This window comes from Arachis hypogaea, chromosome 16 (assembly GCF_003086295.3).
Source record: "Arachis hypogaea cultivar Tifrunner chromosome 16, arahy.Tifrunner.gnm2.J5K5, whole genome shotgun sequence".
In the NCBI taxonomy this organism is placed as follows: domain Eukaryota; kingdom Viridiplantae; phylum Streptophyta; class Magnoliopsida; order Fabales; family Fabaceae; genus Arachis; species Arachis hypogaea.
In genome coordinates this window covers 143,642,086-143,714,174 of record NC_092051.1, presented here as the reverse complement: position 1 = coordinate 143,714,174, position 72,089 = coordinate 143,642,086, and the positions used below count along the sequence as shown (strand labels likewise).

General features: G+C 30.9%; 7 protein-coding genes across 9 annotated transcripts in view; 3 read left to right on the top strand and 4 right to left on the bottom strand.

The window, feature by feature from the left end:
* LOC112755518 (protein WHAT'S THIS FACTOR 9, mitochondrial-like) overlaps window positions 1-1,899 on the bottom strand; it is a 2,447-nt gene extending 548 nt beyond the window's left edge. The window contains exons 1-2 of the mRNA XM_025803668.3: window positions 1,765-1,899; window positions 1-871 (exon numbers count right to left, since the gene is read on the bottom strand). The exon at window positions 1-871 is cut by the window's left edge and continues 548 nt beyond it. Coding sequence (XP_025659453.1) covers window positions 1-852 — 852 coding nt within the window. The 5' untranslated portion in view covers window positions 853-871; window positions 1,765-1,899. The remainder of the gene's footprint in view (window positions 872-1,764) is intronic.
* LOC112755516 (uncharacterized) overlaps window positions 1-1,907 on the bottom strand; it is a 7,588-nt gene extending 5,681 nt beyond the window's left edge. The window contains exon 1 of one of the 2 annotated variants that reach the window (XM_025803665.3): window positions 1,765-1,907. The gene's annotated coding sequence lies outside the window, so the exon portion shown is untranslated. The remainder of the gene's footprint in view (window positions 1-1,764) is intronic. The other variant, XM_025803666.3, reaches the window with a different exon arrangement.
* Window positions 1,908-6,446: 4,539 nt separating this feature from the next.
* Window positions 6,447-9,719, top strand: LOC112755515 (uncharacterized). Of its 2 annotated transcripts, XR_011874626.1 has the most exons (3): window positions 6,447-7,252; window positions 7,418-8,801; window positions 9,027-9,719. XR_011874626.1 is itself a non-coding variant. In XM_072221424.1 (2 exons), exons 1-2 carry the CDS (start codon window positions 6,652-6,654, stop codon window positions 8,662-8,664), a joined length of 1,848 nt encoding a protein of 615 aa, XP_072077525.1. In that variant the 5' UTR covers window positions 6,512-6,651; the 3' UTR covers window positions 8,665-8,956. The 2 variants fall into 2 exon arrangements, 1 of the variants encoding a protein (XP_072077525.1); XM_072221424.1 differs by lacking the exon at window positions 9,027-9,719 and having other exon boundaries at window positions 6,512-7,252; window positions 7,418-8,956.
* An 8,521-nt stretch (window positions 9,720-18,240) lies between these two features.
* Window positions 18,241-25,187, top strand: LOC112755514 (retrovirus-related Pol polyprotein from transposon TNT 1-94). Its single transcript, XM_072221423.1, has 4 exons — window positions 18,241-18,597; window positions 18,785-18,898; window positions 19,181-19,234; window positions 20,698-25,187. The coding sequence occupies exons 1-4, from the start codon at window positions 18,448-18,450 to the stop codon at window positions 24,259-24,261; spliced, it is 3,882 nt and encodes a 1,293-aa protein (XP_072077524.1). The 5' UTR covers window positions 18,241-18,447; the 3' UTR covers window positions 24,262-25,187.
* Window positions 25,188-28,296: 3,109 nt separating this feature from the next.
* Window positions 28,297-31,308, bottom strand: LOC112754141 (serine/threonine protein phosphatase 2A 57 kDa regulatory subunit B' kappa isoform-like). The gene is made up of 2 exons (XM_025801727.3): window positions 30,128-31,308; window positions 28,297-28,936 (listed from the first exon to the last, which is right to left on the bottom strand). The coding sequence occupies exons 1-2, from the start codon at window positions 31,298-31,300 to the stop codon at window positions 28,568-28,570; spliced, it is 1,542 nt and encodes a 513-aa protein (XP_025657512.1). The 5' UTR covers window positions 31,301-31,308; the 3' UTR covers window positions 28,297-28,567.
* Window positions 31,309-41,125: 9,817 nt separating this feature from the next.
* On the top strand, window positions 41,126-46,272 carry LOC112755513 (E3 ubiquitin-protein ligase At1g12760). Its single transcript, XM_025803662.3, has 5 exons — window positions 41,126-41,523; window positions 41,960-42,823; window positions 44,349-44,474; window positions 44,561-44,846; window positions 45,461-46,272. The coding sequence occupies exons 2-5, from the start codon at window positions 42,111-42,113 to the stop codon at window positions 45,644-45,646; spliced, it is 1,311 nt and encodes a 436-aa protein (XP_025659447.1). The 5' UTR covers window positions 41,126-41,523; window positions 41,960-42,110; the 3' UTR covers window positions 45,647-46,272.
* Window positions 46,273-47,992: 1,720 nt separating this feature from the next.
* LOC112755512 (molybdate transporter 1) lies at window positions 47,993-50,086 on the bottom strand. The gene has a single exon (XM_025803661.3). It carries the CDS (start codon window positions 49,821-49,823, stop codon window positions 48,351-48,353), a length of 1,473 nt encoding a protein of 490 aa, XP_025659446.1. The 5' UTR covers window positions 49,824-50,086; the 3' UTR covers window positions 47,993-48,350.
* Window positions 50,087-72,089: the final 22,003 nt, after the last annotated feature.

Sequence of the window (72,089 nt, the reverse complement as noted above, 5' to 3'; positions counted from 1 at the left end):
CTTTGACACTAGAAGACAGAGCAACTCATGCAAAATTGCCACTATCCACTTCTCTGCCAGGTCACTACTTAGATCAAGATGAAATGCATCTTCATATGGGGAAATATAAGGTAATTTTTGCCAATTCTCAACCCAACTCTTCACTCTCTTTTCAAGATCAAAACCTTTTGGATAAAACATGGGAAATGAAATATCATGTCTTCTTTTGTCTCCACAATAGTCCAAGCTCATTGCCCTCTTCTCCAAGTCAGAGACAGAGAGCTCTTTTCTCCAAGAAACAAGCTCTAAAGCAAGCATTTCTTTTCCGGATGATGGATCTTCGATGCTACAAACATCAAAATAATCAGGGTAATCGGCCAAAAGAGTCTTAACATAATCATGAGGAAGACCCAGATCCCATTTTAGCTTATCAATTACATAAAGTGGCAATTTTCCCATACCAGCAAGCATCAGAAGCCTTGCAATCCTATGAACAAAGTCTACACGGTTAATGGGACAATTGTAGATATCCATTTCTTCTTTGTGTAGGCATAAAGCATGAGGTGTGAGCTTAACATGTGGAGGGAAGCCACGATCTGGTTGGAATTGCATGAAAATACAATGATACTTGTCTATAAATTTGGTGGTTGTCATGGAAAGGTTAAGGGGATCTTTCAACAGAGAAGCATTGTATAAGGAGAGGGATTTGGAAGTAGATGAAACTATTTCATTCTTGAAGGAAACGACCTGTTTAAGATCTTTCTCTTTAAGGATTGCATTATCAAGATACAAGTCCCGAACCCATTTGACCTTTGCATTCACAAAAGTCCTAACAAGGATGAACTGACGAGGAAGTTTGGAGGGGAGAGCCATGAATGACCAGCTCACTACCCTGTAAAGTAAAACACTCTGTCACCAGGGTCCAATTCTTCAATAGACTTCAAAACTTACACAGCTAAACTCAAAAACTTTAACACAATATAAAGTTGACCAAAGAACAAAACGTCCAGCACAAACTTTTGTGCCATTCAACTATGTTCTATTTTAATAGAATGCTATAGCATTGCCTAATCCATGTAACCCGCACCACCCACTGGAATAACACTTAATTGTTTTTGTCAACTATGTTCAGTTAAAGCAACAACGTGTAAGTCTTGTGATACCCTAATCTACTCAAATTGTGTAAACATAACCTACAGAAGAATTCTCAAATTATAGGAAAATTGCAACCGGTGAAGGGAGAGACCAAGTCAAGCCGTAAGGGTCATATGTGTAGTTGAAACATTTGAATCTAGGACGGATTCTATTACAAGTAGGTTACACGATAAAATATTCAGTATCACAGTTAGCAACACCACAACATCACCTTCCCAATGCAGCAAACAGAGACGAGATACTTTCCTTACTCTGTTCACCAAAAATACACAACGCGAAAATTCCAAAGTACAGATTTAAAAAAAAAAAGGGTCCAGACTTCATATAGAATGCTTCCAATTGTGGACTGCCTTAGGCAATATCACTGACACAACGGCATAGGACAGCAATTGCAGTGTGAACTGAAATCACATGAATTGCCAAAATGTAACTCAAGGCCAAAGTCAATTAGTCACTTATATTTTACAAATGCAAAGAAGACAGAGATCAAATTCGAAGTTCACACATCACAGCAAATGCAAACATTCCATATTTCTATTTTTCTAAGCTTCCTCAACAACCAAAAATTGATCACCAAGCAAGAATGAAAAGTTCAAACTAGAAGAGAGGAGATCGGCGAAGAGATCTGACCGGCGGCGAGAGAGAGTACAGAGGAAGTGACCGAGACTGGGTGAGCAGAGAGCACAACAGCGACGGAGAGAGGCGCATAATACCGGAGGGGAGCAGATCGGCGATGAGGTCACAGGTTGCAGCCTCGCTGGAGAGACATTACATAGCTGCAGCAACGGTGAAGAGAGAAGACATAGCAGCAGCCTCAGTGAAGAGGTGGGAGTGATTCTGGACAAAGAAGTGGGCTGCCGTTCGGTGTTAGGGAAGATTAGGGATTTGGAAGACTGGTAAGTGAATCGGAAATGGGTTGTGGGCTTGTGGCACAGAGGTGTCAGGTGATTTTCTTGATAATTTTCTAATCTGGTATGCGTAGCGTAACATTTTTTTAATCAAACATTTTAATACTTAATTTGCCTAATTTTAAAATTTTCAATTTATTCAATACGATTCTAATTTATAATTCGTGATTCAATTATAATTATAATTACTAAAATATTTTTTTAATTCGTTTTTAAAATATTTTTTAATTAAATTAGTCATTTAAAAATTAAAATTTAATCATATTTGTCGTTCAGTCACTTTCTTAATAATTTTCTTTAAAAATTAATGTTGTTAAACGTTGCTCGACAACATATATATTATTATCTAGTCAACGAACTATAACTCAAATGACATCATCTCTCCAGTTCGAGTTTCACTTGTAACTTTGGAAAAAAAACATATGTATTATCTACCATGTCTAATTAGACATTGATTAAATATGTTTATAAAAATTTATTAATTTAGTCATTTTTTCCAATTACATAAACTCTATTCTGGATATGATTTAGCGATTAAATTGATAAATTTTTAAAAACATATTTGACCAATGTCCAATTAGACGTGTTAAGGGTCATATATACTATCAGTTAATGTTCGGTTGCTCGGAATTCCGGACAGATTGGAGTGGTGCTTCGGGTGAAGTGGGGGGAACCAGCTTGGGTTTGAGTCTGCACACGGACCGGTGACCTTCTGAACTCTTCGAGAAGTGAGGGGTGCCACCTGCAAAGACACTCCGACGTCTAAGTCAGAGAGTTTGCAGGCGACTATGAGAATAGTAAAAATGATGGTAGCGTACCTTGGGGGAGGGTAGGGTCCTCCCCCTTTATATCTTGTCAGTGGGGTGGGTCCCAAGAGGGCAGACCCACATTTCTGGATCCTTCCTTGCTCCAGCTGTCAGATAGCTGGCTCCCTGGATGAGAGGTACCCGGGTCAAGGTCCGGGCGTGTGATGCCCATAGACCGGCCATCCGGGTCGGGTGAGGGCGCATGCTGAACCGGGTTGGCCACGAGGCCAGTTGGGCTGGACCACAACACTTAACATTTTACATCATTAATACTTGATGAAAAATGTGAGTTCAAGAATAAATATGATTAAATTTTAATCTTTAATGGATCAATTTGATTAAAAAGAATTTTAGAGATAAATTTAAAAAGGTATTATCTTTTTAGAACTAATTTAAATATTAACCCTTATTTTATATAATCATTAAAAATTTTAGAGAAATTATTGTCGATCCATCTCAGCATGTGATTAACAATTTTATAATAAAAATAAGGTCAAAAATCAATTATAAATTAAAATACTAAACTAAAAATTAAATTGAATAAATTAAAATTTTGTTGACTAAATTAAAGTACGAGTATCATTTCAAAAATGGATCTAATGTTAAATCAAAATCAAATACTTAAAATTTATTCGTATTTTTATTGTCGTTAATATAAAAAATAATTATTTATCCTAACATGTTACCCAACGATTAAATATAGGTATAAAAATTTTAAATACACCTAATTAAAATTAACGAGGTAAATATCAAATCGATACCAGAAAGATTTTGGCACTAACAAAATAGTATCTGACTTTTGTTATTGACAAAATAATCCCCAAAAGCTTTTAAAATTTGACAAAATCACCCCTAACATGAAAAGATGACGTCACCTTGAACGGAAAATACTAACGTGGCTGTCGGAAGAGAGCTTTGACGGTGGTAGAGAGCTCCGGCGACGTTAAAACCACCACTAATCCCTCCTCCCCCTCCTCCTCCTCCTCCTCCTCCTACTCTTCCTTCCCACCACCATCCCATTCTTCTTCTTCTTCTTCTTCTTCTTCTTCTTCTTCTTCTTCTTCTTCTTCTTCTCCGACACTGGCGAGGGAGGCAGGACGCATGCGACGGCGACGCAAGAGAGTACGACCCACTGTGGCGTAATGGAGGAGGGTGACACGTTTTCTCATGGCCGTTCTTCACTTTCGAATCTCTGTTCTCCTCTCGCATCAACTGCTGCGCGCCACTTCCACCACCACCAACTATATCTCCAAACCCTCTTCTTTCCCTCTCTTCCACAACTACAACTCTCCAATCCCTAAGCCACAACAGCACCAACACTTGTCTCTCTTCTCCTTTTCCGATTACGACAAAAACCACGTGAAGAGTGTGGCGTTACTGGAATCTATGATGACCTCGAAGCCTCCCGCCTCTGCTACCTCGCACCCCACACTCTCCAGCATCGCGGTTAAGAAGGTGCCGGCTCGACCAGCTCTTCAACCTTTTCTTCGCATGCGTCCTCTTTTGCTGGCACTGAAGAAGAAGAAGAATAATGGGTTGGTGGTGGGAAGGAGGAGGAGGAGGAGGGGTTGGTGGTGCTTTTTAACGTCGCCGGAGCTCTCTGCCACCGTCGGAGCTCTCTTCCAACGGCCACGTTAGTATTTTTCGTTCACTGTGACGTCATCTTTTCATGTTAGGGGTGATTTTGTCAAATTTTAAAATCTTTCGAGAACTATTTTGTCAATAACAAAAGTCAAGTACCATTTTTTCAGCGCCAGAATCTTTTGGGTACCAATTTGGTAGCATTTGGTAAGAGGTACTAGAAGAATTCAGTATTTTCTTTGGTGGCTGGAACTAAAATTTTAGTCTCTATCCTTAAAATTTCAGTTCTTTCAGTACTTCTAAAATATAAGGACACAAGAGATGGGGACTGAAATTTAAATAATATTTTATTCCTAAAATATCCTCATTCAAAATTTCATATTCTAAGTCTACCCTTCACTCCCAACTCTATCACATCTCTCACCCCACCATCACACCTCTATCATCATTGAAGCATAATCACCACATCTTTGTCATCACCAAATTTTACCACAACAACAATAATAATTCCAAAAACAACAACAATCTTGTCAACATATATCAAAATCAAATTTATCAATATATATCAAAATCAAAATCACCAACTCATAACAAAGAGATTTTAACATTAGAATAAAAAAAGAGAAGAATAGCGGGAGAGATTGAGGCGGCGCAAAACTGGAACTAAGACGACGCGACGAGCACAGCAGAAAACAGAAGCAACACGGCGGATCCAAACGCGACGGCACAGTCCAACAGAAGTAGCACAACACGCCACAAAATTGTAGCTCGAGAGAACTAGAGAAAGCACGGCATGACAGCATTCGAACAAGGCGATACAGCGTGGAGAGAGCGCGACAAAGAGAGCGTGTGAGAAAGGAAAAGAGCGTGCGACACAATAGAACAACACAATGTGAAAAAAGAAAAACTGCTAAGAAAGAAAGAACAAAAACTGCTAGAAGAGAAAGAGAAATTGCCAAAAGAGAATAGAAAAAGAAAGCTACTAAGTAGGAATGCCAAAACTTTCTGAGACGTGGGGAATCTTGCGGAGACTGTTCCGAATAAAAATCTGACTGTGAAAATTTTTTCTTACAAAGATAGAGACGGGAGACCAAATCCTTCTGAAGCAAGCGTGAGAACCTAAGCGGAGATCCACCCCGTCCCCACTAATTTTCAAAATTCATAAATTTACTTAATTGTCCTTATTAGTTGATTTTTCATATATGTTTTTTAATCATTTCACATGTCATATATATATATATATATATATATATATATATATATATAATATGAATTTAACTAACATCTACCCTAAAAATACATAATAAATTTATTATTAGTAAAAAATTTAAATATTTTTATTTAATAAATATAAAATAAATACGTTTAAAACTTAAATTTTTTATATATTTAATAAAAAAAATTTATTTTATAATCTTAATATAATAAATAAATCTTAATTTAATTTTATAACTTTTACATTAAATATAATATAAAACTTAATTCAGTGCTCGTGTCGGTCACTGCCTCCCTTCCAATTCTCGGGCATAAAAATTTCTTCTCTATTTTATTTCCACCTGTTCCTGCTAATGTTCATACTTCATTGTCCATCGATGAATTTCACAGTTCTAATGCCAAAAAACAAAAAACAAACAAAAACACACACACAAAAATACTGAAGTACTAAGATTACACCTACTGAATTTTGTTATGGACCAAATTATACAGAGAAGAAAAAGTCAAATCCTTTAGGCAAATTATATAAAAAAAAGTCTCGTTCATAACGAAATTGCATCTCTTGGGTAGAAAGTTAAGTATTCTAGACACAATTTTGGAAGAGAAAATTCGGTGTGTCATAAATATGAATAAATAATGGCATTTTAAAAACTCCCATCTCTGCATTTTCACTAAGTGATTTTTTTTTTTTTTTGCATTATAATATTTTTTCAATAAAGAAAATTTGATTGAAAATAGTCTACCGTTCGTAAATTAAAAGAAGAAGAATAATAAATCTACACAATACCAACCTAAATCAAATATAGAAGCCAGATAAACAATATGAATCCTTGAAAGAGCTTTTGCTTCTATCTCAAGCACTCTCTATGAACGGAAGAAATGAAACCGTTCGTTCCTTTGAGAATTTGACTTGAGCCGCCTCCGTCACTCGTCCGCCAGCTCCATTGCCACTTTCCCTCTTCCCCTGTTTCAATTCCTTTCCAGCCGCTCCCAACATTCCAAACCAAATGCTCTTCCACAACCCTCTTCGTCACTCACTATCTCCCTTACTTTTCACACTCAAACAAAAACCCACTCCTACATTCTCATTCTCCCTTCTTCATCACCACCACCGCTTCTCTTCTTCCTGGCTCTCCCTTCGCGGAAACCCCCTCATTAAATGGCCAACCCTCCCAATCCCTCAACACCCTCCCAATCCCAAACCCCAATCCTCCGAACCCCAACCCCACTCCAATTTCTCAACGCGCGATTTCTCCGCAATTGTCGATATATTCGCCGACTCTTCAATCTCTCCCGGACCGCTCCTCCATGCGGAACTGGATCGCTCCGGGATTGAACCGGGTTCAGAGCTACTGCTCGCCATGTTTGACCGTTTCGGTTCGTCGCCCAAGCTGCTTCACTCGCTGTTCCTGTGGGCCGAGAAGCAACCCGGGTTCAGACCTAATTCGAAGCTGTTCGACGCTGTGGTCAACGCTCTCGCTAAGTCCAGGGAGTTTGACTCCGCTTGGACGCTGATTCTTCATCACATCGATGATGGAAACGACGAGGGAGAAGCTTTGGTTTCCGTTGCCACCTTCAGTATCATGATTCGACGCTATGCACGTGCAGGTTAAAAAAAACCCGAATATTTTCCGTTTATGTTTTCGTACGTTTCAATCTGAATCTATGAAAGAATAAGATAATAATGTTGATAGTTTGCGAGTGAGAATTTTAACTCTTAGGAAAGTATAGAGAAATGGTTTAATTTTAACTTAAAAGAATGAAAATTTTCAGGTATGGTGCAACCTGCAATTCGTACATTTGAGTTTGCAAGAAAGCACAATTCAATTATAGATTCTGAGTCAGAATTGAGTTTATTTGACATATTGTTGGATTCACTTTGCAAAGAAGGGTCTGTTAGGGCAGCTCACGAGTATTTATGTCTAAGAAAGAAGATGAACCAGGGTTGGGTTCCTTCGATTCGGGCTTATAACATAATGTTAAATGGATGGTTTCGGTCAAGGAAACTCAAACACGGTGAGAGACTTTGGGAGGAGATGAAGAAGGAGAATGTAAGACCAACTGTTGTGACATATGGTACCCTTATCGAAGGGTATTGTAGAATGCGTCGAGTTGAAAAGGCGCTAGAGATGGTTGGCGACATGATCAAAGAAGGAATTGCACCAAATGCAATAGTGTATAATCCGATAATTGATGCATTGGCAGAAGCTGGGAGATTTAAAGAGGCCTTGGGGATGATGGAACGATTTCATGTTTTAGAAATTGGCCCTACCGAATCGACATATAATTCTCTGGTGAAGGGGTTTTGTAAGGCAGGAGATCTTGTAGGTGCTAGTAAGATTCTTAAAATGATGATAAGTAGGGGTTTCCTTCCAAGCTCCACCACCTATAATTACTTCTTTAGATACTTCTCAAGATGCGGGAAGATTGAGGAAGGGATGAACTTGTATACCAAGATCATCCAGTCCGGTTATACGCCTGATCGGCTAACATACCATCTTTTGGTGAAGATGTTATGTGAAGAGGAAAGGTTAGACTTGGCAGTTCGAGTTAGCAAGGAAATGAGACATAAAGGATTGGACATGGACTTGGCTACAAGTACCATGTTAGTTCATTTGCTATGCAAAATGCGTAGGTTGGAAGAGGCTTTTGCTGAATTCGAGGACATGATACGAAGGGGTATAGTTCCTCAGTACCTTACTTTCCAGAGACTGAATGCGGAGTTAAAGAAACAGGGTATGAATGAAGTGGCACAAAAGCTTCGCAATTTGATGTCTTCCATTCCCCATTCTACCAGCTTCCCAAATACTTACAGCGAAGACAACAATGATGCGCGTGCAAGAAGGAATTCTATAATTCAGAAGGCCCAAGCATTTTCTGATATGTTGAAAAACTGTAACGACCCTCGAGAACTCGAAAAGTATAAATGTTCTTCTGAAAATGATGTCTCAAGTGCGAACGGTTTGATAGAGGATATTGAGAGAAAGATAAGTGCCAAACGCACATCTTCTGTGATCTGATCTCGTCATCAACCGGGAGCAAAACCAAACTGACTGTGCGAATGAGAATCAGTTCGCATCTGAGCACTGAACCACATTACATAATGAGGGACATATCCAGAACAAAACGCAAAATATCTGCTCTGCATTAGTCAGCAGTAAGTGGTTAAGTAAACTGATTTAGAGATGTCTATATAATTAGGATTTGGATATTCTAATGTGACCTTGTCATCTTTGCATTTTTACCTTTCATTCGATTGCTCCAGAAAAATGAAATTAAAATGAGAAACAATAAATGGTGAAGATACTTGTCTTGGTCATTTTTAAAATGAGAGGATCCAAATTCATATAATTATGTGTAAAGCCTTGGTGTTCTGATGCAGAGCGCATGGCTGCAGAATATATGGAGCAAGTGAATTGCAGGAATATCAATAAGGAAGAACAAAATGGTGACCAAAACTAGCCCAAAGAGGATCATGTCTTCAATGATTTTGTTCTGAATGGTGGGAATATTCAATCTTAGGCAGGGTGCTTCGATGAAGAAAGTTGGACCATTTTGTCATCCCAACACTAAAAGTTGTCAATATTTTTACAACAGCGAGAGGAAGTTATATATATATAAGGAAATCACCCAAAAATGCAAAAATTTAGGCGGGAGACAAAAATAATCCCGAAGGAAAAAGAAATGGAAACAAGTGGAAAGTTTTAAGATCATGTCAACTTCGCAGTTGCCGCTCTAAGCATTGATGTTTGCTATCTAGTTGTTTCTGCTAACATAGATGTATTTATTTCACATTTGGTCATTTTGTCACATTTTTTTTCCAAGAGTGTTTTTTGTCGTTTTCACCTTTTGAAATTAATTTTCTTAGCAACTAAAGTTTTGAAAATATTTTGGTAGTTTATTTATTTTTCTTTCTAAGGCTAAGCTATTATTATTAAAAGAATGTGACAAAAGAACTATTTTTATAGCTCAATCCCTTTGTTTGTAATAAGTTAATTCGCAGAGACGTAGATACGCATGAAAAAGTTGTAATATATATACGTTTTAAAAATATAAATAATTTTAGTTTATTAAATTATATATCTATTGATGTTTTAAAATAATATTTGGAATATTTAATTAGTGTAGTTGATCTTGGTGGGAGAATCCGACACCGTTTTGTTGATATTATTTTTTTATTTAATTAAAAAAATATATAACATAATTTAATAGCTGTTAGATTGTTAAAATTATTAAAAATTAATTATTTGTATAAAATATATATTAAATATGTAAATCACAATAAATAAAAAAATATATATACAAATATATATTAGTTACTGATTAATTTTTTTATATATACTTAACATTTTTATAAACATATATTACATACAAGGTTAATTATTTAACAGTGTGAATCAATATATAAGCCTTAAACTTGATAAACGTATACTATTTAAATTCATAAAGTTTTAATTAATATTTTACTTTGTTAATAAAAATAATTACAAAGAATTGCCATATCACGATAAATAAAATTAAAGACATTACCCGTGAAAATTTATATTGAGCATATATTAACAAGAAATAAAAAATACTTTTATAGATTAGACCTTAAACTCTAATTTTTTTTATTAATCAAATATAATTATGCAAACTTAACAAATAAAAAAAAAATACGTACGTACATAACAAGACTCATATAAGATAAACTATAACCCTAAAATCCTAATTAATAGGATAACAATTTTTAATTTAAATTCTTTAAAAAAATTATTAGTAAAGTAATAAATAAAATACCATAAATATTGATTCTTATTCTAAAATTCAATATAATTCATAGACTTATTTCAAATACCTTAACATTCACAAGAATGTATAATACGCATGTTCTTCCTTCATATGAACTTGTAGCAATGATGGAATTTCGAAGTATTTGTTGCATATACTACAATTACTTGGATTATAAGTAACTGGATTGTGAGACTTGCTCTTATGGGCGCGCAAATTTTTTGAAGTTGAAAACTTTTTATCACATTGATCACACTCGTATTTCTTCTCTTGATCAGACATGATGAACAATATTCAATATTCAAGTAAGAAAAATATGTAGAATAAAATAGTAAAATAAATAATAAGAATGTATTGAACAACTATTATAGTATAGTAGGTATATATAGAAGAATTTGTATGGTTTAAAACAAGTGTTATATTTAATTTTTTAGTATTTGATTCACTTTCCTTATTTGAAGATATTCTTAAAAAATATAATATACATACATAAAAACAATGAGGATGAGATATAAATAAATGTAATCTTATACAAATTTTGTAATATTAAAATTGAGAAATATCACTCAAGAATCATTAGTTATGATGATATATGATTGATTGAGGAAGAAAAAACAACAGCAATAAAAATCAATATTAAAAAATTCTGAAATGTTAAATCAGTAAATAAATTGAATAAATTATATTGAAGGCTAATAATGAGAGCAAACAATTAAAATAATAGTAAAATCATAAAAAAAATCATATCTAAAATATACTAATATACTTTTTTATTTGAAATGAATATCAAAAGATATATTTAAAGAAAATTTAACTTGGTTATGTGTATTTTAGGATAATAACGTTTATTCATATATATATATATTTGGAATGTAGATTAAATTTTTTTAATAAAGATTTTATAAGGATAATATATCAACCAAAATATGTTTATATTGTTTATCTGCAGTTTATACCTTCACATTTGAGTATTTGACTCATTTTTTTATAGAGTTATATTTTTTTTCTAAAAATTTAGGATTTAATCCAAAGCTGAACAAAAACAAAAGAGTAATATTTTTTTTTTTATTATAATGTAGAAATTCTTTTAGAATTATTAGGCTATGACCCATGACTAAGTCCAAACCTAGTAGTATAGGTTAATAATAAACTAACCCAAAAAATAATTTATCACAAAAATTTTGATAAAACACAACCGCTAGTAACTTGAGATGAATGTAAGAGAGTTATGAGTTACTCTGATTCTAACAATCCCAAAGTCAATTCGACCCAATTACATATTTATTGGTTTTGATTTTTTTTTTTTTCACGTATTGTTAAAACATGAACAAATAATAATAATAATAATGATAATATCTATTATCTATCTATTATATTATATATCTCTAATTTTATAACTAAAATATGCTACATATCACTTTTTTTTTATTATAATTAGAATTAAAATTTTTTCTCCAAAATTAAGAAAATTTTCTCTCTTTCTTACTAATTTTACAACCAAAATGTGTCACATGTCACTCTCTCGCTGTAATTGAAATCAAATATTTCCCTCCAAAATTAAAGAGTTCTCCCCTCCTCCCTCTTCCTTTCTCTATTTCTTTCATTCCTTCAACCGCTCTATCTATTTTATATATCATTATCAATATCAATGACTAATTACTAATTTGACAATTAAAATGTATAACATAACATTTTTTAATTGTATTAAAATTAAAATTAAAATATTAAAATTGAAATTAAAATATACATATATCATGTATCATATATGGTGAATTCTATGAAATAAAAAAAAAGATTTTTCTATATGTGTATATTTGTGTTGTCAAAAGGATATAATGATAATTGACAAGTATTTAAAAAGAGAGTAGTTAAAAAGACACAATTTGACATGTTGCAGGTGAAATGTAATATATTTTATCTTATGTAACATATAAATGATGTATTGATTAAATAGGCTAATTATATTTATGTTAATTAGTTATTAAAAATAATGTTAGACCTGATATGATTTTTTTTATTTTTAAACTTTTTGAATGTCCACTCTCTCTCCCCAGATCACAGTAACAACTAAAAAAAAATTTTGAACCAATAAATCTAAACTAAAATTAATATAAACAAATCTAAGTTAATAATTTTTCTTCCAAGTCATGTTACTTGTCCTCCCCGTCGCCTTTGTCTTCATGTTCCACTGCATTTTTTTTTCCTACTCTAGTCACTCTCTTCCTTATTCCCTCTACCAACTTTCCCTCCTCTACTAGAATCCGTCTTTGTCTCACGGGTTTCATGGCATTTGTGTCACGCTTGGATATGCTTCGTTTTAGTTGTCTCCACTACCCACCACTACCAGATCTACTCCAGTTACCCTTTTCTTTATGAGTTATGCTACATGTACACCAAAATCAGCTATCAGTATAAAATATATGTTGGAATATAAATACACATTGAAAATAAATTAAATCACACATGTATTTATACACAAATATATTGGTGGCTGATTTTAGTGGCTAATTTTGGCATACAAATAGTATTTTTGTTTCTTTATTAGTGTCTTAACAATTAAACGGACTACAAGTATTCATGTGTATCTGTGTCTGCGATATAGACAGCGTTTGGTTGCTATCTATATCTTTCTAAGACATGGACACGGTGATACACGTCCTCTGTTTTGTTGAATGAGACACAAATTTAATGGACACGGTAGGACATAGATGGACATAAATACATAAAATTTGTGTACCACCTTTAAATTGAGACACTAAGACATAAACACAAGACACTAATTTTTTTTCTTTTTAATCCTTGAATAATTTTTAAATTTCAATTTTAACCCTAAACCCTAATAATGTTTCTTCCTCTCTCTCCCTCCCTCTTCCCTCTTTCCTCCTCTATCTTCTTCTGCCACTCCCTTTTTCTCCTGTCACTCCTCCCTCTACCACTCTAATGCGTGAGTATCTTTCCTATCTTTTCCTAGTGAATTTGCATTTTAATTGTTAAGTTCAATTAAGATTTAAATACTTTTTAGTCACTATGAATGCTACTTTGAGTTGTGTGCAAATTCTGTTTATTTTAGGTAGCATTCGGATGGATTTGACAGAATTTTTGTAGAAGAAGAGAAGAAAGTGAACGATGCTGTCAACCCTAACCTCCTTGCACTCCAACAGACATAACTTGAGCTACAAAGGTACAATTGACATGATTTCAGTGGCATTGGAAAGCTAACTTCTAGAGTTTTCCAATAATATATAATAGTATACACTTCTTCTCCAGCATACTCGGCCATACTGGCGCCTAACTTGGCTTTCCCCAAGTTAGGCGCCGAAAGAACAAAGCTTCAACTACTTGCTGCCAGGGTGGCACCTAACTTCAGAATTCTGAAGTTAGGCGCCAAGACAAAAGGGACGCCTCCAAGCCACGTTGCCATAGTGGCACCTAACTTAAAATTTTTCAAGTTAGGCGCCCGTTTAAGCTCAACCAATGGTCCCCACGCCAACTAAAGCAAGCAACGAAGATATTATTTAATTTTGATTAAAACTTTATTTTAATTACAAATAGGAAAAGATATTATTTAGTTTTAGAAAATATATTTTACATTAATTAGGATTAGATATAAAAGGAGAAGAGATATTGACCTAGGGTTTTTCTTCTTCTCCCCAACTTTTCTTCTCTCTTACCTCATTCCGCACTTTACAATTTTTTAGAATCCTTGTTTTCTCTCTGAACCATAAGCAACTAAACATCCACTGTTAAGGTTAGGAGCTCTGTTTATTGTATGGATTAATACTATTACCCTTCTATTTTAATTACTGTTTTGATTTCAATTTCAAGAATTTGTTTTCGTTCTTCATCTTATGAATTTGGGTGGAATGAAAGTATGACCCTTATTCTATTTGAGTTCTTGTGAATCTCGGGAGAGTTATCTCTAGAGGATTGTCTCGCTTGAACAACAGGCTCGATTGTAGTTCTCTAGAGAGTCTCACTTGAACAACAACTTAAAAACAAATTATCCTAAATCACTAATTATCTAGACTTAACGGGATACGCGACATATAATCCTCTTATATTTGGATAATTAGGGTTTCTGTGGCACATAAACTAGTTTTGAACTTAACCCTCTAATCGGAATCAAGTGACCAAGGAATTGGAAGTTGATGAAGGTTAGAGGAGACTAAAAAGGTCCAAAAAATTAGGGTTTAGTCACATATAGTTTGTCATGAATTGAATTTTGCATGATTAAAGTAGTTGATAAGAAAAGTTAATCCGAAAAATAAACATATCTAAAACCTTAACTGTTTTACTCATATATTTCACAACTCATTTACTGCTTGCTTTCTGATTTTCTGAATCTACGGTATAATGCAATTGAGGCCCAAACACCCTTTCTGCTTGCCTAACTAAGTAAATCACTCCATCATTGTTGTTTAGTCCATCAATTCTTGTATGATCGACTCTCATTCACTTGAGGTACTACTTGGTACGACCCGATACAATTGCCGGTTAGTTTGTGGGTTATAAATTTCGCACTAGCCACCACTGCTACCGCCACTCTTTGCCACTATTAAGGTGTAAGCTAGCTTCTCCATTGGCGGATAAATATTGTGCAGTAAATAATGATAACGATAATGATAATAATGTGCCGTAAATAAAGTATTAGATCCTCTTAATTTTTTTCTCATTTAAAAGAATAAAATGTAATATTTTATCATATATTTTATAAATAAAATAAAAATATATTAAAAAATAAAAAATTATATTTTATATTTTTAATTAAAAAATTAAAATGATTCATTTTTTATTAATAGTCTTTAGTTGATCAAATTAAAAAATACCATAGATAATACAAAAAAAAAGCTTTGTTCTAAGTAAAATGACAATTAGATGTTAATTTTTACGGTTAAAATACGTATAAAATTAATTAAGCTCATCATTAATTGTAAAATAGAAAGTATTATTGTTTATATTTGACTAAAAAATATTAATTTTATAATACTACATAATTAAAGGAGGAAAAGAACCAAGTCAATAAGTGGGTGGATATATTCATATGGACAAAAGTTTGCATTTCACAAAAAAAAAATACAATAATATTAGAGAACCACCCTTATTCAACCAATAATTTAATTTCGGAGAAGAAAGTAGTATTTATTTTTAGCGATTAGTAGTTAGAGAACAAAAATGGTAATTTTGAAACACAAAATTTCAATTATTTTAATATTTTTAAAAAATGAGAATATAAGAAACTAAAAATTTTTAAAATAGAAATTAAAAATTTAATAATATTTTTTTAATAATTAAGATCTTAAAAATATTTTAGTAAATATTTTTATTTCATTTTCATATTATCTTAAACTAAATAGGATATTAGGATATATCGTAATCTTATACACTTTATCCTAAATATATTATAAAAATTTAATTTAATCTTGGTCTTTGTCTCCCTTCAAAATGCAGCCTAATGAATTGACCAAAAAAAAAAAAGTAATAAAACAAAAATAAAAGCCATATTTTTATTAAAATTATGTTTTATTTTTTCTCTCAACATTACAACTTTATTCACCACCGGTAACAACGTACTACCACTCTCAATTTCCATTGTCGGTAACCCTAAATTTTAAATTATAAATTTTATATTTTAAGTTAGTTTCACTTTTTTTGTTTTCAAATATTTTTTTAGTTGATTTTTTTATGTTTTTATTATTTTTAATTTTAGTTTATTTTTTTAATTATCAATTATTAACTATTTTATTGGTGAAAAAGTGTTGACACCAATAATTTTTCTGTAATAATTTTTTATGTTAAAATTTGTTTTTCATAATATAATACTAAAAATTTTATGATCAGTTGTATTTTATTTGGTGAATTTTACCCATCATTCTTAAAATATTATGTAAAATATTTTTTATGATATGTCACATCTTACTTGAATATTTATTTTTAATTTGAGTTATTATCTTAATCATAGATTATATTGTAATTAAATTTTTAAAAAGGGTAAATGTATAATTTATTAAAAAAATTAGAAACTATTTTTTTTTTAATTTTTCAAATTTTCTTCTTTTTTGTTTTCTCTCAATGTCATTCAGCAACTCTTCCTCACCAGTCAGCCTCTTCTGAAGTCCAGAAGTCACAATTGCCAGCTCCCCTGATTCGTCTCGTTAGCTCCGGTGCGTCTCTAACACTGTGCCGTCGCGTCTGTGGCTCTCCTGCTCTGCGTCATTGCATCTCTTTGTTCCGGTGTGTCTCTCATCGTCGCGTCCTCGTCTATCGCTCTTGTCACTCCTGACCAGAGTATGCTTCGCCGTGCTTGGATAGGTTGATTTTCTCTCTTCTCTGCATTCTTTAAATTCCTTATCAATTTTTTTAGTTATTCAGTTGACTTATAATTTGATTACAATCAACGAGGTGGTACTACTTGGGAGGCACGACGAAGATGAAGGAATGGGGGAAGAGTGAAAGACCGAAAGCCATTAAAGAGGGTTAGGATACATCTTCTGAAAATGATTTGAGAAAAAAAAGCCAAATTTTAATTTTTAATACTTTAAAAAATTGCATAATTATCCATTTTAAAAACTAATTTAATTATAAAATAGTTTATCCATGGTTAACTACTCAATAACCAATTAAAAAATAATACATCACATAAAATAAATTACATATTACTTTATAAAAAAATATGATAGAATTTACCATTTTATTTATGTCGAAACTTTAACATCGATGAGCAACTACTCACTATTATAAACACAAAACACAGTTTGTTAATTCCTTGAAATTTTACTGAACGATATTTGATGGTGATTAAGTTAAAACTATCAAATTTAACAAAAAAATAAGAGTTAACCACCAAAAAACGTCTTCAAATTATTTAAATGTTGATAAAAATGCATCTGAATTTTATTATTGATAAAAATATTTTTAAATAATTTAAAAACGTAATAAAAATATCCAACAGTAAATATATATTTTCAAAAAATGTCTTATAAATTGAATTTTGATGTGATTTTTTACAAGCATAATTAAAAAAATAAAAAATTATTATTTTTATAATTTGGTGATTTTTTTTAAGTATATATTTGTTTGTGATTTTTTAAAAGTATTATTAGTTGTTAACAAAAAAAAATTACAAAAAATATATATTTAACGAAAAATTACCAAATTTTAAGGATAATAATATCTCATTTTTTTAATCATGCTTGAAAAAAATTATATCAAAATTCAATTTCTAATGTATTTTTTGAGAAATACATATTTAATGTTAGATAATCTTGCAAAAAAACTAACATTAAATATGTATTTCTCAAAAAATGCATTAGAGATTGAATTTTGATGCGATTTTTTGTAAGCAGGATTAAAAAAAGAAATATTATTATTCTTAAAATTTAGTAATTTTTTGTAAAGTATATATTGTTTTGTGATTTTTTTAAAGTATTATTGGTTGTTAACAAAAAAATATATATACTTAATAAAAATTTACCAAATTTTAAATATAATAATATCTTATTTTTATAATCATGTTTTTAAAAAATTGCATCAAAATTTAATTTTTAAGGTATTTTTTGAAAATATATATTTATTGTTGGATATTTTTATTGTGTTTTTAAATTATTTGAAAACATTTTTGTTGATAGTAAAATTTGAGTATATTTTAGTCAATGTTGATAGTAAATAACTCATTGGCCAGCGACAGACCTGGAGCTTCGATCCGCGACGAATTAGTCATTAACTTGTCGAGTTGGAGAATACCGTGGCCAACCAAAAAAAATAATTCAGAGACAGTTTTGGTGGTTAATCTTAATAATAAATTATTCCAAAAATAAATAAATAAAATTGGATGATCTAATATATTTTCTTAATCTCTTCTAGTAGTCACGACTCACGAGTGAGTATTCCAGAGTTGCAAATAAAAAACGGGATAAGAGACTATGTTCTAATTAAAATACACGTACATGTCTAGCTATTATTATTATTATTATTATCATCACAAAAGATTCAACAAGCTAAGTGAATAAAAAGGGTTGTGGGAGAGACAATAATTAATGGCTTCCATGAATATATTCACTCCCATTTCACTCCCCTCCAACAGCTACTTCTCCCGCCGGCGACAACCCATCTCAGCCCCTTTTGCTGCCGTGAACCCGCCGGAATCTCCTCCCGCAAAGCCTGAAATAGAGCTTGAATTCATTGGGGTATGTTGTTTTTATTATTAGTGCCATATATCTATACATTTATTTTGGATAAAAATAAGGTGATGAAAAGTTTGTTAATTGAACAATTATGTAGTAGTGTATGAATTGTGAATATTTATAAGATAATTTAAAGTAGAAGAAATAAAAATAATATGATTGGAATTATTGTTAATGTATTATTCATCAGCCGAAGGCTTCAAGTGATGGATCGTACCCTGTGGATAAAGCAAAAGAAATAAGTGGAGAGAAGCTGTTGAGGAACATAATGTTGGATAATAAGATTGAGCTTTATGCCACCTATGTACGTGTAACGTTTCCTTCCTTTCATAATTTACCCTTCTTCTTCTATGAATTTCGATTATTTTAGACCGCATACATATATACATATACGCTTTCTAAAATTAACCACATGCACCTGCTAAAATAATACCGCCTTATTAATATTATTTTTATGATAAAAATTTATATAAATTTAATTATTAATTTTACATAAAAGTAATACTGTAAATGAGTTCATGTCTATTATTAATGTTTACAATGCAATATGATTTTGACTTTTGACTTTTGAGCACCGTTTCAACAGGGCAAGGTGATGAATTGCGGAGGAGGTGGCAGCTGTGGAACTTGCATAGTAGAGGTAATTAAGACATTTAGATTGCGTTTAGTTTTGAAATAAAATAATATAAAATATTTAAAAGAATACATAAAAAATGAGATATAAAATTTAATATTTTTATATTTTGTTTAATAATAAATTATAATAGATTATAAAAATTTAATTTATTTTTATTTTTATAATAAAAAGATTAATAATAAAAGAATATATTATAAAAAATTAATAAAAATAATAAAAAATAATAAATTATGTTTTTTGTTAATATCTTTATTCATATCTTATCTATTAAATATGATTTAGTGTCTTTGTATTTCTGTCTTAATGTTTCGTGTCAATAAATGCAGCTTTATAGACTATATAAAGTACTATTTTATTGGGTTTTAAAAAGATCATTTTTTTTCTAAATGAGTTTTAAAAGAAAGAAATACCATTTTTGTCTTTCAATGATGATCAACTTGATAGAATATACCATTTGCTCATTTTGTTTTTATAAATAATAGAAAACGAGTTAATTTTTGTGAAAATATTTGTATAATTATTTAAAAGTCATTTTAAAAAACTAAGGCAAAACACCCTTTTCATATATTTTTTTTTAAAATTTGTTTGTCATTTGTATATAAAGAAATGATAAAACAGAATTTAGTTGTCATAAAATTATCAGTTTAGAATATAAAAATATATTTAAAATATACCACATCAAAATCTAATAATTTCTAAAAAACCTTGTTAGAGCATATCTCTTCATATTTGGTATGTTTTGTTAGATTAAGATAATTGTTGAGAGGGTCAAGACTCAAGAACTCAAAGCATGAATTTTTCAAGGCCCAAATGATAATTTACTCAACATTTAACTTCCATGGAAGCTCACACATTTCTCAAATAAAATTTGGGTAAAAAACAATTTACCTTCCATCATTGGTTCATATGTCAGTTATTTACTAAACTTTTAAAACTATAATTTGAGACTTTGAAATTCTCTCCCTCACACACATACATATATAATGTTTTGCCCCAAAAGTATTCTTCTATTAAGTAACAATTATGTTATCTGGAGGGTGGTTTTGGGTCTAGAGGTAAGGTTTAAATACCTTATAAGTGTTGTCGACGTTTTTACCTAAACACTGAAAATATCTACAAAAATTCTAATATTTAAGTTAATAAGAATTTTAGTAGATTAAATGTGAGTTGAATTGAAAAAAAATATTTATAAAGTGTATAATAAGACTGAATGATAGTGTCTTTTATATAAGTGAGTGATTCTAGGGCCAATTAAGTTGTGGGTATTATATTTACATTTGGTATCAAAGCTGGTTAATTCAGCGCCTGGTGTTTGAGAGTTTGTAAGGTTTGAGAGAGTTCTCACATAGTTGTTTATTCATAGAGTCGGTATGGCAAACACTTTCAATATTGTGTGGTCCGGTCCCAAGTTAGATGGGAAACTTGATTATAGTTATTGAGAGACTTTGATGTCTACCCATTTGAAGGCCCAGAACCTGTGGAATTTCATTGAACCGGGTTTGCAAGAAGGAGCAGATGCTACCCAACAAAGGAGAGATCAATTGGCGATATCTCAAATTCATCAAGGAGTGGATTATACGGTGTTTGGCAAAATAGCAAATGCCAAAAGTGCAAAGGAAGCATGGAACACGTTGAAGCTGTCATACAAAGGCGTAGATAAAGCTCAAAAAGCAAAGCTACAGTCTTTGAGAAGAGAATATAAAAGGTATGAGATGTCGAGCTCAGAAACTGTTGAGCAATATTTTACTCGTATTACAGATCTTGTCAATAAGATGAGAGTCTATGGAGAAGATATGCCCGATAGCAAAGTAGTGGAGAAAATTCTTCGCACCATGCCAATGAAGTATGACCATGTGGTGACTACGATACTAGAGTCCCACGATATGAATACTATGACGATTGCAGAATTGCAAGGAACCATGGAAAGCCACATCAGTAGAATACTGGAGAAGTCAGAAAAATCAACCGAGAAAGCCCTGAAAAGCCGAGTGAATTTCAACAACGTTGCAGAATCAAGCCGTACACAAGAAGGACGAGGTCGTGGTTTTAATTTTCAAAGTAGAGGCAGAGGAAGTTTCAGAGGTAGAGGTCGTGGCAATTACAACCAAGGAAGTTACAATAACTTTACACCACCTAATCAAGGAAGAGGTGGAACGAATTTTAGGCCTGTCAACCGAGGAAGAAGTCGAGGCAATTTTTATCAAGAAAGAACCAATTTCAACTGCTTTCATTGTGGAAAGTATGGACACAAAGCAGCAGATTGCAGATTCAAAATGGTGAATAACAATCAAGCACACGTTGCAGAAAATCAGCATCAAAATACTGATGATAATCCGGGTACTCAAACTTTATTTTTTACAAGTAATTCATGTGCTGAAGATGAAAATATATGGTACTTGGATAATGCTTGCAGTAATCATATGTCTGGTAGAAAGGAGTTATTTTCTTCTCTAGATGATTCAGTTAAACTATTATTGAAGTTTGGTAATAGTACAAAGATCCCTATTGAAGGAAAAGGGCACATACCAATTAGATTGAAGGATGGTTCTCTGAGTTATATTTCTGATGTTTTTTATGCTCTTGAACTTGATTACAATTTACTGAGTATGGGGCAATTAACTGAGAAGGGATATAAGATGATAACTTATCATGGTTATTGCACTGTGTTTGACAACAACGGAAGGTTCATAGATAAAGTAAAGATGACTTCAAACAGAATATTTTCATTAAAAATTCAACATGTTAATCCCTCTTGCATGAATTCTATGATACTTGATGATAATTGGTTGTGGCATATGCGGTTTGGGCATTTTCATTTTTCTGGCCTAAACTACTTGTCAAGAAAAGGACTTGTTTCTGGTCTACCACGGATTCATATTCCCAATTATATTTGTGAGATTTGTCAACTGAAAAAGAAGCACAGAGATCCATTCCCTACAGGAAAGTCTTGGAGAGCTAGAAGATTACTTGAAATTGTGCATTCAGATCTCTGTTCTGTAGAAATTCCAAGTAATGGTGGTAGCAGATACTTTATCACTTTTATTGATGACTTTAGTAGATATACATGGGTATACTTTCTGAAGCAGAAATCAAAAGCATGTGATGTCTTTAAGACATTCAAGGCGTTTGTCGAAAAACAAAGTGGCTATAAAATCAAAATTCTCAGAACAGACAGAGGAACAGAATATCTTGCATGTTCAGAATACTTTAAGCAACACGGGATTCAGCATCAACTAACAACTATATACACTCCTCAACAAAATGGAGTTGCTGAAAGAAAGAACAGAACCATCATGGATATGGTCAGATGCATGCTCAAGTCAAAACAAATGCCTAAAGAGTTTTGGGCAGAAGCAGTTGCAACAGCAGTTCATATTTTAAACAGGTGTCCAACAAAGAGTGTTCGTGATAAAACTCCAGAGGAAGCTTGGAGTGGAAAGCGGCCTTCCATCCATCATTTCAGAGTATTTGGGTGTATCGCTTATGCCCATGTACCAGATCAATTAAGGAAGAAGTTAGATGACAAAGGCGAGAAGTGTATCTTTATTGGCTATAGCACAGACTCAAAAGCATACAAGTTGTACAATCCAGAAACAAAGAAAGTAATCATCAGCAGAGACGTGACGTTCGACGAGAAAGACATGTGGAACTGGAACACAAAGACAGAAAAGCAGCTGACTATAATTCCAAATACATGTGACGAAGTAGAAGAAAGACAACCTGACACAACTGAACAACCAGAATCATCTAGAAGATCGCAAAGAGAACGGAGACTACCTGCTAGATTAGCAGATTATGAAGTTGGCAATGACAACGATCCGTCCGATGAAGAAATCATAAATTTTGCTCTATTTTCAGATTGTGAACCATTGAACTTTGAAAAAGCCTCTAAAAACAATAATTGGAAGAAAGCAATGGATGAAGAAATTCATGCCATTGAGAAAAATGACACATGGGAGCTGACAGATTTACCAGCAGATAAGAAGCCAATTGGAGTAAAGTGGGTTTACAAGACTAAGTACAAACCCAGTGGTGAAGTTGATCGTTTCAAAGCAAGATTAGTTGCAAAAGGATACAAACAAAAATCAGGTATCGACTACTTTGAAGTATTTGCTCCTGTTGCTAGATTAGACACTATTCGTATGATTATTTCACTCTCGGCTCAAAATAAATGGAAGATACATCAAATGGATGTTAAGTCTGCATTTCTAAATGGCACTTTAGAAAAAGAAGTGTATGTTGAGCAACCTGCAGGATATGAAGTTCTTGGAAAAGAAGATAAAGTTTACAAGTTAAAGAAAGCTTTGTACGGGTTAAAACAAGCACTAAGAGCGTGGTACAAGAAGATTGATTCTTATTTCACTCAAAATGGTTTCAAAAGATGTCCATTTGAACATACTCTTTATATCAAGTTCATTGAACCTGGAGATATCTTGATCGTGTGTCTTTATGTTGACGATTTGATCTTTACTGGCAACAATTTGAAGATAATTACAGAATTCAGGGAGGCTATGATAAAGCACTTTGAAATGACGGATATGGGCTTGATGTCTTATTTTCTTGGCATTGAAGTGGTTCAAAGAGATGATGGTATTTTCATTTCTCAGAAGAAATATGCAAATGATATTTTGAAGAAATTTCAGATGGAGCACTCAAAACCAGTTTCTACTCCAGTCGAAGAGAAGTTCAAATTGTTGAGAGAAGATAAAGGAGGAGCAGTAAATCCCACATACTACAAAAGCTTGATTGGAAGTCTGAGGTACTTAACTGCGACTAGACCAGATATTGTGTTTGGAGTTGGTTTGCTTAGCAGATTTATGGAGGAGCCTTGTACCAACCATTTGCAAGCGGCAAAGAGAATTCTTCGATATATCAAAGGTACTTTAAATGATGGAATTTATTATGAAAATACTAATGAAGTAAACCTTATTGGCTACACTGATAGTGATTGGGCCGGAGATATAGAAACAAGAAAAAGTACTTCAGGGTTTGTATTTCATCTTGGTTCTGGTGCAATTTTATGGTCGTAAAAAAAACAACCAGTAGTAGCACTATCTACAGCAGAAGCAGAATATATAGCAGTAGCAAGTTGTGCAACACAAGCAGTTTGGCTAAGAAGAATTCTTGAGGAATTGAACGAGAAACAAAATACTCCAACAACAATATTTTGTGATAACAAGTCAGCTATTGCACTTTGCAAAAATTCAGTATTTCATGGAACATCGAAGCATATTGATATTCGGATTCACAAAATCAGAGAGTTGGTGAATGAAAAAGAAGTTGTGATCGAGTACTGTCCAACTGAAGAACAAGTTGCAGATATATTTACAAAGCCATTGAAGACTGAGTTATTTTACAAGTTGAAGAAGATGCTTGGAATGATTAATTCTACAAGCTTGATTTAAGGGAGGCAATGTTAGAAAATTAAATCAAGAGGTATGCAAGTAACAAAAGTTTAGAAAAGTCAAAGGCAAAATTCAATTTGAATTCAAAGTGGTTACAAGTTCATGGTTCATCACCAAGATTCTACAAACTTCTTGTGCTATCTATCAACTTGCATGGATTAGAATTTTCATGAAGCATGGTTAAAGAATTGAAGAAGTAAAGTTTGAGTTGAATATAATAATCATCAATTGGCTAGATATTGCTAGAAGCTAATATTGGAAGCTTGAAGATTTTCTAAGAACATTCAAGAAAATAGCACAACTACAACATTCTACAACATTGAAGAAATCCAAAATCAATTTGAATTGAAATTAGAAGATTATGGAAACAACATGAATGCAAGTTGAAAGAAGATTCATTGAAGCCAACTCATAAAATAGTGGTCATTACAAAATTGATTTGTGATTCATAAATTATTATTTAGTAGGAAGCATTGCCTATATAAAGGCACATATGTCTTGTGTATTTTGTGTGTTCCATAATGAAATGAGTATGTTTTGAAATTCTCTCATTTGCTTTATGTGTTAGTGAGTTTGAGAGATAAAAATATGATAGTGTCTTTTATATGAGTGAGTGATTCTAGGGCCAATTAAGTTGTGGGTATTATATTTACACTGAATCATTTTTTAGAGATGACTTTAAATAATCATAAGTGGTTATTTGATTTTCTTTTACAAAGTGAAAAGTTACACAATTATATTCATATTAAAGTAATTAGGTAATAATTAAATAGCATAGTCTCTTCATACTCATTTAGAGATTGCGGGTTCTAATCTCTCTATCTTTGATAAAAAAAAAAATTAAAATTGTGAAAAACATCTAACTTGCTTCTCAAATTGAGTCAGATAGAGGTAATAGATCCTATATTCTAGTCGGTTCGACCTGTATAAATGAAGCCGGAAATTATGGACTCACCAATGTTAGACCAATTTGTAGAGCAACAGCTCAATCTGAGGAGTGACTACTTGATCAAATTAAATTTAAATTGGGTCGGTCCTAACCCAAATATATTTTTTTGTGACTAAGAATAAAAGAAACACAAAAAAAAAAAAAACAAATTAAGAGGAAAGAGACATATTCTCTGCTAAAAACTCAATCAAATTCTACTAGGACAACAACTACTCTTCATAAAAAAATATTGCAACACACCGGCAGTTTTTGCCATGTAATCCACCGCCGCATTCGCAGTTATTTGGATTAGAGCCAAATTCACAGTCTAAGACCTGTTACACAGTTCTTGAATCTTGACCGTGAAATCAAGATGAACATCTAAATAGTTTATCAATGCAATTCGTCTCACAAATAATCTCTTTAAATCCATAATTCCAAGCTAAACAGACTATATACTATGACAAATAGCTCATCTCTAACCCAAATATGAACAAATATATGAAATTCTTTCCACTATGCATAACAATGTTTGAAGCTTATATACATTCGGAATTAGAAATATCAGTAAAAATATTTTAGTTCCTCAATAAATGAAGAATATCTTGAAAAAAAAATCCTCCATAAATGACCTACTACGAGATTTCTTTTTTTACTTTTAGGACTATTGTTTGGTTGGAGAGAATATGGAAGCATAATGAAAGATGAAACTAAAAAATGAAAAATGGATAGAAAAAGAAGTGATATTTAGTTTACAAGAGAAAACAGAGAGAAAGGGATGAAAAAGTACATGGGAGGCCAGCATTAAACTTTTCTCTCCACATTTATTCATTCTTTAATTGCAATTATTTATTTGTTTATTGGTGTGTTGCAGATACTTGAAGGAAAGGATCTTTTAAATGAGAGAACAAATACTGAGCTTCGATATCTTAAGAAGGCATGTATTCTATCCCTTAATTAAGGTGTGTATGGAATGCAATAAAATTGTAATTGATTTATTTTATAAATCAAAATTTTTTTACTTAGAAGAATTAAATTGATTTGTTAATCTTGTTAATTTACTTTATTACTTATCTCAAATCTTATCAATTTTTTTATAAATTTTTGTTAAAATTAAAATAATTTAGTGTGTTAAAAATATAAAAAAAATCATTTTTTTACTCTATAAGTATTAATATAAAAGAAAAAAAAAGTTTGGAGATGGAAGAGGTGGTGGTCCTGCCAGCTGCCACCAACAACAATAGTCTAGTCTCCAGTGACAGCAGTTATTGGTAGTGGTAAAAGATTGTGTAATAAATAAAAAATAAAAATATAAAATCAAATTATTATATAAGTAAATCAATCAAATCAATTTTTTTTTGATCTCGCTAGAAAGACAATAGACTATTTGTACAATGTGTACAATGAGTTATTGAGTTACAAAATGAACATCCCCATACTATCTAGAATAACCATCCGAGTACTAGGAATAATAAACATCTTCTCAAAAAGTAACACTAATGGTACATAATCACTTACTGAGATAATGTGCAAAAAGGTAACACTAATAATTATATCTCTAATACTCCCTAAACTTCTATTGTACACATTTTACAAATATTCCATTTGCTCCTCATACTTTCCTATTTTTATTTTATATAAGTTATTACATACACAATAATTCATCTCAATCCATTTCAAATCAAATGAATTTAAAAAATATATATTTCCTTATTTTTATTTTAATAAGTTTACTTCTATCCAATAGATGATATGATCAATCAGAGACTTGTTGTTGAATGATTTACACACAGTTCAATCCAGCTAAACTAATTTTTGTTTGATTATTTTTCACTATTTATAAAACCTGAAATTACGTGCTAATCATTTGATTTTTGGTGTTTCTTTACAGAAACCTGAATCTTGGAGGCTAGCTTGTCAAACTATTGTTGGAAACAAGGAAAACTCTGGGAAGGTATATATATATATATATGAATTTAATTTTGATCCACTGTCACTGCAAAATAGTTTTACATAAATTTCTAATTACACAATGACATATCGATAAAAATAACTATTTTTTACCTTGACTGCGTAAATGGTCATAAAAAAAACGGATGACGATGATGATAATGTGATGGGTTTCAGGTTGTTGTTCAAAGGATTCCTCAGTGGAAGAAATAATAGAGAAAGCAGCATGATGCAAGCTTTGAAAGAAGTCCACATATGTAACTGCTGGATATTATTATTTAACATTGTTCAAACTTCATAACATAATTATTGAAAATCAATGAGATCTGCAAATATATATATATTAGATTTGTTGCTAAAATCAACAATTTTTATATCATGTTTCTACCTAATGAAAGTATTTAACCAAAAAGACAGAAAAGGATTTCATTGTTTCAGTATTCTAGTGACTTTTACTTTTAGGATTGTATACAAAAAATATAAATACAAAGCAAAGAAACTTTAAAATTCTGTAATATATGTGTGTTTGGTTTGTCGTTGGTCAGTCCGCAACCTTTAGGTGAGTACGAGAAGACTATACTATTTGAGCTATACCTTATTGGCAACTAAACATGTATGTTATTAAATATATAAAAATAATATTTAATTACTATTATATTTATATATAAAATTTTAAAGAACTAAATGTTCGTTTGCTTTAGAATAATAAATTTACTTTTTTCTTAAGAGTTAGACAGATTACAAGAATTGGATCGAATCGAAAATGATTAATGCGAATAGAATTTGACGAGTGAAGGAGTTTTAAATTCCCGGATAAAATAACTCCGAACTTAAAAAATATTTTACACCTGCAAATAAAATTAAAATAAAACTTAAACCTTACTCTATCCAATCTATTAACATTCCGAATTTCTAACATATTGACTTGCTTAAGCTTGGAAACATCATAAAAAAAAAAACACAAGATGAGAAAAACAAAAGCCAATCTCAATATAACAACCATTCATATTTGTAAATGCTTTTTACACCATATAAATGGAGGGAAATCCATGATCATGAGGTCTTAGAAGGAGAAAATGAAGAAATAGTAGAATTATTATGATTATTATTTCCAATGAGAGGATGCTTGAGACTAGCTACATGGTCTAGTCGTTTCCAAGCTTCCTTTCGCTTCTCAGCTTCTAAGTTCAAAATGACCTTTTGCTCCTTGAGTCGAGAATGACAAGAAAGGAACAACTTCTTATCCATGTCCAAGAAAGTCTTTCTAATGTTATGAGTTAAAGTCACAACTTCTGAGTTCCAGTGGCTTTTAATATTTCTCTCTAAAGCTGGAAATATGATAGGTAGGATTGTTTGGCAGTTTTGAGCAATTAAATTCGCAATGCGCTCATTGTTCCATAACAAAAGACTCTTTTCAGCTACCTGAAATAATCCATCAATGTTTAATAATCGAAAAAGTATAGATAAAGAATGAAAATATTAAACAATATGAACAATGGATATATGGGCAGCTCTCGTTAATAAATAGTCATTAACTTTTGAAAATAACCAAACTGATCCATAAATTTACAAATTATAAATTTTTGTTTGTCCCTAATTCAACTACTGTTGAAGCGTTATAGTGTCAGTGTAGCATCCTAACAGTAAGATAATTTGGCTAAGATTTCAGTATAATCAAATAAGTATTTTAAATTAGTTAATTGAGCTCATTTTAATGTCTATATCAATATAAAATCAATTAACTAAAATAGTTTAATTTACCAATCTAAGACACTTATTTAATCATACTGAAGTTTTAACTATGTCACCTTAGTGTTGCAGGTGCCACATTAGCATTTTAACGATTCATATTAGCGTCATATTTAGCGACAGATGAATTAGGAAAAAAACGATATTCATGATTTGTAAATTTAAGAATCAATTTGGTCATTTTTAAAAGTGAACCAAAACTGAGAATTTCAAGAATCAAACTCCATTTTACCTCATTTCAAATATGTAAAATAATATAAGTTTAATTTTGATACATTGATAATGTAAAACGTTTTATATATATATTTAATTATATTTATTCTTTTGGATGACTATTTACACAATTAATATAAATTTTTTTTTTTGATATAATATTATATGATTAAATATATGTATAAAATTAAATTATTTTATACTAGTAGTACGTTAAAACTAAATTCAAATAATATCTATAAAACATGCATAAATATGCGACAACTAGTTTTTTATATACGAAATATTTTTGAAAATCAAATTGGCAAAGCATGACAATAATGACATATGTAGAGCACCATGTTATAAGTTATACAACATGACCATAAAGGCATTTTTTTCCAAAAATGTTATGCAAATATTTAGTTTCTATTATATTTATGGAATAAGAGTTTAATTTTGATAGATGCGTTAATACTGTAGAACGTCTTTACACATTCATCTAATTATATTTGTTTTTTTTACAACTATTCATACAGTCAATATAAAAAATAATTATTTTTACTAACATGATGTTATGTAATTAAATATACGTATAAAACTATTTTATACTGCTAATATATCAACATTAAATTTATTCAACTATGGATAAATAAAGTATAAAAGATTTACCTGAGAGTGTGAGCTATTAATGCAACACCCAATTCGCCAAAACAATGGGACCATGATCCTTTGGAACTCTACCATATGAATTGATTCCAAAATTTCTTCAATTTCACCCAAGAACAACACCTCCTTTTGGCTATTTGTTATTGGCCAATATTTTAACAAACCCCTTATCACAATGCTTGATAACTTTTGCTCTTTCTCTATAAATAGCATTATACAATATGATAATTGCTGAAAATACACTCCCAAAGATTTTGGCTTATGCAATGGGATCAAAACTCTCCACAAAAATATCTTGTGTTCCTCCTTTAATGGCAAAGTGAACCCACTAATCACACTTCCATAAAACTCTAACAACTCACCAAACCCACGGTGTTTCTCATTCTCATACACAAAACTGTAGAATATGTTGTTAACTGATTTTCGAATATATGATCTATGCATTGTGAATTTCCCATAGAGCCTATGTAGAATTGTCTTCAAGCAATCTCTTTCTCTTGGATCCCCGGATTCGAATAAATCGAGCAACTTCAATATAAATGAATAATCGATGTATTTCTTCGCAATTTTTACATCTAGACCCGGTGAAGTGATGAATTTAAGCAATAACTCGTAAACAAATTGAAGATGAGGCCAGGCCGAGTCGAATCTAGGTTCGCCATCATCACTATAATTCGGTGGAAAAACCCTAAATAGGTTTATGGTAAACATCCCACGCATGGCAAGGATGGTAGTTTCATTAAACTTGTTATTACCATCATACCAAGAGGCCACAAAATCAACAAGTTCAATCAAAATTCTCCTCTTTAGATCTCTTTGCATCATTATGTCTTTGTTGCAATTAGGGTTTGTAAAATCAAATGTGACACAGCAAAGGCTCAACTTACTCATGAATAGATTCAACTTTTCATCATTATTGGGAACATCCTTGAATGGCATGGAAGGTTGAGTAATCCCAACTGTCATATTCATCAAAAGAAATAATGGAACTGAAGATTCTTTTGTGGTGCTAGCTTGTGCTAAGGAAGAATCTTCATCAATGTGCGACCAACAGCCCGTTCTAATAAGGGCGCGTGACGAATCAATGGTGGAAGGTGAAGAGTCGCTTCGACTCGACTTGTCCGAATCATATTTTAGCGATTTTTGAGACTTCTTGCTAAGAAATTGCTTGAGCATTGTTAACCTAGAACATAAAATTTGTAGAATCCAAAGCTTTTAGATATGAGCCATGATGAACAAAGAAAATTAATGAATAAGGTCGAACCCTAAAAAAAAAGAGGTTAGAAATTACAAATTAGCAATGCGTGAAATTAAGGTGCACATTTTGAGACGGGTAGGAGGAAATATATGATTTTGAGGCATGCATTGAGGGAAAAGAAAACCAAACGATGAACAAAAAGAGGAACGGAAAGTCTTATTTAGAAGAAAATAAACGGAAATGATTGAAAATAATGGTTATGTTTTTTACAAAATAACTCAAGAAGAAGAATTGAAAGTAATGATAATAACTTTTCTACATATGAATTCAACTTCGCTTTTTTTTTTTCTCAGAACTAATAATATGACAAAAAGGAAAAGACAAACCGTTTTCAAATTTGGAAAAGGAAGATTGTTGGCGAACAAATAAGATCTAGACATTGGTGATGATTCTGATGCTTAACTAAGGAACGAACTTATTATTATTTGTACTTTTTTGTTAATGATAATTCATATCAACTCTCTCTCTATAAAACTGAAAACGTTAAAATAACACAAAAAAAGAAAAAAGCAAAACAAAAAGTATAATGGGTTTTCTGTTTTTCTTTCTATCTGCAGCAAATAAAAGCTGTTAATTTACTTATCCATTTCCTTTGTCTTGCAAAATTAATAATTAAAATTTATTCACAATGCAAGTTCCGATTTTAGTTTTTTTTTTAATATTTTTATTGTTGTTTATTAGTTTAGATGCTCCTTTTTCATGAAAAATATTATACTACTGTAAATAAATTTAATTATTCTATTATGATAAGTTTGATTATGTTAGATTTTAATTATTTTAGTAGTTGATTATTTAACTAAAAAAATTATAAATCGATTTGTATAAATATACATAAATACATGACTAATTTTTTATGGTGGTTTTTAAATTTATGACTTTCATTATTTTAGTCTTTCATATTTAAAATTTACTATACTGATCTTCGAGATTTAGCTCTAAGTATTAAGTCTCTGAATTCTTTTCAACGTTGAGTCAACAAATGATGAAATATTGAGTTAACTCTAATTTGTCATGCTAGACATATGGTTAAATGACGTCGTTTCATTTATGCGCTTAAACAAGACAAAACAAGATCGTTTTAGAGAATGAGAGGAGGTAAAATGGTTTGTACATATATATCGTATAAATTCTTCGATCTTCATCTTCTTATTTTTGTCTTGTTTAAGCACCAAAACAAAATGACATCATTTTGTGTCTAGCGCGACAAGTCAAAGCTAATTCAGTACTTCATTCGTTGACTCAGTGCTAAAAAAATCCAAAAACTAATATGGTACTAGACCTAAATCTTGGGATTGATCCAGTATAGTAAATTTTGGATATGAAGGATTAAAATGGTGAAAGTTGTGAATCCAAGAAACGACTTTAAAAATTTACTCCAAATATATAATAATTGATTTGATAATTAATTTTTTGTATATATATAACATTTTTGTTAAAAAAAATACGTTTCATTATATCAAATTTGTGTATGATATTTAGTTGTAGGGTAAAGTGCTATTTTGGTCCTCAACGTTTGAGTCAAATTTTAATTTGGTCCCTAAAGTTTTAAAAGTTTTATTTCTGTCCCAAAATATTTTAAATAGGTTCAATATGGTCCTATCGTTAAATTTGACATTAATAGTTAATCAAATGAGTGACGTCTACATTAATAACGTTATTAGTTAATTATATCTTCTTTCATGTGTTAGAAAAATAAAACCAAAACCTTTTTGTAACACTTCTTCTTCTCAATTTTATTTTTTGTACAAAATTTTAAATCTTAACATCAATCATCAACATTTCAGAATTAAAGAAAAAACTTTTATATTAATGATTATTGGTAGATCGATTTTACTTACATATTAAAATTAAATGCTATTGACTCTTCAATATATAAACTGCTTGTGTCAAATTTAATGATAAAACCATATTGAACTTATTTAATTTTTTTTGGATTGATTTAAGATGTTTAAAATTTTAGACTAAAATAAAATTTTTAAAATGTTAGAAATCAAAATAATATTTTACCCTTAGTTGTTCGTAAATTTTTTCAAAATGGGATTCTACGACGCCCACCGCAAATATAGTAAGATAGATATCCTTTTTTATAGGAACTCTTTTTTTTTCTAATGTGGTTTCTTTTATTTTTCAACTTCTTTCTAATAACAGATGAATCAAATCAATCCAATATATATCCGCGGGACAAAAAAAGAAAAATGAAAGTAGTGAATGAGGGAAACAAGGGACTAGCATCACAAATAACACTACTACTAGTGATACGATAGGATTATTATATTACAGTGAGGATTGTTTTTTAATGAAGAGTGAATATTATTTTTTGATAATATTAAATAATAAAATGTTTTATATCGTCACCTTTGTTAAAATGGTTAAAATGCGCTCGCCGCTCTTATAAAAGTGCACGAGTTTGAATACCATACCAATTGTCACTAAAAAGTGATTATAGCTAAGTTGGTTTATTTATGGCATAAGACTTTGATACATAAATATAAAATAAGACAAATTCGTTTATCTGGTTTGATATAATTATATATAAACACAATAAAACAGTATATACTATAATATTTTAAAAATACCAATTATTTTAATATTCCAAATCAGTCTTTAAAACATTTTTAATCGGACACTTTAGTTTGTAATAAATTTTGATCGCCAAATCAGTTATCAAACTTTTATTTCGTTAGATAAATCAATCCACACATTATATTATTCATCTATGTAAAACAAAACTAAAAATTTTAAAAATTCTTATATATATATATATATATAATGACATAGACTGATTTGTTTATTTTTTTTTATCAAAATTTGACTTAAAGATTGAATTGTCTAATAAAATAAAAGTTTAAAAATTAATCTGATGATTAAAATTTATTGAGGATTAAATTTTTTGACTAAAAATGTTTTTAGAAATTGTTTTAGAGAGTCAACAAATAATATATCTGTAAGTATGATGAAAGAAAGAGGGATGAAGTGAGGGAGGTGAGATAAAAATGAAGATGATGAGGATGGTGATTTTGGAAGGCAATGCGAGAGAGATAAACTGACTAAGACCATCTTCAGTAGGGAACTCATCTAGTTTCTATTTATGGCCCACCTGTCATAAAAAATAATTCCACATCAGCTTTTGCGTCATAAACAGTAAATAGGAACTTAAAGCATCTATCTCTTCTCTATTAGGAGGAACTAACTTTAGTCCCTGCTGTGGTCCCATTTAATTAATTAATTAAAATACTTAAAATTAATGTAATTGATTTTTTTAATAATATTATTTAAATTTATAAATTTAAAAATAATTCACTATTAAAAGATATTAATATTAAATAAATTCATATATAATAATAATACACAATATATAATTCGAGATTACACTAACTTATAGTTTTGTGTTTACAATTGCTAATTTTAATAATATCGTTAGCATTTTAAATTTTAAAAATAAAAATAACTAACTCAACTAAGAATTATTTTGTAAGGTGTAAAAATTAAATTTATTTTTTAATGTAAGTAAATTTAATTAATTATAATTTAATATAATAATATAAATAATATTTAATATTAATTATGATATAAATAATTAATATAAATCATTAATTAAATAAAAATGTAATTATTTAATCTAATTAATTATTTTTAATAATTAATATAAATTATTAATTAAATAAAAATATAATTATTTAATATAATTTTTATTATAATTATTACTAATTTAATTATTATTTTATTATTTAATATAATTATTTAATTATTTCAAATTTTATATTATTATTTTTTTTAAAATAATTTGCCAAATGGCAAGTTATTATTGGTTAACTTGAGTCCCTGTTTAAAGGGACTCCCTCACCTTGAGACCCGTGCGGGAACTCATTCCTTCTCTTCTCCAATGGTTAGAATTCCTATATGTGAGAAAAAAGTGAAAGAGGAACTCACCATTGTAGATTTACTAGATTAAGAGGCAACAAGGGACAAATCTAGATAGGAGAGGGCTAGAGAGTATATTTAAAAATCTTTAAGAATATTAAAGATAAAATCATTCGAAAAAATAAATGTGTTTATGGAGATCACCAAACTTCTAGTCCCAATATTTTTGGAGAGTAGAAAATTTTGGAAACCAACATTATACAACTAACCATTAATATAAGAGAAAAAAAAAATGAAACTCTTAAAAACAAAAATACATGAAACTTAATTAGAAGAATTGTTTGAAATTCAGGCTCCACAATGCAATCTGGTTCTTGAAATTTAATATTAAACTCAATTTGAACTTCGAAATTCCAATAAATTCAAATTGGACACTAAAATTTATAATTATAATTCGCATTAATTCTGGTCAAATTAGATTATATTAAAGATGAGAATGCACTACCAAAAATTTACTGGATATCATCGAATTTATTGGTGAATTTATCTAAAAATTTTGTCGATAACTTATTTATTGTCAGAATAAATCTGATGGTATAAATTTTGTCGGTAATTATTTACTAGTGAATTTTTTTTTTCGATAATTTTTACCGTCGAATTTTTTCTGACGGTAATATAATATTTACTAATAATTAAATTAATAACTACAGGCAGATTTAACCTACAGTAAATTTGCCGTAAACTTAAATTTTAATTTTTTTTTTTTATAAATTTACACACATCATCTTTTTTCTAAAGTAGAAGAGAACAAAAGAATAATTCATACCAACCAGATAAATAAGTAAAAAAGATAAAATTAAAGTACAAAAAAAATATAATAACCAACTGCACTATACAACAGTAACCCCATAATCTACAAACAAATGACCACGACATTAAGATAAAATTAAGTTTCATAACCATTTTTCAATAACACCCTTGAGAAATTAAGATAATTCCTGTAGTAACACACTAACACTAACAAATGACCACGGTATTATGACTAAAAATTTATAGAAAATATTCAATAAAAAATAACCCATTAAGATTCCAAAAGAACCGAAAATGGAATATAAAATTTAGAGACAATGTTCACTGTGTCAATGTCTGGTATCATTGTATGTGACTTTGATTTTTTTTTTTTTTTTTTTTGAAAATAAGATATGAACATTAATTTTATAGGCATAAACAACTAAAAAAATGAACAAAAAATAAGCAAAAAATAAAAAGAAAGTAAAAGAGGAAAGAACTAAAGTAAAATAGGCATAATCAATCAAAGATCTGTATCTTTAATCGGGACCTGAAAGTTCAAGGATTAGTATTACATTATGTAGGGTATCTGACCATCAGGATTAAGGAGACATTACAAGGTAAAGCACTCTCATACCGTGACCAGTTAGAGTTGCAACCTAATAATCAAAATTTTATTACTTGAAATTTTTCACTACCATAAATTAAGTAAAATGTTACCTTTGCTAATGATGGATATTTCTGTACCATGATTGCCCCATGATCTAATTCTGGGAGTATTCATAAGTGCTTACTAGCTAAACAATTTAAAAAACATAGATGAACTAAATCTGAAACATAGTTAAATTTCTAATATAAACATTTTAATTATAAATTTTTTAATACACAACAAATTAAAATTAGATAAATTAGGATTTAGATTTAACTACTCAAAATTAATTAGTGAGTTATTTGGAGTGGCAGTGTAGAAGACTCTTTTAGCGTGGTGGCAATACAGACGACAAAGGTAACCAATCAGCACGGCTGCAGTAGAATTTTTTTTTTAAATAAATTGAAAAAAATAGAAAAAGAAAGAGGACAACATACTTGGAGAGAGGAAGAAGGCAACTCCTACAACATAAGGAGTAGCAACGACAACAGTGACGGGAGCGACAAAAGCACATGCGATAGAGTGACCAATGCAATGCAAAGGAGTTCACGTAGTCTTTTAACGCTGTTGGTGGTGGCTGACGCTGGTGGAGAGGCTGCCAGAGGTGATTTAGAGAGAGAGAGAGGGGGAGGGAGGGAGGGAGGGAGGGAGAGAGAGAGAGAGAGAGAGAAGTTCAAAAATGAGGGAGGAGATGGTTCGCGATTCGAATTTAGGGTAAGATTACTGTCAGATTTACCAGCGGATAAATCTGGCGGTAACACTTTGTGAATGACTAAAACACAGCATTGCACTAATTCAAATTATTGGCGGATTTATCCGTCGGTAATGATCGCGCCAAATTTTTTCCTCCAATTATTACCAACTATTTACCATTAAAAAACTAAATATAACGGTAATTTTTTACCCGACAAATTTATTGGCAAATCCGTCGGTAAATTGATGGAGGGCGATCGTCGGTCTAGAATTTGTCAATAAGAATCACGTCGAAGTATAGTTCTAAACCGACAACTAGTTCTCAATCAAAGTTTAATTTGGTTGTCACAAATTCAACCTAATAAAATTTAACCGAGAGTATTACTCTTGGGTCGTCCTCAAGAGAATGGACAATAGTGTGTATAAAAGTTGGTTAGAAATCCAGGATTGAAAGACATAAGCATGGATTTAAACTAGCAAAGCTTAACATAGGAAACTAAAATCCCAAGAAATTAAATCAAGACAATTAAAGAAATATCTAAGTAAATGGCAATCTAACAAGATAATATATAAATCTAATTCTATTGTAGAACTAATTAAACAACTAAAATTAACTAAAGTAAGAACCGAGTAATTAGAAATTGGATTTTCGAATATGAATTGCAAAAGAACTCTTAGCTAAGGCATATGAATTGAGATCACTATCCTTGTCTAATAATCATATATTGACAATTATGAGGGACCAATTCCATCAAGTCTACTTCTATGCTTGAAATATGTCAAATAGGCTTGATCAACATCAATCCATAAATCTCAACCTAGCTACTAATTAACTTAGGGTGTGTTTGGCAAACACGTTGGGGAGGAGAGAAGCTCGTTTGAGCTTCTTGAAAGTTTCACTTTGATGTTTGGCAATTTTTATCTTTGTGAATGCAGAATTGATTCTGCCTCTGAACCCACGTTTAGGAGAAGCTCAAATTTGTAGCTTCTGCGTTTCACGTTTCACGTTTCACGTTTAGGAGAAGCTAAAATATTTCTTTTTTACCAATCCTACCCTTCATTTTCTTCTATAAGAATGATACTAGTAACTATTATCTTCACAGTCATTCTTTGTAGTTCTTCCTACTTCTTTATAATTTTTTAATTCCATTTTTTTTTTCATCAAAATCGTTCATATTTATTTCAATCACTGACAAATTGAAATTTTTTTATTTTTATTTGATTTTATTCATATGAATTTTATTTACGTTTTATGGTATTTTTTTGTTCATATGATATATGTTGTTGGTTTTATGGAATTTTTATTATTTCTTATCTGTATAATTTTTTTTCTATTCTTTGATGTACTCTATTTTTGTTTTGTATTAATTTTTTTATTTTTTATTCTGAATTTGTAAAATTTGTAATTGTAATTATTATATACTACGTTTATTATCAAAATTTTGAAAAATATAAATTATGATCCTATAAAAAAAGGACAAAATAAATAAAAAATTAATTATAAGTAATAATAGAGTCATAAATAATAAAAATTTATAGTCTAAAATAATACTAAATTAAAGAGCACTGACAATACTAAAAAAAATTATAGAATATTTTCTTTTTGTGTGACATTATAAAATTTATAGTACTCTCTTTTATATTTTTATTTTTTATTGTATTTATTTTATTTATATGATAAATATTTTTTATATTATTTTTTATAGTATTCTGATTTTGCAGGTATATAAAATTGATGTCTATTTTAGTAATTTTTCATCTAAAAGTGATTTTGAGTAGTATAATCCAAACAACATTTATTTTATTATAATCAATTTTGATATAAAGATTACCAAACATAAATCACGTTAACCCAAACTAACTTATCATCAAAATCAATTTTACAAAATCAATTTTATGTAAACTCTGTTTTGCAAACTGTAATCCAAACACACACTTAGTAGTAGACTAGTGTTAATGGATATCAAATTGACCAACAAGAGTTCCCAAATCATCAATCCAATTAGACCCAGTTACTCAAAATTACTCAATTCCCTTAGCTTAAGCCAAGACTATATGAAACTACTCCATAACTAGTGAAAACAATTTATCAAACACTTGATGTGTAATAGTCTAAGACATAACTAAATTGCAAAATTAAATAGAAATTAAAGCTACCAACTAACAATTATCAACAATAACAACTCAACTAAAACTATAACACATAAAAACCTCAATGCATTAACGAGAATTCAAAATTAACAAGGTCCACAAAATGAGAAATAAGAGATAACTAAGGAGAAGAACACAATACTAACAAAGGAATTAAGTAAAATTAGAACTAGAGAAACTAAAATTAAGACAATAAAATTAGAATTAACAAGTTCTAATTCAAAAATTCAAACAAAAGATAATCAAAAGGCACTAAACCTAGAGAGAAGTGGGAGTTTCTTTCTCTAGAAAATAAAGAACAAAAACTAGCTAAATTAAGTCTAATTGTGTGTATGCTTTATTGACTCCCTTCTCCCCTTCAATTTTTGGCCTTTCTCCATTCATAATTGAGTTGATTTGAACCCAAGAAAGGTCCAGAAATCGCTAGCACGTGCAATTCTGATGAGATCACACACTGCATGTCACGCGTACGTGTACGCATCAGTTAAACTTTGCAAATGTCACGCATACGCGAAAGTGACGTGTATGCGCAAGAACCAGCTTCTCAAAACTTATATTCTTCATATTCCTTCCACTTTTGCATGCTTCATTTCCATCCTCTAAGTCATTCTTTCCCTATAGATCCTGAAATCACTTAACAAACATATTACGGCATCGAATGGTAATAGGAGAGAATTAAAATTTAGTATTTTTAAGGTGTTGAAAGCATGTTTTCAACTATAAAGCATAATTAGGAAGAAATCATAAAAGTATGCCACTTATATGAATAAGTGTGAAAAGAATTGATGAAACCCACTAAATTCAACACAAAATAAATTCTAAAATTGAGATTTATCATAAATCCGTCACTAATATCTGACGCTAAATTCGACAGTATTAACCGTTTTTCTTATAGTGGTGGAAAAGTGTATTAGGAGACAAATGATGATGATAATGAGATGAGATTAAGGACAAAAACAAAAAGATAGTTGACTACTTACAATTGACAAAGATAAAATTAAAATTTATTTAAAAATATTAAAGATAAAATTTAATCAAATTAAATATTATAAATATTTTAAAAATTTTTTAAAAAAATTTAAAGACAAAAAATATATTTTTATATATATACTATATCATATATTAGAACTTAAATATTTAATTTAGAATATAATATAAAAAATCCTTTAATTAGAAAGTCAATTTTTCTTGACTATTATCAAGTATCAACTAATTTTTTGAAATTATTATTTTATTATAAAGTTAAAACTCTAATAAATTTTTAAATTTTAAATTTTAAATTCTAAATCTTAATCTTAAACTCTCCAAAAAATAGGGTTAAAACAATTTACAATAAATAAAAAATAAGTTTATATTAACTAATTAAAAATTAATTTTTTATACTTATATCTTTTTAAAAAAAATTACTATATTATACAAAAAATATTAGATTCTCTATTTTTTCAATACATTATTTATTTTTTTTACTAAAAAAAATAATAATAAACATATAAAGATTCACATATAATTATTTTTATATAAAATTTATAATTAAAAATTATTAAATAATTTAATATATTTAATTATATTATATTTAACAATTTTCATCAATCAACTTAATACAACAATAAGATAGTTTTTGCCTAATGAGCACTAATAATGTAGGGAGAAGAAGATACGGTGAGGCATGACCTGGAAGGGAAGCAGTGGAGGTGCGCTTGGCACCCTTTTGATTACGACACCTTCCCCTCTTTTCTTCCGTCACCACCCCTTACTTTATACGGCGCCGTTTAGCCCTTTTCTCTCTGTCGTTTCCAATCTCCATTTCTTGGTCCTCTACTCCTCTCCGACGCGCTTTTCCCATCTCATTATACGCAGTCGTTTTGCTCTCTAATTCGCTCCTAGTCAACGCCGCTTCTATCCCTCTCTTCCATCTCACTCTTCTCTCTCGAGTTTCACCGATTCATAAGTAAAAAAATTCAAGCACCGGATTCACCGCTTCCTTCACTTCTTCTTCAGGTATCGCCTTTTAATTTTTAATTTTTGTTACTGAATTTTGCTTAATTCTTCAACAAGATGAAAGACACGTCGACGATGATGAAAATTAGCGGTGGTATTTTGTTGAAAGAAATTCCTGTGTCCAATTTTGTTAATTTAATTTAATTTAATTTTTTAGGTTTTTGAGATGCAGAGAGGGTTTAGTATCATCTTTGTTATAAGATATTTATGAACTTTATGATATTTATATATAACTGGGAAACATTAATTCGGGAATGTGCCTTTCTCCTTTTGTAAGCAACCATTAGATGCTTTATGTTGTTATCTTATACTGTTTTAATTTAAATATCTTTTTTATGTGGACAGATGTTAATATTGTTAGTGTATATGTTATGTGTTGTGATAACAGAAGGCAACTATGGCTTTGGAAATTGACAATTTAATATTTGCTTAACAGATGGAAGTCTCAGAGTTGTGCTAATCAGAACGGTTCACCATTTGTTTCCACACAGCTCAGAGATTTGTATTTGAAAGGTTCTGTACTTTGTTTCCTGGTTTTTGAAGTTTCATGCTTCATTGGCGGCTTCTTGTGTTGGTGCTGGAGTTAGATGCATGTTCTCGCACCAGAAGTGCATATTGAAGGTCCACCTGACACATCTCCGTTGTTGATGGAGCGGCTGGGTAGCTTGAACAGCAATCAGCATATGATCGTGCAGCCGGAGAGGTTGAATGACAATCAGCATATCATAGACATTAACATAGCTGGAAACGGTGATGCTTCCACTTCAGGCTCAGCTCATGATAGACATTCTAATGGTGTGGATACATCACAGCATGTAGAGAGAGCGGGCAGTGTGAGAGTACCTGTTTCCCAGCCTTCGGTTTTATCCAACAATGGATCCAATGGATCAAACTCCAGGAATTCTTCGTTCATCAGACGTGGAGATTCACGCCGGAGTAGGAGTCCAGTGCATTCGGGGTTGTGGATATCTGTAGAACTAGCACTCTTAGTAAGTCAAATCGTTGCATCAATTGTTGTATTGTCTTTGTCAAGGCACGAGCATCCACGTTCCCCATTGTTTGCGTGGATTGTGGGTTATGCAAGTGGATGTCTTGCTACCCTACCTCTGCTTTATTGGCGGTATTATCATCATAACCAAAGTCGAGATCAAGATTCACCCCAAACCCGTCAAACATCTCCTCGGGTTAATGATCCTTCGGGGACATTTCATTCCAGTTCCAGAAGTAATGGAGGAGCAGATGGTCAAGCTGCTGCTTCACTGTCCAGAAGCAATCAAGCTTCACCATTGACAAACAGAAGGTAGTGAGTTAGTTATCGTTGCTCATCGTTTATGATAACGTTATTTCATATAATCATAGAAAAATCACTAACTCAGAAATGAATCAGCAAAATAAATGGTCCTGCAATATTCTAGTTATGATAGTAAAAATGGATGTTTAAACAAAGGAGGGAGGGAATTTGTAAATAATATCTTTACCCACATCTCCATACATCCCCTTTAACCCCTTTCCAAATGTAGCTAATCTGATGTCCTGTTAGGGACTTAGTGAATGCATATGCTATATAATGATTGCAGTTGACACATGTAGTAACCAGATATTCAGGCAAAGTCTTCTCTGATGAAATATTGAAGTGAGAATTCTGTTATTTATTATTATTCTACATATTAAACACCAGACTTTAGGCAATGTGTTTTAAGTACCTAAAGTGGAAACCACACCTTAAAAGCTAGCTATTAAGGGGGAAGAACTACTCTCTTTAAATAAAACATCAAGTATCCATATTACTTGATGGGGGACTTGGGGCACCTCATATTACCCAAGTCCCTAACAATACACTAGCTGAGAGTTGACGTCCATGGAGGTTTCACTCTTTCGACTTTGACCAGCGGTAGCCACTTGCTATTGACTACTAATATTTAGTATTCACCTTAATCTAGCCTATAGGTAGTCGTTCGTGCTACCAACAACCTAGCCTCTATGCCATTGTTAGGTATCTAGGAAAAGTAGGAAGCCACACCTTAAAAGCTAGATATTAAGCAGAAAGAACCATTCTTCTTAAATGCAACATCAAGCATCCCATATTACACGATATGGGACATTGGGCACCCCATATTACCCAAGTCTCTAACAATGTGCAAGGTTTTCCTATTATGTCAAAGCACTTGCATTTTCTTAACTTCTCAGTGCCTCGATCTCAATTTTAGGGGGAAACGTTTCTGTAGTTTAAGTTCACGTGTTACTCACCATTGCCATGACCCAGTACGCTACTTTTGCACTGGTTCTTGAAATTGTTTCTCTTCCAAATAAACTCAGTTGCCTCCATTCCAATCATTATGCAGTATCCTAAAGTGCATTGTCTATGTGAGGGTCACATAGCCTCATTTGTGTCCAAAAACCAATTTAGAAATGTCTTGCACCTGGTAATTCTTTCTACCTAATTATTCAAATTGTATAACCTCAATGGGTATCACATGGAGAAAGTAGGACATAACTAAATGCAGTTAAAACAAAGGAATATTTTGTTCAGTAATGGTAAGGTAGTATAGCTTTCCAACAAGTCTCCAACTTAACAGGTTAATCTACTTATGGTTCCGTGTTTTGAATAAATCTTGACGTTTTGTTTCATTAAGATTTAAGAGTTTCTGAATGTTGGCAACCTGATGGATCAATTTGACAATCTTTCTTAAATTTAAGCAGTTGTTTTCCTCTATCATGCTTGTCATTGTTTACTCCTACCCTATTTTTCTATGCTTGTAACTTAACCGTGTAACTTGTAAGTAGTTTATGAAACTCCTAAACCTGTATTAATACTTGTTCTGCAGAATGAAGACACTAGTGGAATACTTCAAAATATCTTTAGATTGCTTTTTTGCTATATGGTTTGTTGTTGGAAATGTATGGATCTTTGGAGGACGTTCGTCTGCTGATGAAGCTCCTAACTTGTATAGGTTAGGCGTATAACCTTCCATTAGCTCTTGATTTCATCTGATTTTTCAAGGATTTCTCAACTAATGTCTGCTTCCTTTTGTTGCAGGTTATGTATAGTGTTTCTCGCCTTTAGCTGTATTGGTTATGCTATGCCCTTCATTCTCTGTTCAACAATCTGCTGTTGTCTCCCTTGTATTATCTCCATCCTTGGCGTTAGAGAGGATATGTCACAAAACAGAGGGGCAACTTCTGAATCCATAAATGCCCTGCCAACTTACAAGTTCAAGATGAAGAAAAATAAAAGAAGTGGCGACAGTAACTCAGCTGTTGTTGATGGGGGAGTTGTAGCTGCAGGAACTGAAAAGGAGCGAGTGATATCTGGAGATGATGCAGTAAGTACTATACTACTATCTAATCTTTAATTATTTGGGAGTACTTCATGAAAATTCTGGCATGCTAGCTCTTTTTGTCTAGTTACACCATGTCCCTCTATCCGCGAAGATTTTATTCTTTAACAGATCTGTGTGTGTATATATATATGGGGGGAAGGCTAACCTTTTCCTTGGGGTAAAGTTTATCAAGGTTCACTCTTTTATTGGACAAAAAGATTCTTGCAACCTTTATTTCTTAAATTCGATGCAATGTCCATGATAGTAATTTACATATACTATAATTTGGCAAAATTTATCTAAGAGAGTTCATGGTGTAATTTTTTAGTTTTATAAATATAAATAATAAGCTTGATATTGTTAAAAAATAATGAGCTTGAAAATTATATATATATGTTACAATTCACAATTATCATACCTTAGCTTCTACACCTCTTCCCATTTATAAATCTTGTCTTATTTATTTATTTTTTTATGGTATAAATGTTTTAGCGTTCATGAAATCAGGTAATCTACACTTGGTTTGGTTTGATGCTATTGTTGAATTCTTCTTCATGTTATCCTGCCTAATCCCTTATTGATCTGCTGCACCTTACCGGCTCTGTTGATGTCTGCAGGTTTGCTGCATCTGCCTGGCAAAGTATGAAAATAATGATGAGCTGCGAGAATTGCCTTGTTCTCATCTTTTTCACAAAGACTGTGTAGACAAGTGGTTAAAGATAAATGCATTGTGCCCTCTTTGCAAGAGTGAGGTTGGTGAGAACTTAACCGGATCGGGCGCTGCAGAAGGTGCCAGCCAATAGAGCGAGCTCAGGGTTTAAAACCGATTCAAATGTCTAAAACCGATTCAAATGTCGGAGATTAATCTACTTGTATTCAATTTTGGGTCTCTCATTTTCCTTTTGAACTGGATAATCTCTTCCCTAATGAGTTTGGAAAAGGGAGACAAAAGATGCATATCTATAAAATTGGTGGACCCTGCAAAGGTAATGGTAGGTCCCTCCCCAATAAATTGTGTTTTTCTCTCATAATACAAGCTTTCAAGGGCACTGAAAGAATTCGAGCATTCGAGTCCCTTATATATGTATACATATTCACACTTTCATTTTTGTAAAGCTTCTTGTATGCTTCAGCATCATCAGTTTCTTTCTTTTTTTTTCTTACTACTTACTTTGAGGGATGTTTGATTCTGACTTCATCCTCATTGATGTATCCTTTTTTTTTATATTTTTTTCCCGTCTTGTTAGAACTGTAAGTTGGTTGATACATCTCATCGCATTCGTAGTCTTCTGAGTTGATTGTTCAAGGGATGCTCATCACTGGCCATATGATGCGTGGTGCTGCCAATTAGAAGTAAAAAAACACATCATTTCATGTAAATGGATCAGTCTCAGAAATATATTAAGTGAAATTTCTGCGAGTTTCATTATGTGTCTTGGGAGATATTTTGGTAGGTATTTCACTATGGATACTATTATTTGGCCCCCTTTTCTTTATATCAAAAATGCTATTTCTATACAAAAAAAATCAACCATCAAATCAGGTACATTGTGTATATAAACATATGTATTGTTTAACTCATTTTCAAACATATATTTTAAACATATATTTTATACGAATGACCGATTTTATGGTTTATTTTTGGTGTGTAAGTAGCATAGTCGTTTTATTTATGTTAGTTATGTTAGTTGATTATTAAAATTTCAAAGAGATTAGTTAATAATTAACACCGATAATTGAGGGTTTTAAAATCACATTTTTATTCTAACTATTAAGTTGCAATTTTGCAACTAGTAATTGTTTTTTCTGCTATGCACAATTTTAACAAAGTGCTTAAAATCTATTTTCTAAAGTCTTTCTCTAGTAATGTATTTTGTGAGTTTGAGGGAATTAATTAGGAAAGTGAGAGCTTTAGAGAAAAAGAAAGTGAACAAGAAGTTCAGACTTTATATTTATTAGAACTTTTTCTAATTGGCAATAAAATAGACAAGAGGAAAAAGGAAACAAATGCTTTTTGGTTTTTGCTATATTTTTTTATATTTTATGTTTTATTAGATGGTGTGAAATTATCATAATTTGACAAAAATAGAATTGTACTAATTTTGTGAATCTTATTAAAATACCACCAATTTTAGAAACTAGAAAATGTATGCTTAGAAGAATTCTGAAGGGTTGAAAAAGTTCTTCCAAAACCTTCCAAATAACAAAAAACATAAATAAGGTTAAATTTTGAAAGACTTTGTATTTCTCTTTTTCTCTTATAAAACAAATTCATGGAGACACCTTGATAATAGCAGAAAGAAAAATAATGAAAAGGACAAAGAAATTAACTCTGCTAAGTGCTAACAATGGGATGACAAGTTCTTTCCCGGTTGTTGGGCATATTATAAATGTTGGAATGGAGTCACACCACAATTTAATGTTGGATAAAGCTATGCACATTATCAAACAGATTACTCTTCTGGAAAGCCTTTGTCAAACTACACTCAATTATGTAACCAAAAAATAAAATACACCCTTTAATCAGGCTTTTAAATCTTCAATTTTTAGTGGAAAAAGTCTTATCAGATTAGCTCAGAGAGGAACTGTTTGCTTTTTTGACTATTTGTTCTTCTTTGATCCTATCATGGCGAAAATCTACCCTTAGACAACATGCACATAATTAAACATGGGGAACCCATTGAACATAGACACAAATAAGTTCATATGACACAAAAGAAAAGAGACAAATTTTTAAGTGACACCTTATATGTAGTCGTCTTCATATGAAGTTGATAGTTGAGAATCATTTAAAAACAATTTAATCAAATTTATTAAATTATCTAATAATTTTTAACTATCAACCTCACAAAAAAAAAAAAAAACTATACGTAAGTTTATACTAGATTTTTAATTGTTATAACTGTACTCTTACATAATTTTGTGAAATCAAATAAAGAAATTTTTTTATACATACACATACATATACGAATTTAGTATGATTTATACTCACGTTACACATAATTTGCATGTAAAGTACAGAAAATTGTGCGTGTGAATCATCATATTTTGTACCTTTTATATAAGTGTTGATTACACGGTTTAAAATATCTTGTTCTAGGATGAATCTTGATATGAAATACTATGATTTGGCTATTTAAAGAATATCATACATTAATCAAGCATCTTTATTCTCTTATATTGATTGTACAATAACCACGCATACACTATGATGTATGCTAGGATTGGAACTACCACTATGCTTACATTCTTAGAATCTTGATACAAAGAAAAGAACAAAACAGAAAACATCATTCTTGAACTGAAATCCATACAAATTAAACACACCAAGTAGTATTTACATCTAAATAATAGCACCGGATAAGCAACATCAAGCAATCAAATCTCGTCACACTTTTTTTATTCTTTTCTTCAAAAAATGTTACGTGCACACTCAAACGACCGTAAATTATTGTCTAAATTGTCAAACGATTTATTTTAGTGTGCAAATAACATTCCAGTACTACTTCAGAGTTGGTCATCATGTTTTTGCATCCAAATGGTAGAAAGTGGTTTATCCTTAGTCCAATTCCTTAGCCTAAGAATAACATAAACAATCATCCCAACCAAGAATCCAAGTGCAGCACTAGATCCAACCAAAGACACTGCAGTGCACATAAGCATCACAAAAGAATCTTCTTTTGTGTTCATGTCCCTAGAACACATAGCCAATTCAATCCCAGCAAACAGCAACAACACTCCCAAGATTCCAACCGGAAACTGGTTCAATACATGTGCCAAAGAAGTCCCCAACACCAAACCCAACACCAATTTCGCGGCGCCGAGAAGCGCCACGCACCCGCCACTCCTCCCTCCAAATTTGTACTGCCCGGCTAGCCCGCCGGCCCCGTGGCACATTGGCATGGCACCAAACCAACAACCAACGAGGTTCATCAATCCAACCGTTACTGAAAGTGACGTGGCAGTGAACTCTCTTCCCGGGAAAAGATCTGATGATAACTTCACAACCGCCACAACAGAATTCAAAAGAGTCAAAGGAAGTTGAGGGATTGTACCTTTGATGAAACCTTTTTTCCATGCATGCTTTGAGAATTTCACCACATCTATTGAAGAAGGTCCAAACTTTATCTCATGCACCACGTGATGCCTTCTTAAGAATGCTAAAACAACACCCAATATAAACACCAAGAAAGCTGAAGGAAGAGAGAAAACAATCCTTCTTATTCTATCTGTCTTGTTCTTTTTTATAGTTGATCCTCGGTTTCTGTCCCGGCCTAAATCTTCGTCGTCGCCTGGGTCGCCACAACAACGATTTTTTTCGCCGGCGCCGTTTACAATCACAATGAATACAAGACAAACAATTGCCAAAATCAAGCCATCTAGGCCAACCCAATGTCGTTGGCCTAGAGACTTTGATTTTGGCAAATCTTGAATTTTTTTAACATATTTGACAGCTGTTAATGCAAAAGATAATCCTTGTGCCAGTTGGATTCCCCTTACGACGCAGAGGGGAATCAACCGGTACACAAGTTGCATAAGTCCTGTCACGCCGAGGACGAATACTGTGCCTCCGGTAAGTATCCCGGCGGCCATGATCTCCGGGACGCCGAAGCCTGTATCAGACAAGGCTTCGGCGGCGATGGACTTCATGGGCTGGACTGGCATGGGAACACCATAGATGGCCCCAGTGATGATGTTATAGACACCAGTGAAGATCAATGTGGTGCCAAGGTTGAGGTCCCTTGCAAGGGTCAAGGCAAGAACTATGGGTATGTATGTTCCAAGATCACCCATGGCGCCATTGATTTCAGCCCATTTTGAACGGAAAACCAAGTTGGTTTTCACTTTCTCAACCACCCCTTTTGCTGAGTAATCTGTTCTAGTGGTTGCAGATGCTACTACTTGACCTGCTTCAGGGTCTAGTGAGATTGGAATTGTTGAAGACTGGTGGTCATTATTATTATGTTCTTGTTGTGACATATTTGAAGATGTTTGGTTTGAAATTGAAACTCTTAGGACTCAACTCAACGCTAATAATTAAGAAGTGTGTAAGACAAAACAAGAATCTATGAGGTGGATGGAAAGAGTAGTAGAGAAGATGAATGTAATGAACGAGAAATGGGAATTTTGTTTGTGATTTATAGCGGTGTGATATGAGGTGGCGGTTAGTTCCGTAAAGTCAATGTCTGTTTTGGAGTTAGGAGCAAGTTGTGATCGATGAAAACAAAGACAATGCCACACGCTACACTGTTGACAAATACACTCATTATGTTTATTTATTCAAGGCAGAGTAAACTACTTACTTTTCAGACACAAAAAGTTAAAATTCTAAGAAAATTTACTTATGATGGTATAAAACTAGGTCCATTCTATAGTATTTATCTATATTTGTCTAACTTACTAAAAGAAAATAAATTACCATTCCATTTATAAAAATTTACTGTGTCAACAAATTTATTAGGGTTAACCACCAAAAACGCTCCCGAATTATTCAAACGCTGACAAAAATGTACTCGAATTTTATTATCGACAAAAATGCCTTCAAATAATTTAAAAACATAACAACAATACCCAACAGTAAATATATATTTTCAAAAAATACCTTAGAGATTGAATTTTGATATAATTTTTTGCAAGCATAATTATAAAAATAAGATATTATTATACATAAAAATTGGTGATTTTTCGTTAAGTATATATTTTTTTATAATTTCTTTTGTTAACAACTAATAATATTTTTAAAAAATCACAAAACAATATATACATAACAAAAAATCACCAAATTTTAAGAATAATAATATCTTATTTTTATAATCATGCTTGCAAAAAATTACATCAAAATTCAATCTCTAATGTATTTTTTGAGAAATGCATATTTAATGTTAGTTTTTTTACAAGATTATCTTACATTAAATATGTATTTCTCAAAAAATATATTAGAGATTGAATTTTGATGTAATTTTTTGCAAGCATGATTAAAAAAATAAGATATTATTATCCTTAAAATTTGGTGATTTTTAGTTGAGTATATATTTTTTTTGTAATTTTTTTTAATAACTAATAATACTTTTAAAAAATCACAAAAAATATATACTTAGAAAAAATTACCAAATTTTAAGAATAATAATATTTAATTTTTTTAATTATACTTGTAAAAAATTACATCAAAATTCAATCTCTAAGGCATTTTTTGAAAATATATATTTATTATTGGGTATTGTTGTTGTATTTTTAAATTATTTAAAGACATTTTTGTCGATAATAAAATTCGAGCGTATTTTTGTCAGCGTTTGAATAATTTGAAGGCAATTTTGGTGGTTAATCCAATTTATTATACAAAATTAATTTAATTAGATTTATCTATATTTCAAATTTTTATGAATAAAAATGATAATTTATTTTTCAGTATAATATAATATAATATTAGATATATTTTGTGTATAATACGACAATATAAAAAATATTATATTGCATTATATTATCGCCATATTACATATATAAAATAAATTAGTCGCTGATTTATTGGTATAAAATATTTATTAAAATATAATTTATATATTAAAAATAAATTAAACAATATATATTTATACATAATATATAATAATTAATTTAATTATAAATTTTTTTACGCATATAATATTTTTTTTATATTATATATGCAAAATCAATCTTATAAAATAGTACGACATAACAATATAAAACTATCATATAGATTACTTCATTCAGAGGATCCGTTCTCCATATAATAATTACTTACTGAGGGTTAACTATATATAGTTGAGTTTTGGTCTTTTTTTATTTAAATATGGATAAAAAAATGATTAATTTTCATCGCGTGCATGGATAAAAAATTGAAACAAATTGTGCACGACCATCTTAGGAGCAGCACATACAAAATGAAATTATATTCCATTTTAAAGATGGTGCACATAAAATGGAACTTTCAACTTACTTGTATCACCCAAAAAAATAGAGCTATCATTGCAGCCAAAACAGATGCAAAATAGAAGGTGTCAGACTATGCCTTATTTTTGGGTGATGCAAGTGAGTTGCGAGCTCTATTTTGCATGCGCCATTCTTAAAATGGAGTGTAATTTCATTTCGTGTGTATTATACTTAAAATGACCATGCATATTTTGTTTTAATTTTTTATTCATGCACATTTTAAAAAATAATAATTTTTTATATATATTTAAATAAAAAAACCGTTGAGTTTTCTTTCCCTAAAGTCAATATTTAATTTTTTATTATGTTTGATGTATATTAAAATTAATTATTAAAATAAAATATATATTAAAAATAAATTAAATAATAATATATATATTTATATACAAATAACATTTTTTTTTAATTTAAAGTTAGGAGCAAGTTGTCATGAACGAAAACAAGAGAATGTTACACGCTACACTGTTGACAATACACTGTTTATGTTTGTTTATTCAACGTACAGTGAACTATTTTTTAGTCATAAATTTAAAATTATGAAAAGTTTACTTATGTATAAAACTAATTTTCTAATACGAAAGAAAAATAAACTACTATTTCTTAGAATGTTGACAGATTTATTAATGAATAAAATTAGATATTAGATATTTTTATCACAAAGATTATTTTTTATATGTACAAGATTAGTTTACTAAGATTCGTCGGTATTCCAATCTATCATTATTCATTAGTACAAAATAATAATTTACTTTTCAATATAATATAATATATATTCTGTGTACTTTAAAATATAGAAAGTATTATATTATTAAAGAAAATTAATTAAAAACATTTTAAAATGATCTTATTTTATATTTTTTAATTACTTCTAAAATAATTAAATAATATTATATTTTTATAAGTGTGTAATTATATATATTAAATTAAATAAAATAATTTTAAATTATTATCTTTCTAACATTAGCGTTATTTATATTATATATGCGAAAATAATCTAAATAAAATATTATGTTCTCATGCAACACAACAAATATATATAAAAGTATAAAACTATCATATAGATTACGTAATTTAGAGGATCTGTTCTCCATATAATAATTACTCAACGAGGGTTAACGATATATATAGTTGAGTTTTCGTGGACTAGAATATAAGGCAATAGAATATTTTATTATTGGGACAGAGAATAATCAAAGCCTATAGACATGCGGTAAAACTGAGATGTGGAAATGAAAATGATAAGAAATTAAGAATCTTATAAATTAAAAGGAATAAAGAATATAGATCAACAATTACGTCCGGAAGATAATTTCCAGTTTCCACTACTTATTATACTGAATAACTTCTTCTCATGTTTTATTTCAAATTAATTGTCCCATAATCAAAACGTGTTTTGAAACAATTTATAGTGCAAAGTAGAAAATTTCTTTAAAAAATGGAAAAGGAATTTTTCTAATGTAAAATTAAAGTTTATTTAAACATTTTTTTAATTTTCTGTGCTCCTTTTAGTTATATATTATCTTATATGTATTAAAAAAATATATCATTAAAAATATTAGGAATTGTTACCCATTTTCTTAATTTTTATAAATAAAAAATTAATTTTTTCTTACTTGTTTTATGTTTTCAAAATAATATGTATTTAAATTTTTACTTATTTAAATGTTAGAAGATGAATTAAGATTATCAGTCACTATTTTTTTAAATAAAATATTATTTAGGGATAAGTATTGTTTTGATCCTTAACGTTGAGGGTCAGAATCGAAATCGTCTTCAACATAATTTTTTATTTAGAATCATCCTTAACGTTTTTTTTTTTTTTTGTATTAAAATCGTCCTTTTAACTTTTTACAGACAAAAATACCCTTTACCACTACCAACACCTTTACCACCACCAGCACCTCCCTTACTCCACCACCACCTCCCTTACTCCCATCAAATACTAATAATCAGAATCAGAATCAGAATCAAATTCAGAAGTAGAAACAACATCAAATTCAACGAGTACCCAATTCAACAACATCAAATTCAAAATCAACAACAACAAAATCAGAATCAGAAGTAGAATCAGAAATAGAAACAAAGCAAAAACAAATGCAGAAGCAAAATAAAATGCAGATGCAGAAGAAGAAGCAGATGCAGAAGCCAAAGCAGAAGAAGAAGCAGATGCAGAAGCTGAAGCAGAACCACCGGCAGCTCGTGGGCGTCGGAGCGACAGCGGTTGGGCAGATCGGCGATGGTAGGAACCAGCTCAGCCTCAGATCCCTCTCTCTCTCCTTCGCGCGCCGCCCTCCTCTATTTGGGCCCTTCCCGGCGATGCACTCCACGGCGGCAGAAGCATGCATGAACGGCGGCGACGTCTTCCTCTGTTTGCGGTTCTGGCAGCGGCTCGTGGGTGGACCAGCGACGATGCAGGTGCCGCGATGGTGGGGCGGCTATGGCAGCGGCCTCCTCCCCTCCACCGGCGCTCTCTCTTTCTCGGATCTCCTCTCTCGCGGACTCGTGCTCGGTGGCAAAGAAGGACCCAAAGGTGGCAGCGACGACACTGGGATTCACGTTGAAGGCCGTCGGGGCTCCCCCTTTCCCCTTCCCCCTCCGTTTCCCCTTTTTCTTCCCCCCTCCACGCGCGTCCTTTTCTCTTTTCTTTCTCCCCTCCCCCTCGGGTCCTTTTTTTTATATTTTTTATTAAGATAGGGGTAATTTAGTAATAAAATAAAATTTTTTATTAAAAATGACAATTTTAATACAAAAAAAAACGTTAAAGATGATTCTAAATAAAAAATTACGTTGGGGACGGTTTTGATTCTCATTCCCAATGTTAGAGACTAAAACAATACTTACCCCTATTATTTACATACTAAAATCAACAACTAAAATTAATTATTATTTGTATATAAATATATTGTTGAGTCTGCAGCGGAATTTTGACTTCTAATAGATAGAAAGTAATATGAAATTGAACACTACCCACAATAATGCACTAACTATAACAAAGCCAATATGAGAAAATAGGATGTGAATTAACTTTCTTTTTTATTTGATGATGTTTCAACTAGATTATTACAAAAATATATATAGTATCATCTATGCTATAATTTTAATGAATGAGAATAGTTTCCTCCTATGAAAACTCCCTACAAGTTGAATGAGAATAGTTTCCTCCTATGAAAACTCCCTACAAGTTCTTTTCTATTAAAACTCCTTACAAACCTTATTTTACTCCCGAAGTTTGCTCTTAACCTTTCTTTTATTCTCACAATTCTCCACCTCGTTCACAATTTGAAATCTACTCAAATTTTGGACGATCAAAGTGTGTTATTCATATCTGGTTGCATCATTTTTTACAATGATTGCCTACGTACCCTTGTTCAGGATCAAACCAATCGTAGTTCCTCTATTTCTCCATGTAATGCCTAACATAAAGTAATATTGAGCAATTCCAAATAGTGTTGGAACTTGTTTTCCGATACTACTTTAGTCAACATATCAGCAGAATTTTCATCTGTGTGTACTTTTATAAGAGAAATGTTACCTTTCTCTATAACATCACGCACGAAGTGATATCTTACATCAATATGCTTGGTACGAGCATGATGAACTTGATTTTTAGCCAAATGAATTGCACTTTGACTATCACAACTCAGATTCACGCAATCTTGCTTCAACCCCAAATCATCTAGAAGACCCCTTAGCCACAATGCTTCTTTCACCCCTTCTGCTACTGCCATGTACTCAGCTTCTATAGTAGATAGTGCCACTGTAGCTTGTAACATCAATCGCCAACTAACTGGAGCACCTTGTATTTTATATACATAACCAGTCGTAGAACGTCTTCTATCTAGATCACCAGCATAATCAGAATCAACAAAGCCGCTGATTTGACATGATTTTCCACTAAAGCATAAACCTGTGTCAATGGTACCCTTCAAGTATCTTAATATCCATTTGACTGCTTCCCAGTGTGCCTTACCCGGGTTTGCCATGAACCAGCTAACAACACTGACTGCCTGTGAAATATCTGGGCGTGTACACACCATAGCATACATTAGGCTACCGACTGAACTAGCATAAGGTACATTTTCCATGTAAGCCTTATCCTCTGCTGTTGTGGGAGATTGTTTACCAGAGAGCCTAAAATGTGGAGCCAACGACGTTACCACCGATTTAGCATTTTTCATTTCAAACCTTTCAATGACGCGCTCAATATATCCTCTTTGGCTTAAGAACAATTTTTGCCTTGATCTCTCTCTTTTAATTTCCATGCCTAATATTTTTCTTGCAGCACCCAAGTCTTTTGTTTCAAATTCTTTACCAAGTTGAACCTTTAACATATCTATCTCTACTTTACTCTTAGAGGCAATAAGCATGTCATCCACATACAATAGAAGATAGATATAATCACCTCTAGGAAGCTTACGAATGTATACATAACAATCATAATTACTTCTGGAAAAACCTTGTTTTAACATAAAGGAGTCAAATCGCTTATACCATTGCCGAGGAGATTGTTTCAATCCATATAGCGATTTCCTCAAGCGACATACCTGACTTTCTTTACCCTCAACCTTGAAACCCTCAGGTTGATACATGTAGATTTCTTCCTCTAAGTCACCGTGCAAGAATGCAGTCTTCACGTCTAGTTGTTCCAACTCAAGATCACCATGAGCGACAAGACTTAAAAGCAACCGTATGGAAGTATGTTTCACCACAGGAGAAAATATCTCATTGTAATCAACACCTTCTTTCTGTGCAAATCCCTTTGCTACTAACCTAGCTTTGAATCTTGTACCATCTGACTTAGTAGGATCTTCTTTTCTTTTATACACCCACTTATAACCAATTGCAGTCTTTCCCACGGGTAATGGGACCACATTCCATGTCTTGTTCTTATGAAGAGATTGCATCTCTTCCTCCATAGCGACAAACCAACTCTCTCTATCTTTGTCTTTTATAACATGTTTGAAGGTGACCGGCTCATCATCCTCCACTGAGAGTGCATAATCTACCAAGTTTACCTGCCCATAATGTCTCAAAAGCTTGTCTGACCCAAACTTCTAAACAAATTTATAATTCCTCTTTGGCCTAGTAGATGCTAAAGAATCCTGCTTTTGCTGTTGTAATGCATGTGCATTTTCTCGCTGAATTTCCTCATGATCAAGTTCATCCTCTGCGTCATCTCGAGTAGCATTAGGATGCTCCACCTGAACATTACTAGAGTCTATTTGTTGGTATTTAGACTCTATCTCCACCACTTGAGTATTTGAATTTTTTCCAACATCACCATCATCTGGCACCATATCTTTAGACAAAGCTACCATAGATCGTTCATCAAAGGTAACATCCCTGCTAATTATAAACTTAGAATCATTTACACTCCAAAGGCGATAGCCTTGAACCCCTCTTGGATACCCCAAAAAGATTGCCTTCTTTGCTCTATCATCAAGCTTATTATCTTTAACATGATAATAGGCTGTGCATCCAAAGACTTTGAGTTTCTCGTAATCTGCATGTTCCCCTGACCACACCTTATAAGGTGTGTTTCCATCTAGAGAAGAATGTGGGGATCGATTCACTATGTAGCAAGCTGTAGCAATTGATTCTGCCCACCATTCTCTGCCTAATCCGGAATTAGAGCGCATACACCTTGCCTTCTCAAGTAGTGTACGATTCAGTCGTTCGGTGACTCCATTCTGTTGTGGTGTTTCTCTAACTGTCCAGTGTCTTGTAATGCCTTCTCGGTCACAGAACTCCTTGAAAGCCCCATCCGTGTACTTTGTGCCATTATCAGATCGTAGAGTTTTTAGCTTCCTACCTATTCGATTTTCAACCATCGCTCTCCACCATTTAAAAGTATCGAATACCTCATTCTTATGTTTGAGGAAGTAAATCCAAACATACCTGGAATAATCATCAACAAAAGTAACAAAATACCTGGAACCACCCTTGGAAGTAACTTTAGCCGGGCCCCAAACATCAGTATGCACGTAGTCTAACAACTCTCTGCTTTTATGCTTGCTTGTAGAAAACTTCACCCTATGTGCCTTTCCATACACACAATGCTCACAAAATTTCATTCGTGGTTTCTTCATATTTTTCAGCAAACCTTGTCCATAAAGCAATGATAGACCTTTCTCTGACATATGTCCAAGCCGCATGTGCCATATTCTTGTGGAATTTGTTTGATCTCTACTTCCACCGATTCCAACTACTAACTCACCTGTGACTGTTGTCCCTAAAAGAGAATAAAGATTACCGTGACAAACTCCCTTCATCACTACCAAAGAACCACGAACAACTTTTAGTACCCCATTTTCCGTAACTATTTTGCAACCATTTTTCTCCAACAAACCTATGGAGATAAGATTTTTTCGCAAGTCTGGAATATGTCTCACATCCTTTAAGGTTCTTACTATTCCATCATGCATCTTAATTCTTATAGTACCCAACCCCACAGTTTTACAAGCATGATCATTGCCCATTAAAACTGTGCCACCATTTATGCTTTCATAGGTAGTAAACCACTTCCTATTTGGACACATATAGTGAGAGGCTCCTGAATCAAGAATCCACTTACAGGAGATTTCATAAGATTGTTCTGTTACAGAGTAACAATCCTCCTCATCATTTGAGACGTAGCTTGCTTTTTGCTTTTCTTTCGGGTTGTCGTTGTCGTTGTTCTGTTTCTTGAAAGTTATCTTCTTATTTGGACAATTTGCTTTGAAATGTCCAGTCTCACCACATTTAAAGCATGTTCTCTCCGTGTGAGGTCTAGATTTTGGCCTAGACTTTCCACGCTTATTACCTTTTCCTCTTTCATTAGTCTTTCTTCTAGCCGCGAACAATCCTTGTGCTTGATCATTATACTCTCTTCCATTTGAAGATGACATTACACTTGTAGCAATCTTACGTAGATCATCTGCTAAAAGTGATGCCCTCGTCTCATCCATGGTCAGAGTGTCACCCACCAGCATCAATGTCTGCACCAGATTTTCATAGGACTTCGGTAATGAAAGTAACAATATGAATGACTGGTCTTCATCATCAACCTTCACATCTATATCCTTTAAGTTTGATATAATCCTATCAAACTTATTGATATATTCTCGGATTGAGGTGCCTTCCTCCATCTTGTATGTATACAATTTGGATTTTAAGTAGATCCTGTTAGTTAGAGTCTTTGTCATGAAGTTACTCTCTAACTTTAACCAGACGCCTGCTGCAGTTGCTTCTTCATTCACCAAGAAAGCAACATCCCTCTCAAGGCATAAGATTATTGCAGCCCGTGCCTCAAGATCTAATTCTTCCCAATCCTCATCTTTCATTCCTTTCGGCTTTTTCTCTTTTCCTGCTAGTGCCTTGTGTAACTTCTGTGATATAAGCAGATTTTTCATCTGCATCCTCCAATAGGAAAAATCATTTTTCCTATTGAACTTTTTTATTTCATATTTGCCTACTTTGACATTACTACTAGTAGAAGTCATTATATTCAAAATTAAATTTTATCACTCAAATAATGAATAATATAACGTTGGCTCTTGATACCAATTGTTGAGTTTGCAGCGGAATTTTGACTTCTAATAGATAGAAAGTAATATGAAATTGAACACTACCCACAATAATGCACTAACTATAACAAAGCCAATATGAGAAAATAGGATGTGAATTAACTTTCTTTTTTATTTGATGATGTTTCAACTAGATTATTACAGAAATATATATAGTATTATCTATGCTATAATTTTAATGAATGAGAATAGTTTCCTCCTATGAAAACTCCCTACAAGTTGAATGAGAATAGTTTCCTCCTATGAAAACTTCCTACAAGTTCTTTTCTATTAAAACTCCTTGCAAACCTTATTTTACTCCCTAAGTTTGCTCTTAATCTTTCTTTTATTCTCACATATATTTATAGTTTAATTAATTTTTAGTATATATTTTATATTTTTATATATATTTTATACTGATGAACTAGTGGTTGATTTTAGTATAGGAAAATTATCAGGTATGTCAATTGAGAAAAGTGGAATACGATATTCATGGTATCAGAAGTTAGCCAAGTTGTTATTTGTCATGTAATGAGGGTCGCAATGACGAAAATAACCTTAGTGGTAGAGGTAAAATGTCATAAATAGATAGCTTTAAAATAAAGACTTGGCTCAGCAATCAAGGACGACTATCTATATATTCGTTTAATTTCTTTTGAAGCCATCTACTATTTAACTGTGGTTTACTTCTTTTTTTTTTTAAACTGCTGTTTACTTAGCCACTATACTTATTTAGATTTTAATAAATAAAACCTTGAAAGTGGATTGACATGACTTAGAACATATTTAACAATTAAAAATATTTGAGAGTAATAGTTTAAAAATAAAGAGTCGTATTTTTTATTTTTTAATTATTACTGAAATAAATAAATAATCTTAGATATAATAAATATATATAATTATAGATATTACATATATAAAATTATAAATATTAAGTTAAATAATATCACTTTACGTTATTGTCTTAATATTACTCTTAATAATAAGTAGAATTTATCTTAACGAATTAGAAGTTATGTCTTGAAATATAATTTATTATTTATACAAAATATTCATTTAAAATAAACAGAATGTTAAACCAAAAGTCGTGATTACAGAAAAAGAAAAAAAATGACATCAATACAAAAATAACATACAAATTTTAACTGTAGATTGATATATTATTTTAAAAAATAAAATAAACTTAAAAATACGTAATTGTTCACTTCAAAGTTTTTATTTGGTTATAATATTATTTTTGTATAAAGTATGTACAGTTTTTTTATTATTGACTTTTTACATTATATCTTATACACAAATAAAATTGAAAAGATTGAAAAAAAATTATGAACGGACAAAAATTACCTAAACATTGTGTGTAAAATACCTTTTAACATTTTGTTACTTATATTTGAGCTTTAATATAGGACAATGATTTAAAGGTATAAATAAAAAAATTAATTAAAATGGTTTATATTTTAGTTCTTTATACAAATTTTAGTACTTACTAAGACCAAAAATTAATTTCTAGATAAAATATGGAGAATAAACTTAAAATAATGCATTCATATTGACTATTGGTGTATAATTTTTATCTTTAGTGATAACAACTTTTCACAATTTGTAAAATGCATGAAAAACTAATAAGAAGTTTTTTGCCATCTACTACTATTATTTGTTACGGGAAATTTAATAATATCTCAATTTTAATTTTGAATCAGATATAAATTTATTTAAAATATATCTGTCAAAAGAATAAAATTTGATAGTCTAAATTAAAATCATTGAATTAGACTTAAAAAAAATAATTTTTATATTCATTTTAAATATGACTTTTCAATATGAATTGAGCATGTGTTTGGTTTCAAAAAAAAATTTCTTCTACTCAATTGCCTATTTCTTCAAATTTTATTTATACAATTTTCAAAATCACCTCAATCAAATGTAGTTTCATATAAACGTATCAATTTACTAAAGGACAACTATGATATTTTGAGAGTTACCTAAAATATTGATTTGGGTCTGGACGTGAGGTCTAATGTCTTTGTGAGGTAGCCTCTGACTTATTCTTATGGCGAAGCACCGCCATCCGTGTTTCTCGTGAGGAGGTGGGGGTGATACCTACAAGAAATTTCGATGCTTAAATTAGCAAGGACTTTTTACAAGTTTTTAGTAGGTCAGAACATAAATATATCTGAGAGTATCAGTATATTTATAGTAGAGCCAATAATCACCTTTTTTGGAATAGTTCCACATTTTTAGGTGGATGACTGTTCCCTTCATTCTTGAGAGATATGTTAGGATCTATCTTTTAATGGAGATAGAGATAGTAGGAGAGATTCAGAGAGGCCGTTACTTATTTGGATAAGTAAGACTGGTTCCTTATGCCGTTTCCGACCTCCTTAAAGAGGTCGGGTATGTGGTAGGGACCACCATTTTCGGGTGAATCTTTTATTTTTACTGGGCATGACTTTATGTTTTGGGTCAGGATATGAACACATGGTATCTTAGAGTTACAAGAGATATTTTCTTTTTGATCATTGATGATATTCTGCCTAATAACTCTATTATTTTTGTTCCTGCGTGAGTAGCCGGCTCCAAGGTATAGTTTGTCATACTCAGTGCTTGAATTTGCTTTTTCTTGGACGGGATGAAGTGTACATCGGTTTTTCTAAAAACAGTGCCAGTGGACATTTATAAAGGTACTCCAATGCTCAAGTTAGGAAAAGTATAATATGATAGAGATAATATTCAGAGTGAATAGCATACGGTTAAAATCATACATTCATAATGTATAATAAATAAATAAATACAAATTTCATATTCATCGAGACCCATTCAATTTAACATAGGCTCACCTAATTTTTCTTTCTCTAAAAAAAATTAATTTAACTGTATTTTGTATAATTCAATTCTTATATTTTGTTTTTTGAAATATAGCATATTTTTTATTTTTTAATAAAAAATCATCCTATTACAAATTCATTTGACAATGATCTTTTTTTTCAATTAGCATGATTTTTTTATTGAGAAATATTAAAAAATTATCAAAATTTATTATTTTTAGTTATCAGTTAGTCATCAATATTTAAAAGTATGAAATTAAATATATTGTTAAATTATTAAACTAAAGAAATTGAATTAATGACTAAATGATAACTAAAAATAAATTCTGATGACTTCTTAATATTTTTCATCTTATTAAAATTATTTTCTTCAATTATTTGAAAAAAAAAATATATGGCTAGGCCTATTTTTAAGAAAGATATCCGTAGAAAGCTAACAAATTTTCAGATAGGCTGAACATGAAAAATGGCTTCGCCAAGCTTTCGGGGCATATGGACAGAGAAGACAATGTATAAGTTTAAATACTTGCCAACTACTTACCCGGTCTAAAGCTCACGGTGAGCTCCTAGTCTTCATGTACATTGAAAGCAAACTACCAAAATCTTGACCATTCACATTATTTATATTATATCTCAATGAGTAGAGATAAATAAAATATCATATTCCATCCCGTACATTGACATATGAGAACCGCTTCCTTTAGTATAACTTGTAAACCTAGCATAGTTATTTTATTTTTATATATACCTAATATTTATTTATTTTTTACGTTTAGAAAACAAATTAAGATTCAAATCAGGGTGTAAAAGATTCAATTAAAACGGTATGTAAAATTGAAAACAAAAAATGCAATTGAGTACACAATCTAATAATTACACTATGTTTGGTTGGAAGAAAAGAAATAGAGAGGAAGAAAATAGAAAGAAAAGAAAGAAAAGGAAAGAAATTGAGTGGATATTTATTTTCTTTGTGTTTGGATGAAAGGAAAATAAGAAGGAAAGAAATGTTATAAAAAGACAATTTTATTCTTATATTATACATGATATAGAAAAAAATAAAGGAATAATATTGAAAGTAGAGAGAAAGATTTAGTTTTCTCTCCATTTTCGCTCCATTGTTAGAGGAAAAAAAATTGGTGGGTCTCACCAATATTTTTTTATCCATTTTCCTTCCTTTTTCATTTCTCTTCTCAACCAAACAAACAAAAAAAAAATAACTATTTTCCTTCCTATTTCTTTCCTTCCTTTTTTCTTTCTCCCATTTTCACCTCAAACAAACACACCCATTAATCTTTTGGGAATAAGTATTACCACTCTCGTTTTGACAATAACACTTTTTTTTAACTTATTCCTGAAAAATACAATGAAAACAACTCTATATAAAACAACATTACAAAAAATGTGATAATAACACTTTTTTTTACCACATCGATAAAAATACAATAAAAACTAAAAGTCATATACAGGCTAACATTATTAAAAATAACAAAAATATTATTGGACGGTTAAATTTTTCTTACGTAGTTAAATCTAACCCAAATCATATATATATTATTATTTTATTTATTTTTTTTCTCCTCTTTCGTCATTATCATTATTATCATTATAAATTTATAATTATCATCATTATCTTCTAAATTCAATATCATATACTCAGTTAACTGATAAAAAAAACATAATTTAATTATAAATGTCATAAAAATTTTCGATAAATAACACAATAAAATTTTAAAAAATTATAAATCTAAAATTTTGAGTCATTCAACTAACAACATACATTTAGTATAAGTATAAGTTCATGTGGATGTTATTTGATGAAATAAAATTTTTTTATTAGAAAATTTTTAAGGTTTTAGGTTACAGTTGATTTTTCTATTCTGTTCCATGATTTAGATTACCTGTATAATTGTCACTAACTGAGTTTAATTGATTTCGTTTAAGTAAGGTATGTTTATTTTATTATTAATGTTCCATGGTTTTCTGTTTGATTAATGGATGTTAGATATTGAAAATGTTAGATATGTATATTTTATTGTTAATAGTTATTTTGTTTACAGTGTAAACGAGATATATGAAGTTATAAATATAAAAATATAGTTTTTAAAAATAATAAAATAATATTAATAATTTAATTTAGACCAATTTAAAAAATAAAAATTAATATATTTTGTTACTATTTAGATCGATTTTAATTAAATTATATCTCATCTGTATTTTAAATTTTAAATTAATAACTTTTTTATGTTTATTTATACTGAACTATTTAAAATAGATGGTTTCAAATGACAATAGAGATAGATGGCTAGTTTTAAATTATTAGCATACACATAAAAAATCACTAGTTTTACAAAAAAAAAAAAAACAGATGAATTTACATAAAAATAGTGATTTAAAACTATTCATTTAAAACCAGCTTATTATATTTCTATAAACCAACAAATTTGAATTTTTAATTATATATGTTCAAATAAAATTTATCAAAATTTTTAATTTTTTTATAATTTTTTATTTTTTTATGAATAATTTTTTTTAATATTAATTTAAATATGTTGATTTTTATGAAAATAATGTGTTAGTTTCAAATGAACAATTTTAAATCACATCGATTTTTTTAAAAATTAATAATTTTTTATTCATGTACGCTATTAATCTAAAATAATGTTTAAAATTTTAAACTTAACTAAAACGGAAAAACAAATTGAATACGAGAATTTAGTGCAACCATAAATATAGAGAATCGAAGAAGGTAGAAACCGTGTATGAGTAGTGTATAGTTATTGATAATTATTTAAAGGTTTAATTATTCTGTTGGTCTCTGTAGTTTTTTCGTAAAATTTTTAATTAGGTCCCTATACTTTTTTTTTCTTTTAATTGGGTTCCTGTACCAATTTTTTTCAATTAGTTCCTTCTTGGTAGTAATTGGCTTAATTGTATAGGAACCCAACTAAAAAAAAAATTGGTGCAGGGACTCAAATAAAAGAAAAAAAAATGTAGGGACTCAATTAAAAAAAAATTGGTGCAAGGACTCAATTAAAAGAAAAAAAATATAGGGACCTAATTAAAAATTTTGCGAAACTATAAGAATCAATAGAGTAATTAAACCTTATTTAAATTATCAAATGAATAAAAAATTATAGTTATTAAAAAACGTTACATGGATCTCCCCAATCATCTCTCTACGTAAATCGAATGAGGCAGAGTAGATTTAACTCTCTATATAAATCTAATCACCCTATTTCGATTTATGCATGCATGCTGTCCTAGTAAATCTAATCACTCTGTTTAGATTTACTAGAATAGCATACATGCATAAATCGAAACAGCTTTATTAGATTTATTAGGACATCATGTAAATATGAATAAATCGAACCAGACTGTTTTGATTTATATAGAGAGCTAAATCTAATTTGGTTCATTCGATTTGCATAGAGATGTGATTGGGGTGATTCACCTTACGTTTTTCATTTTGGGTGATTTGCCTAAAATTAGATGAATGTTGGTTTATTAATGTGAATTACCCTTTTAATTACATATTGTATAAATATAGTTGGTTATTTTATATAAAGTATAACTATCTATTACGTCTGACTCTGAAAAAATTTAAGTTTTAACTTCTATGTCACCTTGGAGAGCTATACTTTATTTAACCTTTTCAACATCAAAAGTTCCGGTAATGATTCTTTAGATGCTAATGAGTCAAATGATGATTTTTAATGAATTTTTAGAAATTTGTTTATTGTTCCATTTTAAATTCATAAGTTTATAAAAATATAGATTTTCTAGAATTTAAACTAAAACACAAAAGTTAGATTTTTATTCTTATTCTTATTTGTTTTTGTTTTTATTTTTTATTTAAATTTAAATAGGATATTTTTTTTTATATTTATATTTTAAAATTAATACAATTAACTTAAAAGTAATAAATGTCAATACTCTGTATAAGTAATAAATCAAATTATTATATATGTATTGTTCAATAATAAATCGAATTAATTAGATTTAATTTACTACTGACATACTAAATCGAATATAATTAATTCGATTTACTATAAAAAAATTCGATTTTTATAAAATAATTCAAGATATGCATGTAATTTATTTTATGAGGAATGTTAGAGGACCAGCAACTTTTGTGATTTGTAGCCATCAAATAGTCATCAATGATAGTTTTAATGGTGTGAGATTGATGTGAGTTTTCATTCAATGACTCACTTTTCTTTGTTGGTTACATGCTGGCCAGAATTTAACAAAGTTGCTGGTCCCTAAACTTTTCCTTATTTTATTTTAAAAATATTAGTATAATATTAAAAGCCATTTGGTTTGTTTATGTTATTTACTCTATCCTCCCTTCATCTTTTGTATATTTTATTTAAGGAAGTTATCTCATTTCAACTCTCATCGAATTCCCTCCTCTTATAAACACCTTCTAGTAATTTTGCTAAAAATATTAAAATCCAAAATTGCTTAGTTGCATTTTTTATCAAACCTTTTTATTATCTACGAGATTAACTAATGGATAATAAAATTAAAAATCAGTTTGACACCATAAGCAATTAGAAGTGGTATATATAAGCCTCAACTAGGGAAGAGGAGATAACGTCACATATCATTTTCGCAAAATGTCAACAATAGCACAACACTAGAAATGGGTATCTGGTCCACTCAATCAAGTGGTTTTTTTTTTTTTTTTAAATAAAAATAAAAATAAAAATTCTAGCTGCAATCATTTACGTAATTTACCATGTCTCATGGGAACCAAGTATCAAAATAATAGACAAAAAAATTAATGATTCTTTTGTATAAGAAAGAACATAATTAAAATAAAATAAACTACAGAGTATTAAGAGAGAATGGCCGTTCACATTAGTATAATTAGAAAAATCGTTAAAGAGACTATTGATCCAATGATCAATCATTAATCAATAATTAACTTTTGGAAGCTCGTTGCTTTTTTTTGACTTTTGAATGTATAATTAGCTTTACTTTAACTGCTTTTATTTTTCCTAAATAGGTATTCTCTTAATCTCTTCCGTGAACGTGAAACATAATTAATTAAACAACAATTAATAGGACCAAATATCTAGTAGCTTTTCGATTTTTCCTTTATTGCTAAAGAAGTTTGTTTGTTTGTTTGTTCTTTTTTATTTTTTACTTTTTAGTTAAGGTATGGAATGAAAAGGGTGCCTTCTTCTAACTCTAAGATTTCCTTTTCACATCGGAACTAATTAAGCTTTTTTTTTTTTTTTTCATGCATACTCATAATTTGAATTGTATTCCTAATAAGATTCTTCCAATACGGTCTACACTCTACAGAGTAAATAACTATTTTTACACTCGAAAAATTTAAATTTTAACAAAATAAATTCTAAAAATAATAACAAAAAAATAATTTCTAAAAAAATAAATTATTTGTTTTTTTAAAGTTAATAATACCTTATTTTAAAAAAAACAGAAACAAAAAAAATTTTTAATATTTAAAATTCTTTTTAAAAAATCTATTTAAATGTGAAATAATTTTTATCTGTTTTTTAAAATAAAAAATATTTTTTTAAAAATAAAAAAGTAAGTATTTTTTTTAAAAGTCAATTTAAAATGATCATTATTTTTTTAAAAGATACATCTAAATAAATTTTAAATTGATTAAATATATTTTATTAAAAAAAAAACTAATCAAAATCAACACTAAATATATTAGTAGAGCTTAGTTCAATTTTGTGACGATTTGATGATGATGAGGATGATGGGCAGTGGCAGAGTGGGTTGATAGCAATGGGATGAGTTGAGGCAGGGAATGAAAATAGGATGGGACAAGCTAAGAGTGATAACAAATTAACAATAGGTGAGGCAAGAGAATGAAAATGGAGTTGTGGAAGGTTCTCACAGTGAAGAGAGAGAATATTGGGATACATTAATAATTTTGTAAATAATTGGCTACTGATAGATAAAATTAATTATTGACCAAATATTTGGATCGTTTTATCAAATAAAATATATCTTTTAAAGATTATTTTATTGTTATTATTTTTTAAAATTTATTTTATCAAAATTTAAATTTTTTAGATGTCAAAATAGTTATTTACTCATGGTCTATATTCAATATTTTGATGTATCCTCAATAAATAAATAAAATATTTTTATAAGAAGTTAACAACCTCATAAGAATACTTTAATTTTACGCTAGAGTCTTTAATCTAATCCTAAATAATTTTAAAACAAATATGAGAAATGAAAAACGATGACAACAATTATTCATGCCAAAAAGTGGTGAGTAAATATACATACATACACACACTTTTATATATATATCACAAACTTATATTTTTTTTTGTATTATATTATATTATAAATATTATTATCTTAAAATTATTTATTATTTAAAAATTAAGTTGAAGATGCTATTTTTTATTATTTGTATTAATTTAAATACGAATATTATGATATGTAATTTTATTGACGTTGAAAATTTAAAAAATAAATAAAAACATAAATTTTATTTTAAATATTTTTTATTTGTATTTTTATTATAATTAAAATTTTACCTATAATTTTTATTAGATTAATTTTAATAAATTTTATTATTAAAAAAAAAGTTAAGCAGACTAGACTGTTGATTCGTCAATCTATTATAAAACAGTACAAACTAGTATTTTAAACTTATTCTATTTTGATAGGTTGGACTAGTCTACCTCATTTTTGAGTGAACTTTGGTGAGGCAGGACAGAGTAAAACAGATTACTTGTTTTGACACCCCTACTTTTAAGGGTATAATTTTGACAAAGTATTTTGATGTATTCTAAAATTGTTGCATTATTGTTTTTGTTCCTTTTTTGTAATTGGAGGTGTAAGATTAAGTTCTTTTTTACCTTTTTTTTTATAATAATTGTCTTTGTTCTTTACTGGTATGACATTAGATGTTGCAGCCCTTGATGGAGGCAGTGTTGAGACCAGGGCTGCTGTGGATATTGGTATTGGTAAACGGAAAACAGGAATGTAAAGGTTTTGGAACGGGAGGAGCAGATGCTTGAAAATAGGAGGACGTGGAAATTAGTTGTGGAATCAGAAGCGGTGCAGTACAATGAAGAAGATGACATCATGACAATTCTTCAAGAACAGAATGAAGCACTAGCTCAAAAGAGGAGATTGGCGAAGCAGAAAGAAAAGGCACGAAGATGCAGACCCAAAAAATTGAAAAAGGTGTGTAATAAAATTTTAAAATGATTTTTAGCTCTTGAAATGTTAGGGGGTTAGGGGTGTTGGAAAATTGAGTATGGTGAAAGAACTAAAAAAGAAGCAAAAACTAAATAAGCTAGGTCTGGTTGAAACTAAGATGTAAGTTGTGACTAAGTTTGATATAGTACGCATTTGGAGGAGTGATGTTGTGGAGTGGGAGTTTGTAGGTTTGGAAGGCACGTCTGGGTCTGTTGTTAATGTGGGATGACATGTTGTTTAAAATAAATAACTGTTACAAAGGGGAGAGATGGTTATGTGTTGAAGGAGTCCTATTAAAAAATGAGTTCAATTGTGCTTTTTGCTTAGTATATGATGATCATACTAGAGTGGATAAACTGGCTGTGTGGGAGGAACAGAGTTTTATAGCTGGGTTATGTCAAGTTTCGATATGTTACATGGGAGACTTTAATGAGGTTATGCAGATTAAAGAAAGGAAAGGTCAGGACAGGTTAACAACGTCGGCAGAAGATTTTAAGGCTTGGGTCCAAGATATGCAATTAATAGACTTACCGTTGAATGATCGAAAATTTACATGGTTCAGATGCCGCTCTTGCAGTTGTATTGATAGAGTTCTATTAAGTGTAAAATGGATTGAGGAGTTTCCGGAGATTCGATTAAAAAGTGGACCGAGAAGTTTGTCAAATCATTCCCAATTATAGTTGAGGATTCCGAATTCAAAGGTGGACCATGACCTTTTCGAAGTTTAGATTCTTGATTTACACATGAAGGTTTTTTTACGAATGGTCAGGGTCTCAGGGAGGAATGAAGGAATCTTGGCGAGCTGCAGTTCACAGAGAAGTTGAAGGCTTTAACGCTGCCTTTGAGGAGATGTCATAAGGACAATATTGGTGATGTGAACAAGAGAATTCAACGCTTTGAGGAGGAGATCAAGAAGATAGATGATATGACTGGCAGTGGAGTTTATGATGGTACATTGGAGGCGATAAGGAAGGCTCTGGTAAGTTGTTACAAGTGGTGGTATGTGAGAAAAGAAATACACTAGAAGCAAATGTCGTGATCCAGGCATGCGAAGGATATGGATAAAATCACTAGGTACTTCCATAACTTGGCATTGGCAAGAAGGATGAATAACAGAATTGATACATTGGTAATTAATGGAAGGTTGATAAGAAATCAAGCTCAGATCAAGATTGATATCAGAGAGTTTTATAAGAATTTGTATCATTAGAAGAGATCGCCAGTTGTGGGGTTTAGGGATGATTTGGTAAATCGGATTGATGAAGAAGAGTCTGTAACATTGGAGAGAATGCCAACTATGGAGGAGGTTAGAGAAGCGGTTTGGGATAATGAATCTTCTAAGGCTCCAAGAAGTGATGGGTATAACAAGAATTTCATTAAAAAGTGTTGGGGTGATATTGGTGCAGAGTTCACGTCAACTGTGCTGGATTTTTTTCGATGATCAAGGTTGCCTTCTGATTCGAATGTTACGTGGGTAGCCCTAGCACCTAAGTTCATTGGAGCCACGGAGATTAAGGACCTCCAGCCGATAAGCATGGTAGGTTGCGTATATAAAGTAATTCCTAAAGTGATGGTCAGAAGGATGAGATCAGTGATGTCAGGGCTAGTAGGGGAGACTCAGAGTGCATTTGTGAAGGGTCGAAAAATACATGATGGGGGCACTTATTGCATGCGAAACAATGCAATGGTTAAAGATGAGGAAGAAGAAAGCAGCGATCATTAAATTAGACTTTCAGAAGGTATATGATCGGGTAAAATGGAGTTTCGTGGATATTGTATTACAGAATATGGGCTATGGTTGGAGGTGGAGGGAATGGGTAAAGGAGTGTGTTGGTATATCTTCTATGTCGATTTTGATAAATGGCTCACCAACTGAACCATTTAAGATGGAGAACGATTTGAGACAAGGTGATCCACTATCTCCATTTCTATTTGTTCTTGTTGTTGATGTTCTGCATAGGATGGTAGGGGAGGCAGTCAGAAATAGATGTATTTCGTCTTTGCTGGTTGGCAAGGACAATATAGAGTTGTCACATATCCAATTTACAGATGACACTATATTGTTCTGTCCACCAGAGGAGGAGACCATCAGAAACTATGCCAGGTTGCTAAGGTGTTTTGAGGTGATGCAGGGTTAAGTATCAACTTCGATAAATCCAGTTTGATCACAATCAATTGTGAACATCCATGGACTTTCAATATGTGCAACTTATTGGGATGTAAGGAGGCTAACCTTCCAGTCAGATATCTTGGCATTTCTTTAGGAGCGAACCCAAGGCGGGTCAGCACTTGGAAACCGATAATTGATAAAGTCGAGGAGAAGCTTAGCTTGTGGAAGGAAAAAGTCCTTAATAAAGTGGGTAAGTTAGTCCTTATTAAATCTGTATTGAATAGCTTGCCGGTGTACTATTTGAGCCTGTATAAGATGTCGAAGGCAGTGGCAGAAAAGTTGATTTCGTGGCAGAGAAAATTCCTATAGAGCAAGGAGGAAGGCAAGAATGGTGTGGCACTGGTTAAGTAGGTAGTGGTTTAGGCTCCTAAAAAGTTGGGTGGGTTGGGGGTGGGTAATGCCGTGGTTAGGAACACAACTCTCGTTTTCAAGTGGTGGTGGCGTTTCTCAAAAGAGGAGTGTCCATTATAGAAGAAGGTTGTATGCTCTTGTCATAACTTGAACCCCAATGTAATATTATCAGCTCAGACATTGCCTAGTAGAGGAGGTCCAT

What these genes read in the sequence shown, in the direction of transcription:
- LOC112755515 (XM_072221424.1), top strand. Translation starts at nt 6,652, where the DNA reads ATGCTCTTCCACAACCCTCTTCGTCACTCACTATCTCCCTTACTTTTC. An exon ending in TCGACGCTATGCACGTGCAG is followed by an intron (nt 7,253 to 7,417) that starts GTTAAAAAAAAC and finishes GAAAATTTTCAG; the next exon opens with GTATGGTGCAACCTGCAATT.
- LOC112755514 (XM_072221423.1), top strand. Translation starts at nt 18,448, where the DNA reads ATGGCTTCCATGAATATATTCACTCCCATTTCACTCCCCTCCAACAGC. An exon ending in TAGAGCTTGAATTCATTGGG is followed by an intron (nt 18,598 to 18,784) that starts GTATGTTGTTTT and finishes ATTATTCATCAG; the next exon opens with CCGAAGGCTTCAAGTGATGG. An exon ending in TTGAGCTTTATGCCACCTAT is followed by an intron (nt 18,899 to 19,180) that starts GTACGTGTAACG and finishes CCGTTTCAACAG; the next exon opens with GGCAAGGTGATGAATTGCGG.
- LOC112754141 (XM_025801727.3), bottom strand. Translation starts at nt 31,300, where the DNA reads ATGCTCAAGCAATTTCTTAGCAAGAAGTCTCAAAAATCGCTAAAATAT. An exon ending in TTAATAGCTCACACTCTCAG is followed by an intron (nt 28,937 to 30,127) that starts GTAAATCTTTTA and finishes GGATTATTTCAG; the next exon opens with GTAGCTGAAAAGAGTCTTTT.
- LOC112755513 (XM_025803662.3), top strand. Translation starts at nt 42,111, where the DNA reads ATGCATGTTCTCGCACCAGAAGTGCATATTGAAGGTCCACCTGACACA. An exon ending in TCACCATTGACAAACAGAAG is followed by an intron (nt 42,824 to 44,348) that starts GTAGTGAGTTAG and finishes CTTGTTCTGCAG; the next exon opens with AATGAAGACACTAGTGGAAT. An exon ending in TGATATCTGGAGATGATGCA is followed by an intron (nt 44,847 to 45,460) that starts GTAAGTACTATA and finishes TGATGTCTGCAG; the next exon opens with GTTTGCTGCATCTGCCTGGC.
- LOC112755512 (XM_025803661.3), bottom strand. Translation starts at nt 49,823, where the DNA reads ATGTCACAACAAGAACATAATAATAATGACCACCAGTCTTCAACAATT.